General features: G+C 33.8%; 6 protein-coding genes and 1 pseudogene across 11 annotated transcripts; 2 read left to right on the top strand and 5 right to left on the bottom strand.

Annotated features, from left to right (window-relative positions):
* Positions 1 to 1,158: 1,158 nt before the first annotated feature.
* On the bottom strand, positions 1,159 to 3,085 carry LOC144558531 (uncharacterized; annotated as a pseudogene). The gene is made up of 3 exons (XR_013512935.1): positions 2,946 to 3,085; positions 2,398 to 2,782; positions 1,159 to 1,767 (listed from the first exon to the last, which is right to left on the bottom strand). The product of XR_013512935.1 is annotated as an uncharacterized LOC144558531 (transcript).
* A 2,279-nt stretch (positions 3,086 to 5,364) lies between these two features.
* On the top strand, positions 5,365 to 10,187 carry LOC144557777 (putative splicing factor 3A subunit 1). 5 transcript variants are annotated; one of them, XR_013512791.1, is made up of 5 exons: positions 5,365 to 7,499; positions 7,699 to 7,989; positions 9,144 to 9,182; positions 9,310 to 9,368; positions 9,856 to 10,187. XR_013512791.1 is itself a non-coding variant. In XM_078306354.1 (3 exons), exons 1-2 carry the CDS (start codon positions 5,415 to 5,417, stop codon positions 7,966 to 7,968), a joined length of 2,355 nt encoding a protein of 784 aa, XP_078162480.1. In that variant the 5' UTR covers positions 5,365 to 5,414; the 3' UTR covers positions 7,969 to 7,989; positions 9,144 to 9,279. The 5 variants fall into 5 exon arrangements, 2 of the variants coding, with proteins under 2 accessions (XP_078162480.1, XP_078162479.1); XR_013512790.1 differs by having other exon boundaries at positions 5,366 to 7,499; positions 8,916 to 9,182; XR_013512792.1 differs by lacking the exon at positions 9,856 to 10,187 and having other exon boundaries at positions 9,144 to 9,194; positions 9,237 to 9,315.
* Positions 10,188 to 12,174: 1,987 nt separating this feature from the next.
* LOC144558034 (uncharacterized) lies at positions 12,175 to 15,408 on the bottom strand. Its single transcript, XM_078306741.1, has 3 exons — positions 14,985 to 15,408; positions 13,524 to 14,275; positions 12,175 to 12,928 (listed from the first exon to the last, which is right to left on the bottom strand). Exons 1-3 carry the CDS (start codon positions 15,276 to 15,278, stop codon positions 12,451 to 12,453), a joined length of 1,524 nt encoding a protein of 507 aa, XP_078162867.1. The 5' UTR covers positions 15,279 to 15,408; the 3' UTR covers positions 12,175 to 12,450.
* Positions 15,409 to 17,668: 2,260 nt separating this feature from the next.
* On the bottom strand, positions 17,669 to 20,928 carry LOC144558033 (uncharacterized). The gene is made up of 3 exons (XM_078306739.1): positions 20,392 to 20,928; positions 18,805 to 19,556; positions 17,669 to 18,198 (listed from the first exon to the last, which is right to left on the bottom strand). The coding sequence occupies exons 1-3, from the start codon at positions 20,911 to 20,913 to the stop codon at positions 17,715 to 17,717; spliced, it is 1,758 nt and encodes a 585-aa protein (XP_078162865.1). The 5' UTR covers positions 20,914 to 20,928; the 3' UTR covers positions 17,669 to 17,714.
* Positions 20,929 to 25,605: 4,677 nt separating this feature from the next.
* Positions 25,606 to 28,195, bottom strand: LOC144558032 (uncharacterized). The gene is made up of 3 exons (XM_078306738.1): positions 27,761 to 28,195; positions 26,580 to 27,331; positions 25,606 to 26,245 (listed from the first exon to the last, which is right to left on the bottom strand). Exons 1-3 carry the CDS (start codon positions 28,052 to 28,054, stop codon positions 25,765 to 25,767), a joined length of 1,527 nt encoding a protein of 508 aa, XP_078162864.1. The 5' UTR covers positions 28,055 to 28,195; the 3' UTR covers positions 25,606 to 25,764.
* A 7,635-nt stretch (positions 28,196 to 35,830) lies between these two features.
* Positions 35,831 to 37,549, top strand: LOC144558210 (homeobox Hox-B3-like protein). Its single transcript, XM_078306993.1, has 2 exons — positions 35,831 to 36,159; positions 36,667 to 37,549. The coding sequence occupies exons 1-2, from the start codon at positions 35,926 to 35,928 to the stop codon at positions 37,411 to 37,413; spliced, it is 981 nt and encodes a 326-aa protein (XP_078163119.1). The 5' UTR covers positions 35,831 to 35,925; the 3' UTR covers positions 37,414 to 37,549.
* Positions 37,550 to 59,674: 22,125 nt separating this feature from the next.
* On the bottom strand, positions 59,675 to 61,412 carry LOC144558285 (uncharacterized). The gene has a single exon (XM_078307095.1). It carries the CDS (start codon positions 61,162 to 61,164, stop codon positions 59,965 to 59,967), a length of 1,200 nt encoding a protein of 399 aa, XP_078163221.1. The 5' UTR covers positions 61,165 to 61,412; the 3' UTR covers positions 59,675 to 59,964.
* Positions 61,413 to 61,602: the final 190 nt, after the last annotated feature.

Here is a 61,602-nt window from a genome sequence, read left to right as displayed (position 1 = left end):
TGATGAATGTGGTGTAAAAGCTCATGCGCACTTGCAATATGATCAGTAACTAAACGTCCCTTAATAAAAGCTGATTGTGATTCATCAATCAGAGATGGCATAACTTGACCTAATCTATTGGTGAGCAGTTTTGTAATCAATTTAAAAGAGCAACTCCTCGCGCTGCTTAACCTGCTCCTCTTTGTCGTGTGTGCGCACGTGCCTCTCGATCGGCCTTCTTTCTCATCGCTCTCTTTCGTAAGATTCATTCCCCTCTTCTGTCTCATTACATCCTCCATTTCCTCCTCTCACGATATATCGAACGCAAATACCAACTCCATGATACGAATACGACATTAGTCCCCATATATATATATTTTTTAAGAACCAGTTCTTTAATTGACATTCTCAATTTTTGTTTAACCAATGGCTTACATTGCTCTATCAACTTGCAGAAAAAAGGATGGTCCCGAAATACAAATTGTCAATTCTGTACAGAACAAGATGTGAATCATTTATTTCTGATATGTACATTTGATAGACATATATGATTTTAGACGGGGGATTGGCAAAACCACATCATAAAGGAAGTCAATAAGTGATGTAATCCAATTTTCATATAACTTAGATATAAAACAGAGAACTGTTTTTCATATAACTAAGTGCAATTTTGTGGTCAATATGGCAACATACTAATAAAAACAGAATTCCACTAGGAATATGGTTTTACTTATTATTTCAGTGTTGCATTATTGGCTAGGTTATGTGGCAGCAGATGTCAAAGAGGCAGCTGGAGCCTGAATCCCAGAAGACCTGGAAGAAATTTCACTGCAGGTGTTGCAAAACAGTAGGGTGCAACTACAATGCTATAAGCTAACTAGTATTTAACTAGAAGAATGTAAGTGAAATGTTTCATGGTAATGAAATGGGCTTCTAAGATTTTTTTTTTTCCAAAAAAAAAAAAAAACCATTAACTTAAAACAGCTCTGAAATTTCTCAAATAAAAACCAGTTCCCAATTTGCATCCTCAAATAGAAATAATGACGATTGCCGAGTAATTTTAGCTAGGGAGCTTCGTAGCCTTCATTTTTTATTTTAATATTCACAGGATACATTGTCCAGGATTAATGGATCCAGATTTTTGAAAAGGACAACTGCATATAATATAATCCCGTTCTTGCTAAAGATAAGTAAAATATGCAAATAAAAAGAAAAAGGCACTCGTACAAAAAACGAACTGACCTGTTAAGATTGCTAAAAATAATCAAAATGGAAGACGAATCAATAAACTAATGGCGCACTTACATTTACAATTCCTATGAAAGCAACTTTTCTGTGCTAGTATCTCTCTCTCATGTTCCCCCTCATATGCCAAATTCATAATCCTCATTTTGTTCACATCTACCAATTGAATATTTTGAAGTTGAGGACCATTTCGCTCTATATCTGAACTATCCGACTCCTCAATTTCTGCAGCAATTAGAGAATGCATCCGAGCCCGCTCTCTCTCTTGGATAAGTACAGTACAAGAAGGAATATATCAAGCAACAAAGCAGATTTGGAATAGATACGGCACTGTAAAGCGCCTTAGCTAAAGAGGCAGCATTTTCTTGATTTATCGTAGGATCGTCACTCTTATTGTTGTCTCCTATTTTATATCCATATACATGTTCAGCTAAAAGCCCAACAACTGGAGGGGCAAATGAGGCTAGTATAGACTCAAAAGATCTGTCCAGTGCATAGATGCTTGTTCTTTGCTCCTCTGGTACAATCTCAGCAAATATTGGGCTGCATGAAACATTAAGGTCAAATCATTACAGTTATCCTTATTTAAGTGATAATTAAGACCAATTGTGGTAATTTATTTCATTATTGTTAAGTAGCAAGGCTAGGTTGGGATGCCATACTGATACCATCACAACCTCCATCAGATATTGTAAGTATAAATTTAGTAAAGGGATACAACTAAATTAAGGTTTGACAGTTTGAACTTCTTAGATTTACTTCACACCATGATAGGCGTTGCATTTTGCAGTCCGACTTGGTGACTCGTAGTAGTAGCTCTGTCCAAAAAGATTAAGTAGTTTGATATTGGTAGTATTGACTTTCTATCACATTGATTGTCTGACAGTACTAACTTAGTGCCGGATGGTAAGGAGCAAGAAATTAGTTTGTTGGGACACATCAACTTTGGATATACTAATAAGAGGAATTCAGTAGGTACATGAGCAAAAAAACTCGAGGATAAACATAATTTTTTTGCAACCAGGGAAACAAATGAGATCTTTTGTTCAAACTAGATAAAACCAAAACGTTGTCTAGTTCTGCTTGTTAATTTGTTAACATACTAACCTGAGCGTATAATTAGCAAAAATTTAACAAAAAGAAAAATATTCATAACAAATTTAGGTGATGTACTTGTTTGTAGCAGCAGCGTTCCAAGAGATAATCAAGCCCATGACGAATATCGCAAGAGCATGTGAAAACCCAGTTGACGGGTCATCTGATAAAGCCAGTAGCAAAATTGCTGCAAGTGGAATTACTGAACCAGAGCTGAAAATTATCCTTCCTCCATTAGGAAAATGCTGAGAAAGAAAATCTCATCTTACCCCCAAACAGACCCCCAATTGAAGTGGCAACAGAAAAAAGAGTCATGAGGAATCCTGTGTACGCGTGAGAGAATCCAATAAGCGCAAACTACATTGGCACAAAGGAGAAGGAAGCCCACGGGAAAGTACCAGACAAACATTTCTTTCGAGATTTTCTTTTTTTCAAATTTATATCGATGCCCCAAAATATCCATCTCCTCATTGTTTTCAAGAAGGTAATTACCAGACAAACATTTCTTTCGCTCAATTGCAAGTAGTCACAGAAAGCAAAAACAGAGGCATTCAGGTATTTTCCTTGTTTGTACGGACATATGGGTAAACTTACATTCTATTAAGGGTTAACAAGTTTCCAGAAACAAATAAATAGCAACAAAAATTTCTTGCTGGTCAATAATGGCCTCCTCGGCATATTCATCAACAATAACAGATGGGTCCCGCATATGCCTCTCCTTTTTCTCATATACCACTGGATTGGCATTTATTAAACCTACCACCATTTCGTACTACCTGAGAAATGGAAAAGGAAATAAGAAGATTTCAGAAATAATTGCCAAAATCTTATTCAAAGAAATAACGTAAAATATACGCTAGACAAGCTCATAATGCAACTAAGTACAACCCATAATTTTCAATTAAACTACCATTAAAGGAAAATATATAATTGTCAATATCAGTTTATAACCCTAATTCATCTCAATGTTACATCTTTCTTCAATCAGATACTGAACGAATTTTAACTTGCTAAACATTTTCCAATATAAAATGAAGACTAAAAGTTATCAAAATTATATTCTCCACTGAAACCTGCTCTCTTCTGAGGAAAAGGTAACGTTATCTCTTAATTAAAATTCACTGATTGTTGCTGAATGAACCAAACTTCCTCAAGTCCCGTATGAAGAAGGCAGAATTTCATGTATACCCTTCAAAGATATCAAAATTACATATTTCACCCAGCAAAATTCATACTATCGTATTTATCATTCTAATTATAAGAACTCTCATATTTACCCAGCTTAAAATATATCAATATACCTAAAGAAAAGTTAATCGTGTTCAAGATTCTAAAATATAAATGATAATTTTAATAAACAAATTAAGGACAAGTTAACCTATCCAAAATCGCATTGTCTATTGCTTGATCTATGGATTTTTTTTCTCCACCTCTGTGTTGACATTTAAGTAAAAGAAACTACAGAAAAATAAAAGTAAAAGTTGATAACAAAAAGAGAAACCTGATCCAATGTGTTACATCCAGGGAGGAGTTGTCCACATTACATCCAGGAAGGAGCTATTATTTTTTTGTTTAAAAAAAAGTATTTTATATTTCTACTAATTATCAACATTATCTATAGTCTCATAGAGCAATAAGTAACACAAAATTAATTAAGAAATTAGAATATTCATATTAAACCAATACAAAGTTCAAATTGCTATTCATAATATCTTTAATAATATCATAAAGAGTTGGGCTACGGTGAATTGCGAAGTAAAGCGACTATTTTACTTCACACTCATATTTTGCGATTTTAAAGTTCAAAATGTCAATCCGAACCGCTCAACATGATCTCCATATTGAAATGTGTTTGGAGACCAAATTTTACATTTTTTGGAATTTTTTTACTATTTATTAAGCCAATTTGAAAATCGCTGATCCAGCGGTCCAAATTTTTTTACTGTTTATCCGGATTTTCAAATTTTCAAAGTGGCTTAATAAATAGTAAAAAAATTTCAAAAAATGTAAAATTTAGTTTCCAAGCATATTTTAATATAGATTAAACATCTAACGGTTTGGATCGGCTATTTGAACTTCAAAAATGAAGATATTGCGTGAAGTAAAAACGTGTTTTACTTCGCAACTCACCATAGCCTTACTCATATCATAAATTATCTATCATTTTTCATTCAAAATAACCTAAGCATCATGGCATAAACTATATTTTTTCTATTAAAAAAAAACACAAGTATCATGAAATAAACTGTCTATCTTTTTATATTTAAAAGCAAAATCAATCTGGACCTTGAAAAAATTGGTCTTTAAAATTAATTTTCAGTTTGGGCCTTTATATAAAAGTCTATGTAGCATAACGTGTGTTATAACGCTTAGCGTGTAGCGCAGATAGCGTACCGCTATTACTGCTATAGTGGTCGTAGCTAAAATAGCGTATTTTTATCCCATAGCGTAGCGTTTAAGGTCCGAAAATGCTACAACGCCGCTATAGCGCACTATTTAGAATACTGATAAAACTATTCTTCGTATTTTTTTTATATTTTGATTGAAAAAAACTTGTACAAAAAAATGAGTTATGTACAAATAAAAAATATATTAGGTTGCTGAACAAAAAAATTATTTATTTGTAGTACAATTTCAAAAAATATTTTATTTGATAATTTTTTAGATTGCATATTTTGTTAGTTTAAAAAGTTGAGCTATTTTAAAAAGAAAAATGCTGATTTTATAATTGATAGATTATAAGTTTCTTTATGTTTAAATGAAACAAAATTAATTACTTATTTTATTTTTCTTAATTGAAAATAATAAAAACAATAAAAAGTTAGGCTTTATATCTAATAAAATTAATAACTTATAAATGTGAATTACTTCAAGTCAAATTAGATTAATTTAAAAATTAACTTATTTTATTTTAATCTAAATCAATTAAATCACATTTTATAAAATAAGTGAGATCTAAAATTTTTATTTCACTATTTAGTCCACAATTGACCAAAGTGGTTAGATAAAAGACGGACTCTCTATTGGTGTCGTCTTCATTTGGTTTCTCCTCAAAACCCTAAGAACTCATCGCCTCTTTCTTCTATACCATCCGTATGCTGACCCTTACCCTCCCAGCTCCGCTTCCCTCTTCTCCCCCTGATCCTACAAATACAGAAACTTCCCATGACCCGGATTCGTCACCCAAGGCGAAGGAGCAACCGCCGCCTGCTCCAGTCGCCACTCATACCCGCACCATCGGTATAATCCATCCCCCGCCCGATATCAAAGCAATCGTAGAGAAGACAGCCCAGTATGTCGCCAAAAACGGCTCTGATTTTGAGCGCCAGATCTTAGCTAAAAACGCAGGTAACCCCAAGTTCAATTTCCTTATCACATCCGACCCCTATCACGCCTATTACCAGAACCGTGTGTCGGAACACAAAATCCAGCTCGAAAATGTGCCTGCTGCTGGTGGTGGTGGTGCTGCTGCTGCTGCACCTGCACCTACTGACATTGCACCCGCTGATTCTAAAGAAAATGAGGAGTTTCGACCCCCTCCAAAGAAAATCCTTGAGCCACCGCCATCTGAGCTATACACTGTGCGGCTACCAGAGGGAATAACCGGAGAGGAACTGGATGTCATCAAGCTGACGGCTCAGTTTGTTGCAAGGAATGGGAAGAGCTTTATGGAGAAGCTCATAAAACGTGTGGATGTGAGTTCCCCGCAGTTCCACTTCCTACGCCCAACTCACAGCATGTACACCTTCTTCACTTCTCTTGCTGATGCTTATTCAAAGGTTTTAATGCCAGAAAAGGGTCTAACTGATAAGTTGAGAGAGAAAGCTAGTGGCTTGACAGTGGTGCTAGAGAGGTGTTTGCACCGGCTGGAGTGGGAGAAGTCACAAGAGCAAGCAAGGCAACGAGCTGAGGATGAGATCGAACAGGAGAGGATGCAGATGGCCATGATCGATTGGCACGATTTTATTGTAGTAGAAACCATTGAATTTGCTGAGGAAGATGAAGAGTTGCCAATTCCAATGACTTTAGAAGATGTCATAAGGAGAGGCAAATTGTCAGCTTTGGAGGAAGCCGAGTTACCTAATGAGGCTGCTGAACCAGGAAAAGAGATGGAGATGGACATGGATGAAGAAGAGATCCAACTTGTGCAAGAAGGCATGCGTGCAGCTAGATTGGATGACAAAAATGCTGACGGTATTGGAGATGATGGGGTGCCTGAGGTGAAGCCGCCAACTGATGAGCCCATGCGGATAGTTAAGAACTGGAAGCGGCCAGAGAACCGGGTCCCTGCTGAGTGGGACCCGACAAAGTTTGTGGTCTCACCTATTACTGGAGAGCTGATACCAATCAACGAGATGGCAGAGCACATGCGTATTTCTTTAATTGATCCAAAATATAAGGAGCAGAAGGACAGGATGATGGCCAAGATTAAAGAAACAACATATGCTACTGATGATGAGATATCTAGAAATATTGTAGGGCTGGCGAGGACCCGACCTGATATCTTTGGCACAACTGAGGAGGAGGTTTCAAATGCTGTTAAAGCTGAGATTGAGAAGAAGAACGATGAGCAGCCCAAACAAGTTATCTGGGACGGCCATTCTGGTAGTATTGGCCGTACTGCCTCTCAAGCCCTTTCACAGAACATGCAGACAGAGGAGCATACTAATAACACGAGCGGTACTAACCTACCAGGTCCTGCAGCTCCCCCTCCCCGGCCCAATATCCCCACTATTCGCCCATTGCCTCCGCCACCTGGTCTTGCATTGAATATCCCGCGTATCCCAACACCTGGTAGCGGTGCACCTCCTGGGCCCCAACCGATGATGATGCAAACCATGAGGCCACCCATGCCCCTCGGTTCAGGTCAGCCACAACCCATGATGATGATGGGCCGTCCGGGAATGGCCCAAATGGTGCCACCACCACCTGGGTCCCATTATACACCAGTAGCGCCACCACCACGCTCTTTTATGCCCATGGGTATGGGTATGGCTGCACCATCAATGCCTAACATGGCGTCGACTCCAGCACCACCACCACCACTCCCACTCGGGATGCCACCACCACCACCACCAGATGAAGTCCCGCCACCACTGCCTGATGAGCCAGAACCCAAGAGGCAGAAGATTGACGATGTTTCCCTTGTGCCAGAGGATCAGTTCCTTGCTCAACACCCGGTAAAATTAAACAAAAGAGTGTAATTTTAATAAAAATGTCTTTACGCAACCATGCTAAAAAAAGTAAGAAAGGTGAACGATAGTTTCTCTATAATTGTTATATAATACTAGTCATTGGTGAGCTAAAGTTGTGATGTCTTTAACAATTTTCTGTTTTCATTTTTCTAATTTTTATATTTGTAATTGTCCTGGTATGCAGGGACCTGCTAACATCTCAGTCTCTGTTCCTAATTTGGAAGAAGGGAATTTGAAGGGCCAAGTACTGGAGATATCAGTGCAGTCACTCTCTGAGACAATCAGCAGCCTGAAGGAGAAGATTGCCGGAGAAGTCCAGTTGCCGGCAAATAAGCAGAAGATCAATGGGAAGGCTGGTTTCCTCAAAGATAACCACACCCTTGCTTATTACAACATTGCCCCTGGCGAGGCTCTTACTCTGGCACTGAGGGAGCGTGGTGGCAGGAAGAAATGAGCTACTCTATTGTGCCACAAGGTTAATTTCTGTCTCCTGTTTGTGACATATCTCATACTTTTCATGGTAACACAGGGTATTAGTGATAGCATTAAAATGGTTGCTGAACTGGCTTGTACCACCTGACCCACTTGCATTAGTTGGTAGAGAGACTTCACTGAAAACTCAATTCATTAATAAGCACCATATGAATGAAAGAAAACAATGGAGTAAGAAAAGACACTCTAGTAAATATCATCTGTAGCACATAGCAGTATTAGTTTGAGTATGAAAAGCTGACCTGATCTGACCAGTAAAAGTTTCCTAAAATGTACCCATAACAATGACCTTTTTAATTGATATTGTCTTGGATCCAGGTATCTGATCAGACTTTATATGATCTGTAACAGTCCAGTAATGGCAGGACTAGTAAATCTGAGATTGTCATGGTACAGTTGTTGGATTCAAGGTTGTAAATAGCGATTATCGTGTCATCGCTTTTAAGGTCTGAAAAGGCTATTGCAGCTATAGCTAGCTATTTAGAACTCTGATAAAAGGAAAGCAGCTGATAGCATTATAGCTTTTAAGGTCTGAAAAAGCTATAGTGCTGCTATTAGCTATTTAGAACCCTGACTTGGATTTTGATAAAAGGACAAACCACTGAATGATGGCTGTAATGGTGACTATTGGAAGCTGAGTTTCCTTGACACAAGTATTTGATCTGACTAACAAAAATTATCTGTATCGTACCAGTTCATTACGGTGTCAGTTAACGCTCTCTGAAGTTAAAGCCCGTTATACAAATAAAAAACTTAAATATTGCCCTAATTCGCTTAGAGGGACGAAAAACTCCAAACCTAACAAATCTCTGGCCGAAACAATGAAGGTGTTTTCTGCATTCAATGGTTGTCATGACACCAATTTAAATTGCTAATTTACTAATGAGGAATTATGTTCTATTTTCACAGGTCTTGATATCTTTGATCATATCTCATTTTCAATTGCTGATAGTGGAAGCTTTCATACTAGGGAAAATGATGAGAAGTCAATGCCTGCTATAATTTGCTTTACTTCTACATTGCATGGAAATATGAGAATGCTGCTTTTTTGTTGAAAGCAATACAAGTTTACTTAATTGAACTCTATGTGATGCATTGGTCATGTCTCTTATGTTGAGGCTTTTATTTTCTTTGTAGGTTGTACTCTCTAATGAGGACAGTGACAGTAATTTGAAGGTTTGTCAAGTATTGATTTTTGTTACAATATTTGTTTTCCTGCGATGAGACTAACTGGACTAATATGTAAGGATAGAATTGCCATCTTTATTGCTAATGTCTCTTGGTGTTGTTTGATATTGAATAGCTTTAAGTCAGTGCATCATTTAATCGATGAAAAGATCAAAGAGGGGATGAAGAGTACAGGTAATGATCTTCTACAATCACCTCTTTCTTTTCCCCTATTACATGATACTTGTTTATCAGCTTTTCCATTTGTTGGTTTGATTTTAGTACAAGTTCTTGTGATATTTTTCCCTCCTAGTTCAGTTTGATAGTTGAGATATATAGGACTTCAACTTTGAATCCTCATATGGAGAAATATATAGTAGCCATGCAATCAAGCAGCATTGATAACCTTTTTTTTTTAGATTGGCTATACTGTCTATCAAGGTTTTGTGAATTCCCTACCAAAATGTTAACCTATTGAGTAATAATACCAAGGTCCTGACCATGAACTCCGTTAGACTAAATGGGGCACATGTTTACTCTTTTTTCTTTCTGTTTTGTGGCATTCTTTTTGAATGGTAAGGTTTACTCTTCTTTCTTGAAAATCCTTGTTAGACCTTTTTCCTAAGATCTTTTGTTTGCTTGAGAATGATTAAATGACATGTTTGTGTTTTTGATTTAACAGGGGGGTTAAACAGTGGTTGCAAGTGTAACCTGCAAGAATATGTTTGTGTTTTATTGTTTAAAGAAAATCACAACAATGATATAAAAATGAAGACTTGAAGCACTATAAAGGTAATATTGTGTTGCTGATGGTGATGAATAAAGATGCGAGTAAAGCTGTCTCTGTTGGTACTCCAATGCTCCTAAGGTTTTTGTGGCTTAAGAGGTCATTCTAGTAAAACACCAATTGGTCATTCATTTAGTAGTTGAAGATAATTTGATAAAACGATTGCTTTTCCTCCTGATGTAAAACGAATCTACTAGGTGCCATATAAATAAATATTTCTAGTTCTCGAATTGCTTTACGAAATGGAAGTTTTCGGCTTTGACGGTAGCGTCTTCCATAAACACCTAGCATTACCGCCATTGAAGTTTTACGAAATTGCATGCACTTCCAAAGTTAAATATAAGCGAACAAATATAGCGAGTGAACTGTTGTTTTTGTTCTGTCAATGCCAGAAGTCGAAAAAGAAGTTCAATTTGTTTTTCCCTTTTTATCTAATACAAAGGGGAACAGCAACAAGTATTTCACAAGAGTAGACATCATTCCAACATTTTAGTACGGATCTCAAAACTTTTGTTTCGTTAGACCTGTTTGGTTGCACATCCTCTATCCCGTCAGAGAATGTGTGACCAAACAGGCCTTCCAAACAATTATAGAAAAAAAATAATTAAATATGATCAATTACCGTGTGACTGTCCCTCTGATTTGATCATAGCATAACATGTCACGTACATCTCTACTCAACGGAGGCTAATTTTGTGCCTTTTCAGTTGTATATTATTTTTATTTTGCTCCCTAACGACTCAACAACATGACCGGAAAACAATTTTCAGTTCTCGGTTGCTATTTTTTTATTTTTGACTTTACATTTGAGTACAAAGGATTGAGTATGTAATCATTAATAAGACGATTTATTACAATATAAAAAATTTGGGATAAAAAAAATAGAAATCTAGTCCTTCAATTTTCACTTTTAATGTTCATGAAGAATTTTTCATTCGGATTTCAAATTTATAATTTCTCACATAAAGGTGTTGCTCTTTGTCACTAGTTCAAATATTAATTCTTAATTTTATTTGATCTTATCAAACTAAAACTTGTATACCTTCATGACGGCATGTTCAGAATTTTAGTTTTACGTTCCTACAATTGAAATTGTAAATCAATTGTAAAAAATAAAAATCGATATGATACTTTGAGATGAATTAATTAAGAATGCTTGCAAAATTTAGTATTTGTAATTAATCTTCAATTGATATTATGATTTAATAACAACGAAAAAGGTGTTGCATGTAATTCCATGTACCAATTTATACCGGACTTTGTCCAATTCCAATGTACCCAACTTGCATGTAATTCCATGTACCAATTTAATTAAGAATGCTTGCATGTAATGTGTTTAAGCTTGTTAGAAGAATAAAATTGTTTTCTATTTGCTTAAAACCCTAGAGATTTTCATTGCAATTCGAGAAAATAAATCACACTGTGAACAAAATTCTAAAAATATGCTAATCGAAAAAGAAAAATCACCTTTTGTTCAACATATATATGTAGAATGCGCTCAATAGTTTATGATTTTCTCATTTCTACTGCCACAAAATAAATGGGTTGCGGACCAATCATTTTGACTTCACATTATAGCAATAGCACGCCAGACCCAATAACAGCAGTTATTATGGGTGCACCTGATGTCAAAAAACAAAAAAATGCATTACAACTCAGCCGTTACATGATAACTAAACTCCATTATAAGTTCCAGAAACAAATGATCAAACTTGTTCTTCTCAGCCATTTCCAGCAATCATTGGTATTGTACATACCAGTTTGAAAATATAACAGCCATTGTAAGGGTAATATCAGGTAAATAAAAATAAAAACATACATTAACAAGGTTAGAGTGCAGCAAATAAACTCCGGTAAAGAACAGTCCTGTTATGAGAAACCAGCCATTGCAAGGGTAACCAACCACAGTTCTGCAATCTAGTTTTAAATAATGTTTTATATTACCAGTATCTACTGTTTGGCATATACACAGCTGGAGCCTGAATCCCACAAGACCTGGAAGTAATTCCACTGCAGGTGTTGCAAAACAGTAGGGTGCAACTACAATGCTATAAGCTAAATAGTAGTTAACTAGAAGAATGTAAGTGAATGTTTCATGGTAATGAAACGGGCTTCTAACATTTTTTTTAAAAAAAACATTAAATTAAAACAGCTCTGAAATTTCTCAAATAAAACCAGTTCCCAATTTGCGTCCTCATATAGAAATAATGACGATTGCAGAGTAATTTTAGCTAGGGAGATTCGTAGCCTTCATTTTTTATTTTAATATTTATAGGATACATTGTCCAGGATTAATGGATCCAGATTTTTTGGAAAGAAAAGCTAGATATAAATATATAATCCCGTTCTTACTAAAGATAAGTAAAATATGCAAATAAGAAAAAAAAAAAGGCACTCCTACAAAAAACGAACTGACCTGTTAAGATTGCTAAAAATAATCAAAATGGAAGACGAATCAATAAACTAATGGTGCACTTACATTTACAATTCCTATGAAAGCAACTTTTCTGTGCTAGTATCTCTCTCATGTTCCCCCTCATATGCCAAATTCATAATCCTCATTTTGTTCACATCTACCAGTTGAATATTTTGAAGTTGAGGATCATTTCGCTCTATATCTGAACTATCCGACTCTATCTGCTCAATTTCTGCAACAATTAGAGAATGCATCCGAGCCCGCTCTCTATCTCTTGGATAAGTACAGTACAAGAAGGAATATATCGAGCAACAAAGCAGATATGGAATAGATACGGCACTGTAAAGCGCCTTAGCTAAAGAGGCAGCATTTTCTTGATTTATCGTAGGATCGTCACTCTTATTGTTGTCTCCTATTTTATATCCATATACATGTTCAGCTAAAAGCCCAACAACTGGAGGGGCAAATGAGGCTAGTATAGACTCAAAAGATCTGTCCAGTGCATAGATGCTTGTTCTTTGCTCCTCTGGTACAATCTCAGCAAATATTGGGCTGCATGAAACATTAAGGTCAAATCATTACAGTCAAATCATTACAGTTATCATTATTGTTAAGCAGCAAGGCCAGGTTGGGATGCCATACTGATACTATCACAACCTCCATCAGATATTGTAAGTATAAATTTAGTAAAGGGATACAACTAAATTAAGGTTTGACAGTTTGAACTTCTTAGATTTACTTCACACCATGATAGGCGTTGCATTTTGCAGTCCGACTTGGTGACTCGTAGTAGTAGCTCTGTCTGAAAAGATTAAGTAGTTTGATATTGGTAGTATTGACTTTCTATCACATTGATTGTCTGACAGTACTTAGTGCCGGATGGTAAGGAGCAAGAAATTAGTTTGTTGGGACACATCAACTTTGGATATACTAATAGGAGGAATGCAGTAGGTACATGAGCAAAAAAACTCGAGGATAAACATATTTTTTGCAACCAGGGAAACAAATGAGATCTTTTGTTCAAACTAGATAAAACCAAAACGTTGTCTAGTTCTGCTTGTTAAATTGTTAACATACTAACCTGAGCGTATAATTAGCAAAAATTTAACAAAAAGAAAAATATTCATAACAAATTTAGGTGATGTACTTGTTTGTAGCAGCAGCGTTCCAAGAGATAATCAAGCCCATGACGAATATCGCAAGAGCATGTGAAAACCCAGTTGATGGGTCATCTGGTAAAGCCAGTAGCAAAATTGCTGCAAGTGGAATTACTGAACCAGAGCTGATCTGTGCCAAAATTATCCTTCCTCCATTAGGAAAATGCTGAGAAATAAAATCTCCCATCTTACCCCCAAACAGACCCCCAATTGAAGTGGCAACAGAAAAAAGAGTCATCAGGAATCCTGTGTACGCGTGAGAGAATCCAATAAGCTCAAACCACATTGGCACAAAGGAGAAGGAAGCCCACGGGAAAGTACCAGCGACACCCTGTGCGACAATAATTTGAAATGACGGCACTTGCATGACAGATTTAGCCTCTTTTATTAGATCCTTAGCCTCTTCCAATGCCGACCTGTGTATACCTCGCTTGTTAGTCAAGACAGCACCACTTGCAAAATGTGGATCTACAGCAAAGTGCCAAACGAGAAATCCAACTACCATGCTTATAAGTGCAACAAGATGAAAAGCAATCCTCCAGCCAGCTATACCCATTATTGTGGTAGAAGCTAGGTAAATTGAGAAAAACCCTCCAAATATGGAGCCGAAAAATCCAGTGAATTGTAACCAGCCAAATGCCGAACCACGTGTTTTGTCATCAGTGGAATCAGCTACTAGGGATTGGATAGCTGGTATGACCAAAGCTAGCCCAATGCCATTCAGACCTCTTGAGATTGCTACCTGCTTCACCAAGTAATTTACTGAATTAACTATAAAAAAGTAAGGGCTTCATTGAGCTATAAAAACCAGTTTTTGTGAGTATTAATGTATGAGTAAGGCTTGGGTGCTATGGATAGCATAAGGCCATCCGTGCTACGGTCTCAAAAACCTATCATATAAACTTCAAATTTCCAATTTGATTTGATAAAGCAATGAAATCTTTTTTAAAAAATAAAACAATGAAATTCTAACATTCAACAGCAGATAAAATGGATCATTTTTCATTTTTCAATTTAGCTGATCTATTGAAGATTAAAAGATAAAATTCCAAGATCTCTTGGAAACACTAAAATTGGTCAATAACAGATAGACACAATAGGAGACTCGAATAATAAGTCAAAAGAAGAAATTAGACAAAAGTGAATACTCAATTTTTTTTAAGTTTGAATCCGGTCCATTTGTTATACAGTAATACAAATCTTAAAGGGACCTCATGCATTACAAGCTTGACCAGATTAACCCGGATTCTAATCGGATGGTCCGGATTGAAACTCAATCGTGTATTTTTTTTTTTTCTGTATTCAACTCAATGGTATATTACCTCATAGGATCCAGACTTGCACCCAAGACCCAAGTTCCCCACCAAAAGCCCAAAAAAGCGGGAGCAATATTGTTTTCCAATCAAAAACCAAAAACGAAAACTCACAAAAACCTTGTCTAAATTAACCACCTGTAGAAAGGTGCTAGAAATGCCGACAAGGAAGGTAGCAGCAGCCCACAAAAACGCACCAAGAGCGATCACATGGGCCCGGTTGTGCCGGGTAGCCATGTATGCTGCGAGAGGGTAGCACACCGCCTGTACAATTGACCTGAAGAGAGTCAATGACCCGAGACCGCTGGGCGTGGCATGAATCGCAGCACCGACCTCCTTGTACACTGCCGGTAGCAAAGCCTCATCTGCCCTCTCCATGATTGAGGCAAGATTGACTAACACCAGCGTTCTCCTCTCTTCCCATAAGCCCATTTTTGGTCAGATTGAGAGACTGAGAAAGACAGGTTTCTAGATCCAGCAACGCTTCAGCGGGAAAGTATATTTTTGTACAAGGAAGAGCGGTGAGAAAGTGTACTTACAGAAGTTCACTACTAGATATGGAGGGAAGGAGATCTTGTTTGGGTCGAAGTCGAAGAGTCTTGTGCAAAGTAGAGGCATGCCTAAACCAACGTAATCTTTTTTAAATAACATTATTAATTTCTAGGAACGTGATAGCATTTCTTGGAACGTGAATCCAATCCAAATTTTAAAATAACATCATTAATTTCTCAGACTTCGGGTGAATTTCTCAACTAGCAATTTTTTTATTAGAATCACTTTTTAAAAGATCACTAACGCATTTATAACGGACGTTAATTGGCACGTACCAGTGTTATAAAAAATGTCCGTGGATCGATTAATCAGCTGATTATTCTAATCAAATTGTCATAGATTTTTTTGATTAATTAGTTAATTATTATCGATTAATCGCTTAATGGTACTCTATCCGTTCGACGACCACATATCGTTATTTACAGCATTGGCACGTACAAGTTATATACCTATGCATTCAAGTTTTCAGAGGTGTAGCTAAATTTTTTATCAAGAGTAGGTGAATCTTTTTGCTGGTAAAATTAGCAGATTGCAATCTGCCGTGAATTCAATATGTGGACTATCCAGAAATAGACAACAGTATGATTATACATAGACCTATACTCAGTTTTTAAAATCCAAAAGTAAATAGTTGTCTACTCCTACTTCAATGTGGCTCCATCACTACAAGTCTTTATACATAACGTATAAAGTTTTTATACTTAAAATATCAAGTCTTTATAAAAAATGAATATATAAACTATTTATGAAGATTGGACAATTTGTGCTAGTTGAGTTTTAATTTAAATTGTAATCTTCCATAAATGTTATGTATCAAAAGTAGAACTAATTAGTGTAAAACATTAAAACAAATTATTTGACTTTTCACCATGTCCAATCAAAATTCATTGATTTAAATTTATTAATAGTAGTGAGACTATATATCTGATATATCAAGTCTCTATACCTACAATAGCAAGTTTTTTAAAGGTTCAAAGTACAAGTCTTATTCAAAGTGCAAGTACAATATCAAGAATGGGACCGTCCATTGGCCCTACGTCCCCACTTTTTTTTTGTAAACAGAAATTGTATTATTTTGTTTGATTTTTTGTGTCATTTTGTGCTATCTTTCGTAAATCATAAAAAATAATAAAAAAATTCCAAAAATAAATTATATAACCAATTTGCTGAGCTACTTAGATCAAATATTAGAAATGAAAAATTAATTGAAAACTTCAACTCAAGTTTTGAGACTCTTCCTTTAGTTTTTTTGCAATTCTAAATTCTGAAAAACAGCATAGCTATCACTAATGCATGCATATTCTATCAAGTTTTTTGAAAAGTGATCATTTGCTAAAATCAAACACTCAAGCATTTTATGACCATTTGAAGTTTCGTCGTCATTTTTTGCATTCTCAGTGAAGATATTGTCTCTATTATCTTTATCCCTTGTCTTAGTCTCGCCTGTTTACGAGAGATGTCTTAAATAAATACATGTATAACATACAGGTGCTTTAGAAATAAGAGAAATGACTAACAAATTGATCAACATGCATTATAACATAAAGACACATATCGATGACGTGAGAAAATATTATATTTATTTTATCACACATGGATCATACAATAAAACTGTGTATAATTGTTGAAGCATTCATATGCATCCGTCTAAAAAAAATCGAGAAAAGTTTTGAAATATTTGAAAACCGATGGCAATGCCAGTAAAAAATTTTTAGGATATTAATAAAAAAATCAGAATAAACTATATAAAAACAATTTATGTTTAAAAAAAAAGTGAAACTGCAGGTGAATTGGCGGCTCTATTCTTGGGACCGCAGCATGGCGACTCTTAAAAAAAGGGCCGTCCATTGGTTCTACGCCTCCGTTATTTTTCGGATTCAGAGAAAAAAGAATGGTTTTTTGGTTTTTTTTTTAATATGGTAATAATAAAAATTTCAGAACAAATAGTTAGTCCAAAGTCTAAATAATAGTTCATTGGAATAAAAGGTCTTAATGCACAATAAATTAAAACCGCCATGAAATTTCTCAAATAAAAGCCTCTCCAATTTGCGTTTGCGTCCTGAAATAGAAATAACAATGATTCCCGAGTAATTTTAGCTAGGGAGCGGAGCTTCGTAGCCTTTATTTTATTTTTTAAATCTTATCAAGATTTTTGAAAAGGAAAGCTACATATATATATAATTCCCCTCGTGCTAAAGATTAGTAAAATATGCAAAAAAGAAAAGAAAAAAAAAACACTCGTACCATAAACGTGTCAAGATTGCTTAAAATAATCAAAATGGAAGACGAATCAATAAACTAATTGTGCACTTATATTTACAATTTCTGTGAAAGCAACTTTTCTGTGCTAGTATCTCTCTCAGGTTCCTCGTATGCCAAATTCATAACCCTCATTTCGTTGCTATCTACCAATTGAATATTTTGAAGTTGAGGATCATTTCGCTCTACATCTGAACTCGTTGACTCTATCTGCTCCATTTCTGCAGCAATCAGAGAATGCATCCGAGCACGCTCCCTGTCTCTTGGATAAGTACAGTACAAGAAGGAATATATTGAGCAACAAAGAAACATTGGAATAGATATGGCAGTGTAAAGCGCCTTAGCTAAAGAGGCAGCATTTTCTCGATTTATCGTAGGATCGTCACTCTTATCATTGTCTCTTATTTTATATCCATATACATGTTCAGCTAAAAGCCCAACAACTGGAGGGGCAAATGAGGCTAGTATAGACTCAAAAGATCTGTCCAGTGCATAGATGCTTGTTCTTTGCTCCTCTGGTACGATCTCAGCAAATATTGGGCTGCATAAAACATTGAGGTAAAAATCATTACAGTTTTCCTTGTTTAAGTGATAATTAAGACTATTGTGGTAATTTATTTTATTATTGTTATGTAGCAAGGCCAGGTTGGGATGCCATACTGATACCATCACAACCTGCATCAGATACTGCAAGTACAAATTTAGTTGGGGATACAACCAAATTAATGTATGACAGTTTCAACTTCTCAGAGTTTTACTTCACAACATGCTAGGCATTTAATTTTGCAATATGATTTGGTGAGTCAATAATTGTAGCTGTCTGAAAAGATTATGAAGTTTTTTATATTGGTAGTATTGACTTTCTATGGTGTTGATTAGTTTGTTGGTGCCGGATGGTAATGAGCAAAAAATTAGTTTGTTGGATTCATAAACTTTGGATATATTTATAATAAGAATTTGGCAGGTACACAAGGATAAACATATTTATTGCACTCAAGGAAATAAAATGAAATCTTCCTTTCAAACTAGATAAAACCAGAACTTTGTCATGCTCTGCTAAGGTAGCAAGCATAATTCCAATAAAGCATTGTTAAATTGTAAATATACTAACCTGAGGACATAATTAGCAAAAATTTAGTTGACTTACTTGTTTGTAGCAGCGCCATTCCAAGAGATGAGCAAGCCCATGATGAATATCGCAAGAGCATGTGAAAACCCAGTTGATGGGTCATACGGTAAAGCCAGTAGCAAAATTGCTGCAAGTGGAATTGCTGAACCAGAGCTGATCTGTGACAAAATTATCCTTCCTCCATTAGGAAAATGCCGAGCAAGAAAATCTCCCATCTTACCCCCAAACAGACCCCCAATTGAAGTGGCAACAGAAAAAAGTGTCATCAGAAATCCTGTGTACGCGTGCGAGAATCCAATAAGCTCAAACCACATTGGCACAAAGGAGAGAGAAGCCCACGGGAAAGAACCAGTGACACCCTGTGTGATGAGAATTTGAAATGAGGGCACTTGCATGACAGCTTTGGCTTCTTTTATTAGATCCTTAGCCTCTTCCAATGCTGACCGGTGTGTACCTCCCTTGTTGGTCAAGATGGTACCACTTGCAAAATGTGGATCCACCGCAAAGTGCCAAACGAGAAACCCAACTACCATGCTTATAAGTGCAACTAGATGGAAAGCAATTCTCCAGCCAGCTATACCCATTATTGTGGTAGAAGCTAGGTAAATTGAGAAAAATCCTCCGAATATGGAGCCAAAAAATCCAGTGAATTGTAACCAACCAAATGCCGAACCGCGTGTTTCGTCATCAGTGGAATCAGCAACCAAGGATTGGATAGCTGGTATGACTAAGGCTAGCCCGATGCCATTCAGACCTCTTGAAATTGCTACCTGCCATTTAGATTGAACTATAAAAATCCAGTTATAGTAAGTACTATTTACCCATCTTTTAATCAACTATCACCTGCAACTTTCAGGACAATCAAATAAATTACAAAATATAAAAAAGGTTTGCCGTTTTGCAAATGGTGCGTACTGATTTCCTCACTAAAACAGATTTCTCTGTATACATAGTTCCAAATTTTATTTGATAAAACAATATATTTTTTTAATAATTGAAACAATGAAATTTTAACCTTCAACAATAACAAAATTTTATTTGATAAAACACTGTATTTTTTAATAATTGAAACAATGGAGTGTTAACCTTCAACAATACTTGATACTTTTACACAACGGATGTTAAACTAAATAGAATATTTTTCATTTTTAAATTTAGCTGATCTATTGAAGATAAAAATTCCAAGATTTTAAATTAGTCAAATAGTCAATAACAGAGAGACAAAATAGAAGACTTGGAATAATTAGTCAAAAGAAGAATTAGAGAAAATTGAATAGTCAGAGTATTATGTCCCACCCACCCCACCCCTCTTGCAAGATTTTTGAGTGAATTTCCCCAACCAAAAAGCCCCAAAAAGATGAATTCATATCACCTCAGTTAACTCAATTTTGAGTTTAGAACCAGACCGTTCGATCTGTTTTAACACGAATATTAAAGAAACCATGCATTCTTCGTCGTACCTAAATGGTCCGAACTCTGATCGGACGTTCCGGATCTAACTCAAAATTTGAGCTATTTTGGATGACCCCGGACTCAAAAAAGTTACTTTCCAACCAAAAACCAAAAAAAAAAAAAACTCATAAAAACCCTGTCTAAATTAACTACCTGTAGAAAGGTGCTAGAAATGCCGACAAGGAAGGTCGCAGCAGCCCACAAAAACGCACCAAGAGCGATCACATGGGCCCGGTTGTGCCGGGTAGCCATGTAGGCTGCGAGAGGGTAGCACGCCGCCTGTACAATTGATCTGAAAAGAGTCAATGACCCGAGACCGGTTGGCGTGGCATGAATCGCTGCACCGACCTCCTTGTATACTGCCGGAAGCAAAGCCTCATCTGCTCTCTCCATGATTGAGGCAAGATTGACTAACACCAGCGTTCTCCTCTCTTCCCATAAGCCCATTTTTTTGGTCAGATTGAGAGACTGAGAAAGAGAGGTTTCTAGATCCAGCGACGCTTCAGCGGGAAAGTATATTTTTGTACAAGGAAGAGTGGTGAGGAAGTGCCCTTCAAAGTTCACTACTTGACGGAATTTGAGGATCCGTAGCGGGGCTACAGGAGGAGATCTCGACTTGTTTGCGACTGCGAAGTAGAGGGACGCGTAAACCAGCGTAAGTTTCTCAGGTGCCATCAATATGTTTTAATTTGTTGACTAAAAAATTGACGAGGGAATCCAATCAAATTTTGATAATAAAATAATTGCTTCGTGGTGCGTTAGAGCTTTTAACATTCTCGGGACTTTGTTAGTTGGATTGTTGCGAGGTTGTTTTCATAAATTACAAATATCTCTCTCTTTTCTTTTTCTTTTCTTTTTTTGAAAATCTTGGTAGTGACATAAATAAATATCATATCTCAAAGCGACCGTCCACTCAATTAAAATTTGATTTTTGAACAATAATATTTCATTATAATTTGATATGAATTTTAAAGCAGTCTCATAAATTTTTAAATTAGTTCCAAAATTATTCGGATTCGGATTTCAAATTTAAGTTTTACATTAACGTAAATGATACGAATTTATAAATTGTGTGGCCATTCGTTGTAATCTGAATCCACAACCACAATCAATTAGGGTCTGTTCGGCTGACAAATGGGAATGGGCTTGGACACGACAATTGAACTGAAAAACACTGTTTCCGTGAAAAGAAAACAATTCAGTTTTTTCCCACGTGAACAGTGATTCGTCCGAACATGCCCTTAAGATTTGGACTCCTACGAGTTTCAATCAGAAAAAAATAATAATAAGATTTGAACTTTAGTGAGTTCTAACTGTGAATTGTTTAATATAACATTACCGCCACCAAGATTTTTATTAAACCGACTTATTATTTGCCTTATTAAGTATTAACTGATCTGGCCAAGGGCCTAAGATCAACATATTTGTTCATTTTTGCATTACATACTATTAATTTTCTTTTGTCAATGATTAGCTCATTTAGTGCTAACCTAAAGAGCGTTTTTGGAAGAGGAGACTGATTTACTAATTGTGATATAAATTAATTATAAGAGTAAAACTAGGGTGTTCCTAAGTATATCAAGTTCCTTTGTGAACTCGATTCTAAAATCTATCATATTGGTTTCAAACGACGTATTCAAATCATTGAAATCATTCTACTTTACGAGTGATGCATCTACTTATAAAATTTTAAATTTTAAAATTAATTTTATATAGAATCAAGTGATAAAAGAACATACAAAAAATAAATGCACTAAAATTAATTTATAAACCTTCTAATTTTGACCGCTTAACTTTACACTAATTTAATTCGAAAGTTTAAAATTTTTGCATGTAGAATTGTAGATACATCGTACATAAGATAGAAGGATTTCAACAATTTGAATTTATCGTTTGAAGCCAATTCGATAGATTTTAGAGTTGAATTCACAAAAGAACTTATTAGTGAACTTAGAAACAACCTTGTTTTACTCTAATTATAAGTCTTGAACTTTTTTTTACAAGTCAGTAAATTGGTTATCATGCATGGACAAAAACATGGTTCCGTATCCTTTGTAGTACCTACGGTGGAACTCATAATTTTATGGTCCAGATTTATTTTCAACCGAATCAAACTTAATCAGACGAATTACATCAATTAACCTCGCATTGAATGGGAAGCAAAGATGTAACTACGTGTTGTGTTGTGTTGTGTTGTGATCAAATCAGATTTTTATGTGTTGTGATGTGTAATGATTAAGTTAGAATTTTGTATTTTGTACCGTATCTTAATGAAATTGTAATGAACAGTCACAATACATTAATCATGACGTAACCAAGATACTTCGTGACAACACGCACTAGTGGAGAACTTGGAATTAGTGTCGGCTGTTTATGAGTATTAGTATCGGACATTAGGCGACACTAATCGGGCTGATACTAATACTTTGTAAATAGCCGACACTAAAAGTAAGGCATTAGTGTCGGCTATTTATTAAATGGCCGACACTAATACTAACTTTTAGTGTCGGCTATTTATTAAAAAGCCGACACTAATAAGTATTAGTGTCGGCCATTTATTAAAAAGCCGACACTAATAAGTATTAGTGTCGACCATTTAATAAATAGCCGACACTAATGTTTTTTTTTTTAAAAAAAATAAATTTCAAAAATTCACTATAAATCATAGAAAATTCTAAAAATGAAAATTTTTGTTCTGGAATGCTCATATATTTTTGCTGAACTATATATAAAATAAAGATATCAAATAATTCATCATAATTTACAAATAACACTCACTAAATAAAATATCATCCAAATTGCTCATTTATTGTTATCATACAAACCCTAAAACAGAAAATACATAAAAGGCCCTAAATAAAATATTATACAAACCCTAAAACAGGAAATACATAAAAGATACATAAAAGAACCTAAAAACTCTAAAATTATAAAGACTATACCAAAAGTCCATGAAGGAAGACTCGGATCGCGAATCTGAGCCCGCAAAATGCGAAACAAATCATAGATTGGTTTTGCATCCGGTTTTGGGCTGTGGAGTTCCTGTCAAAATTTCAGCCCGATCCGACGGACGGATCAAAAGTTACGCCCCTTTTCGTGAAGCATGCGCAGAAGAAGCAGCTGAGAAGATCAGATCGGAGAGAAGCGTGAAGCGAAGTGAATGTTTAAACCCTAAGCGTGCGTTTGAAAGAGGTGCGCGGGACTTAAAATGAAATTTTGTTAGCTTTAGTGTCGGCTGTTTATAAATAGGCGACACTAATAACTGAGAATTAGTGTCGGCTGTTTATAAAAAGGCGACACTAATACATTAGTGTCGGCTGTTTATAAATAGCCGACACTAATTGTTAAGTATTAGTGTCGGTTGTTTATAAATAGCCGACACTAATACATTAGTGTCGGTTATTTATAAACAACCGACACTAATTCTCAGTTATTAGTGTCGCCTACATCTAAATAGCCGACACTAATATTATTAGTGTTGGTTTTTTGTAAATGACCGATACTAAAGTATTAGTGTCGGTTTTTTAAGGCGACACTAATTGTATGTTCTCCACTAGTGACGTGTTGTATTCAAATAAAACTGATTATGTTTAACTATTTTTATAGTTTAAGTTAGTTTATTAAAAAATCACATTAAATCAAGATTTAACGGTCTTTATCATGTATAACTCATATGACTATATATCGTGTCATGCCGTGTCAATTTTAATGCAGAACGGACGGCTATGACATTGGATCAGATCGAAATCCAATACTCATCGGACCGCTTTTAATTCCGTCCGAAATCGTCCCGATTGAATTTTTGGATGAAAGAGAAGCCGCGCTAACAAGTTAAACATGATCGTGGAATATGGAAACCTTCTACTCTTCTAGAAGTCAGTATACCAATGGCAATGAAAATATCTAAATACCTGGTCAATTCTGCCGATGTAAAATTTGACGAAGTATAAAAAGTCAAAGAAAGACCACCTCATCACGCCATCACATCAGGAAAACTTGACCAGATTCAATTGGCAAACCATAGAAACCCAAAATAATGGAAGTGGTCCTGCAAGTCAAGCAGCTTTACTCATTGTGATCTCATAAGTTCTCTTTATTGCTAAATAAAATGCCAATGGAAAATCTAAAGGTAGCACATAACTTCATTTTCTCAAGTGCCCTCTGTGCAATCCATTAGAAGTGCTTATTTTTCATAAAGGGGTCTTGTAATTCTCATTAAGCGCTATCTTTCTTGCTTAAAAAAATGTCACTGCGAAGTCTTAGATCAGCACACCGCACAAAAGTTTGAGTGAAATTACTACGAACTGAAATCAGTGATCTTGTCCCTTTGACGAGACAGGCACTTACAAGTTACAACTCCTTAACTTTATTATTTAAAACCAATGACATTTTAGGTAGATCAAGATTAATGCCTTAAATTTATTATTTGAAACAAACCCATATTTTTTAAGTTACGCTCAATAACTCCTTGACAATTTCATAGTTCATACTAGGGCTGGCAAAAAAATTCGAGGTTCGTGATTCGATTCGGGTTTGATTCGGGTTTGATTCGAGTTTAATTCGATTCGAAATGGGTTTGAATTGAAACGAACCAAACCAGGTTCGGTTCGGAATTAATTCAAACCAAACTCAAACCTAGTCTGGTTCGATCGAAATAAGTTCGTGATTTTTTTGTGGTTCGAATCTCATAAAATCACCGGCCATCCATTTACCTGATGAAATTAAAATCCAAGATAGAGAGTCATAATTTAACTTAGCGGACACTCCCTCGCTCTTAAATCTCAATAACCTAGTTCTCTCTTCACCTCTTCCTAACTCACTCTCCCTCTAGCTCTAAAATCTAGCCGACACTCTCGGCGACTGGCTGTCTCTCCGGCCTAGATGACTGTCTCTCCTCTCTCTTCGGTCGTCTCTCATAGTTCATACCAGAAAAGCCGTCTCTGATGTATTTTTTCATGAATAATTTTTCAACTTAAAAACACTTATTTCATAGTTCATACCGGTAAAAGGAAGTCATGTGACTTTTGTCCCGCGAGAAAAAATTAATGTACAAACTAGGGCTGCTAAAAAATAATTTAGTTCATGATTCGATTCGGGTTCGATTCGAAAAATGTGTAGTTTGCAATTAATTCGATTCGAAATGGGTTCGGTTCAAAACGAATCAAACCAGGTTCGGTTCGAAATTAATTCAAACCAAACTCAAACCTAAAGTAAGTTCGGTTCGGTTCGGTTCGTTGCCACCCCTAGTTCATACCCATACTAACTTCAACAGTTTTGCATGAAAACATAGGTCAAGTTCTCAATTGCAGGCTTGCAGTCGAATTGCTGAATAAGCATAGATAGTTAATAAAGAACCCCAGGTTGCTAAAAATCATTTACATTCTCATTGTGTAGTGTTACAAAATGGTAAGCTGCAAACCTACAAGTATAGCTGTTTTCCTTTTCATCTACCACTCTCAAACCCAAAAAAAAATCAGAATACAAAAATATTAAACCTACAAAAGAATATATACATACAAATGTAAACTATCTCCGCTTACTTGGTTCGACTTGTGGAGGAACAAAAATCTTTTCATCTTCCCATTCATCAAAAAACTCATCATCTCCATACTCTATATCAATCACACTCCCGTGCTTGCTGTACAAATCCCTCTCCTCTTGACCTGCCAACTCAATATGTTCCAATTCAGATGCAATCACACTATCCATCTTTGCCCTCTCCCGGTCCCTAGGGTATGTTTTGTACAGAAAGGAGTAAATAACACAGCAGAGAACCATCGGGATTGAAATGGCTGTGTACAAAGCTTTTGCCAAGGAGACGGAATTATCTCTATCTGTAATAGTGTTCTCAGTCATCCCATCATTGATCGGCTTGTAGCCATAGATATGCTCAGCGAGATAACCAACAACAGGTGCTGCAAAAGAGGCAAGCACTGACTCAAAGGACCTGTCCAGTGCATAGATGCTGGTTCTTGATTTCTCAGGTACAATCTCAGCAAATATAGGACTACAGTTGAAAAACAAATATATCACATCATCAGTAAATGTAAATTCTGCCTCTCAGCTTGGAGGGTACCAATTTTGGATATTCACAGTCACACCATGCGATTTGGCCAAAATTGCACAAGTTGAAAAACATTCAGTTAGCCCATATTAAAATCAAATTGGTAAAGAAAAAAAATTAAATGAATTAAAGTGTTATTAGGTATCCAGTCATTACATAAGAAAACCCAAGGATGAAGGAAAAAAAAATTCAAGATTCATATGCATGGAAAATGACACAAAATTACTATAAAAAATAGTACTTCCTATTGAAAGGGTATCAGAATGAAAAAACTTACTTGTTAGTTGCTGGTGCATTCCAGGAAATACAAAGGCCCATAATAAGCATGACAAATCCATGGCTAAACCCTGTATTTGAGTCATCTGGCAAAGCCAGCAAGAGCAAAGCCGCAAGAGGAACAGCAGAACCTGAGCTTATTTGTGCCAGAATTATCCTTCCTGAATTCGGGTATTTGATCGAGAGATAATCCCCCATTTTCCCACCCAATAAACTGCCAACTGAGCTTGCAATAGCAAATATAATCATCAGAATTGCAGTCTTCTGGTGAGAAAACCCTGTTAGCTCCAGCCACATAGGGGCAAATGCCAGTGCTGACCAAGGAAACGAGCCAGTGACACCTTGTGCCACAATAATCTGAAATGATGGTATCTTCACTACCGCCTTGGCTTCCAATACCAACTCCTTGATTTCCATCCATGCACTCTTTCGGGAAAGGAGATCAGGTGTAGAACCCTCAATCGTCAAAAAATGTGGGTCTTTAGCAAAGAGACGCACAAGGATCCCGACAAGTACACTTACAATGGCGACAAAATGGAAGGCAATACGCCATCCATCGATCCCCATGAAGGTAGTGGAGGAAAGTAGTAAGGCAAAGAAACCACCAAATAGTGAGCCTAAGTTGCTAGTAAATTGTAACCAACCAAATGCGGTCCCACGGGTGCTGTCATCAGTTGAGTCAGCAACAAGTGATTGGATAGCTGGGGTCACAAGGGCAAGGCCAACACCATTCAGAGCTCTCGCAACAGCTACCTAAGAAAATGATTAGAAACCTATGGTACAGTCTTATAACTGGACAATAAGATATTATGACAACTTTATTTGCATAGCAGGGTGTATTTCTAAAGTATGTATTGACAAGGAAACAAAGAATTCTTTTAGGCAACTAATTTTCAAGTATAGAACAGATGTCTGTCGAACTGATTAACAGTAAATTGTATCACTAGATAAATTAAACTTATGTCTTCTAGAACTAAAATCCTCACCTAAGGCATAAATACTAAACAAACGAATTCCTTTGGAACATAGGTATTGACAATTGCAAGTACAGCCACAACAAAGCTTTTATTTTTTTTCTCGAAATCTTACTGGGGAACAACACAAGATAGTAAACAAAAACCTTTGAAATTCATCCCCACAAATACAGGCTTAAACCTATAAACCAGTTCACAATTATTCTACCTGGCTAAATGTGTCTGACACAGCGACTAAAAAAGTAGCAGCGGCCCAAAGAAAAGCACCAAGAGCTATGACATGAGTCCGATTGTACCTCACAGCCATGTACGCCGCTAAGGGATAGCACGAGGCTTGAACGAAGGATCTGAAGAGGGTCAAGGAGCCCAGCCCGATCGGACTGGTATGTAACGCCGCTCCGACCTCCTTGTACACAGCCGGGAGCAGCGCCTCATCGGCCTTCTCCATGATCGACGCCAGGTTCACCAAGAAAAGCGTTCGCTTCTCTTCCCCCGTCCCCATTGATCCGATCTGTTACAAACGAAACGAAGCTATGATCAAGTAGGTTTTCTTTTTCTCTTTTTTTTTTCCTTTCTTTTGTTTTAGTTTGTTTTGATTATTGTGAGCGGGGAAGGGAAAATAGAAATGAAGAGAGGGAGACATTAAGACGAGTCATGAGTAGAGAAACGAACATTTTTTTTCTCATGATATTTGTTGCTCTCCATTTGTATAGACTGGATCCTCCAATACTTCTAATACTGATAAGAGTGAATCTATGGTACTATGCATATGCAGCATATCACGGGTTGATCCATGATACAGATTAAAATTTCTGTTTTCAAAATTCTAGTGATGGATTCAATATGATCTCCATATAAATATATAGTTGCAGAATATTATTTAGAGTTGTTTTACTATTTTTTAAGATAGATAGAAAATAACTTTTATTTGAAAATTCTGGATCATCTAAAAAAAGTGATTTTCTATCTATTTTAAAAAATATTAAAAAAAGTTAAAAATATAAATTTGATCTGCAAGTACATATTCATATGAAAATTATTTTGAACAATTCGAAACTTCGAATCGACTATTAGAATATTGAAAATGAAAATATTGATATATATTATGGACCAAATCGTGATATGCATAGTACCATAGACTCAATCTACTGATAAACTATTGTATTTTCTTGCTCGACTTTTTCAAAAAAAAAAAAAAAAAGCAGTATATCCTTGTTGATTTTGTAGACAAAAATTAATAATCATCGAATAAAGAGCTACGAAGTTAATTTATGTCTTCAATTATAGTTGCTCGAGTTCCTTTATCTATATATAGTAAATTATTGTTCTCTAGAAGCAAATAGTAAAGTCGCATTATATTGCTGAAACTTTAAATCTGTAGCTTACTAAATAATACTCACGCTTAAATCTAGTATATTCAAGTTTCGCTGCTAATCGGAAGGCCAATTATCTCCATGGTTGGCTAAAACCGGAGAAAATGAAGCGATTCTCCTCACCGAGAAAATTGAGGGTCCGGATCCCCAAAGTAACCCAATCTTTGAGTTTTGAATTGAGACCGTTCGATTCAAATTCGTTGATTGAGATTGCTTCGGGATTCGAATTCACGTGAATATGTGCGCTCCACTTCGGATAGATTATTTCGGATTCGAATCGGACGGTCCCGATTTAAAATCCAAAGATTGGGTTACTCTAATGGATCTGAATTCGAAGATTGATGTAGTTTTAAGCGCGGAAGAATATTCCATGGATAGGCAATTGATCCGAGTTACGCGGTTTCACCTTCAACCGGTTGAATTCGCCCGGTCTTTTATGCTTTCCGAACTAGAGCAACGGTACAATCTACGACAAGAATTCTTGGAAATAAATGTGCTGCGATTCTACAGAATCGCAGGGTCTTCCACATCCATGCTTTTATTTGCTTTGAGATTCGTGCAGAGAAAATAACTGTTATTGAGATTCGTACATTTAAAAAATGAATGATGGGATCTGAAATCGCAGGACTATAAAATTCTTTGGAATCGCAGCAGATTTATTTCCGGAATTATTTGGGGCTACGTTCGGATCCTTAAATAACTCAAAAAAATTAGTTTAGATCTGGACCGTCCGATCAGGATCCGAACCTTTTGAGGTTACGGGGTATCACCGGTTGACACGTGACTGTTAGCGGTCAAAGGTACAACCAATTGAGAAAAAAAATTGGACAAAATTTGTATATGTTGGAATCTGAAAATTCGTTAATTTTGTTTATTTCCTCATTAAATATTATGCTTATATGATATTGATTAAATAATAATAAATTATATTGCATAATATACTTGTAGCTTTTCGTTTTGTATCTAGTTTCTGTGTTTATCAAGTCTCTTTGTTTCATTAATTTTATAGCTTATGGTGTAACAAAAATAATTATGTGTGACTTATTAAATAAAAAAAATGTCGCCATTGTCTGAATATATCTATTATGATTTATGTGTTATCTGATTTATTAAGCTTTGACTACCATACGATAAAAGACCAGTTCATAATTAAATAGATTTGAAAGTTCATGATGCTTTGACATCATAATTTTAATTATATTGTGATTGCACATTTTATAATTAGAGATCTTTTTTTTTTTTTGAAAAATATTGTAGGAGCTACCAGTATAGAGATGTAATTAGATATCTCAATTACGAATCCAACAAATTTTATCATCGATATTATAACCAAAGACACATCAATATATTTTATATGCATAACAAAACTTTCAAGATTAATTTCGAATATATGATGCATTTCATACTAAGAATGTTCAGTGTATAATACAAAAATATATATGTGTGTGTTGGCTGCGCTACTGAATTATTTTTTCAAACACAAAATTAGAGATTGTAGGTTTGAAATTCTAATAAAAAGTTTTTATATATTAAATAGTTGGATGTCTTGATTTTCAATCTTTACTAAATATATATATATATATATATATATATATATATAAAAAATATGAAATACTGACATACATAATATTTTGTTGTATATCATCTCATGAATATCCATATCAAATTATAACCATTTACATCTTAAAATTTTCCAATTTTAAAATTAGAAGCAGCCGCAAAAGAAATTTCATGTGTTCCCTGAATGATTAAAAATATATACGCTGACTACATTTTTTTTCCGAAATTTTTATTAATGCCCAACAATATTATAAAATTACACAATTTACCCACGTTTTCGTGGAATTTCAAAATCTGCCTCTTTCGGTGACTAAATAACCGAACAAAGTCTATTTTTCCAATTATTTAGTCATCGGATTCAGAAAATTAGTCCGATGACTAAATAACCGGAAAGATAGTACGGTTATTTAGTCACCAGAAAGAAGCTTTTTTTTGGATTGAATCCGAAGGCACACAAATGTTATTTTTTTTTAGCTCTAAGATCAATGCAGATCTTAGCCTAAATAACTTGGTGTTTTCCTCCAAACAAAATAAAAGGGCTGGGAGCATGTATATGAGTAAGGCTACGGTGCTATGAGTTGCATAGAGGGCTACAGTGCTACGGCTCAATATTCAAGTTTTTAAAATCCTAACAGTCGATCCAAATCGTTCATCTTGTTCTCCATATTAATATGTGTTTGGAGACCAAATTTTACATTTTTTTTGAAAAATTTTTACTATTTTTTTAGATAGAAAATCACTTGATCTAAAAATTCTGCACTATTCAGATATTTGATTTTCTACCTATCTAAAAAAGTAGTAAAAATTTTTCAAAAAATGTAAAATTTGATCTTCAAACACATTAATATGAAGAACAAAATGAACGATTCGGATCAACCGTTAGAATTTTAAAAACTCAAATATTGAGCCGTAGCACCGTAGCCCTCTATGCAACCCATAGCACCGTAGCCTTACTCCATGTATATAGGCAACAGTAAACAGATAGGACGTCACAATTTTACGATACTTGTACAAAGAGCCAACTTTTATTTTTAGTTTGTTGTGCACATGGAGAAAATAACATAGATCACATCTAACGGTTTTATTTTGACTTTTAAGTTTTAAATTTTGAGTTATTAAAGTTTTTAAAAATAGAAATATGATGGAGACACAAAAAATGAAGGCATTTAAACTCTCCTCTTAAACTAATAACTTTTCTTTGGTAATTTTTTTTCATCTTGTTTAAGTAACAACACTTCTTTGGGTAGTTTTTTTTGTCGTCCGTTACAACAACCCTTGTTTGAATTTTTTTTTTTTTTTTTTTTGGTGTCTCTAAACTAACAAGTCCTCTTTTGGTATTTTTTTTTTGTCGTCTTCTTAATGACGTTTTGTTTTGTTTTTATAATCTTTTTGGACCATAATGTCACAGTCTTGGTCATTTATTTGTCAACGAAACATTTATTATCTAGGGCACTGAAAACTTGAAAAGTGAACATTGCAAAATAATTTCAGAAGTATAACTTCATACGTAGCTACATTTACCGATTTTTTTATATATATCCAAAAAATAAATAAAATTTTAAAAAATAACCAACTAGCTATTGAAATTGCAAAACTACCAAAACCGGTTAACCAGTAACCGGACTCAAATCAAATTTCCAGTTAACCATTTCCCGGACCCGTTGAAATAGTCTGGTTAACCATTAACCGGAAATTTGATTTGAGTCCGGTTATTGGTTAACCGGATTTGTGCATTTTGCTTCTTTTTTTTTGAAAATAGAAATGTTTTTTTGTATTAAAATATTAGAAATGTTGAATATATTTCTTTGAAAATAGATGGAATACAATATAATTTGATTTATTAGAAAGACTGCAACAAATAACCCGGATTAATATTTTTCAGGCCGGATTTTTCGCTGCTGTAAGAAAAATTAATATATTTTTTATGTGCTACTGGAAAAAAATAAAAATGCTTAGATAATGAGTTATTGATCCCGGTTCAAAAGTCACTTCTAGGTAATCCAGAAAATATTGTGATCCATCTATTACATTTAATTAATAAAAAGTTGTATCTATTTTTGAAAAAAATAAAAACTTTAATTTATTTAATGATTGTTTTTCAAAAAGAATTCTCAAAATAGATACAGCTTTTTATTAATTAAATGTACTAGATGGATCACAATATTTTCTGGATTACCTAAAAGTGACTTTTGAACCGAGATCAATAACTCAGAATCTAAGTATTTTTATTTTTTTCCAATAGCACATAAAAAATATATTAATTTTTCTTACAGCCGCGAAAAATCTAGCCTGAAAAATATTGATCCGAGTTATTTGTTGCCGTCTTTCTAATAAATCAAATTATATTGTATTCCATCTATTTTCAAAGAAATATATTCAACATTTCTAATATTTTAATACAAAAAAAACAAAATGCACAAATCCGGTTAACCAATTACCGGACTCAAATCAAATTTCCGGTTAATGGTTAACCGGACTATTTCAACGGGTCCGGGAAATGGTTAACCGGAAATTTGATTTGAGTCCGGTTACTGGTTAACCGGTCTGGGTAGTTTTGCAATTTCAATAGCTAGTTGGTTATTTTTTTAAATTCTATTTATTTTTTGGATATATATAAAAAAAAATCGGTACATTTATTAACCGTTTTATTTATAGTTGGATAACCTTGTCCAACTGAAAAGTAAATTCATAAATTTGTTGACAATTTTTGAAATTTGAATGATTATCCATCATCAATCTATTAATAGTCTACCATTAAAAAGTTTAAACTTAATTTACTGGTTCCAAGTTATAGAGGTTATCTGACCAAATGATGCATTATGCTGAGGTCGTTTATCTAGTCTACATTTTTGAATAGTTGGGATGCTTTTTGATGATGATGAATGTGTAATTATAACTATCATTTTGCTAATGCAAATGGGCATATATGTCTCTTTTAAAAAAAAAAAAAAATTTACTGGTTCCAAATTCGTCTGAAAGATTTTTTGTGGATATTTAAAGTTGAGAGGTTTGATTCCATCTTTATGAAATAAATGATATATCTACAACTTCCTGATTTAAACAATTTTGTTTAATCAAATGGTATATGTTACAATTACGCTTTAATGAATACATTTATAAAAAGTCACTTCTGAATTACATAAAAGTCATATAGTTTGATGTGCCAGCATTGCCAAAAGAAACTCATATCTAAAATTTATTGTTGGTTTTAGGTGAGCTTTTATCTATAACCTAAATTGTCAATTTCATATAAAAGACGTCATATAAAAGTAAATATAAAATATTTTTGTAATAAACTGAAAAATACATTCTTTTTTACCATTACAAATTTAATAATTGACAGGGTTTTTTATTAAAGAGCTTCGGAACACTCAAACATCTTTATAATGCTATTCTGTTTAAATAGTTCATAGTTACATCGATATTTCATACTTGAATTCGAAAGTGTTCGAAAGAAACATATTAGACCTCTCTTTAGTCCGTGGGGAATTTGTATTGTTTGCAGTAATTTAAATTTGAGTTACTGTAGAAAAGAATTTGAACTATTTGATCCGCATTGATATATCGGCACAAATATTAAAATTTTTAAGTTGGACTGAATTAATCTGAATTCTAATTTAACGGTCTGAATTTATCTGAATTAATCGGCACAAATATTTAAACTTTTAATAGACTAACCTTTTAAGTTAGATTGAATTAATCTGAATTCTAATTGAACGGTCTGAATTTCAAATTTAAAATGTGAGAAAATTCGTACTTCATGTGACGTGAACAACAAATTGGCTACCTGCATAAAGTACGACTCATGACCACCAGTTGCTGCACAACAATCGCCACAGAAAAGTCTGGATCATGTTTGCAGCGACAACAAAGGAAAAATAAGTCAATAAGAAATCAATGAACGACACGTTGCAGCTGAGATTTTGCGACCAGATCACCAGAGTCGCCAGACCATAAAACAAGTCCCGGAATACATGGAGAAAAAGTCAAAGTTAGATTCAACAGCATAACATAATAACCATATCTTTTCAAAAAAATTTAAAAAAATAAAAAGTTTTCAAGGCAACATACACACAGACGTAAAAGAAGGTCCAAGTTTAGCTGCGCTTTCTCAAAGGCGAACATACCTGCCCGCCATTTTCGAAGTCTTTATTTAATATATCATGTTATTTATTATCTATTCTAACTCCTACAAAGTATATATATTGTAGAGACGTACCAACCATAGTTACAACTTACAAGATTCGTGAAATAAATCTGAATAATTCGGTTTTTTGATGCTGTCGAACTAAACATCGAATTATTCGGTTGAGCAAATTTTGACCAAATTAAACTCGAATAATTCGCAAATTTTACGAATTTTTCCTAAATTTTACTAATTATTGACGAATTTTTTCCAGATTTTTTTTTGCTCTCTTGTAGAACTGAGATATATGATTATTATAGTTCTGAATCATTTGCGAATTATACTCAAATTATTTCCGAATCACAAATTTTTAACCTCACCGAACTAAACCCGAATAATTCATTTGTTACTATGTTACCAACAACACATCTTTGCTTACAATATGCTGCAAGAGCATATCTCAAACTCTCAGCCAATTATTATTCATTCGCTTTTATTATATTCATGATAAATTGAAAGATCATAATTTAATTTTTTTTTCACTTTTGAAGTCTCAAATATCACCTCAATTAAGGTGTACGGTAAACATGCAATTTTCCTACAGCTTTTAATTTATCTCATAAGTTTATTCTATTCTGCGACAAAAAAAATAATGAAAAAGTATACGAGGCAGAAAATTAGTAAAAAAAATTAAAATAATAAAAAACTAGATTAAATAAAATTGTATCAAATATTAGAATATATATTATATGAAACAAAACTTACCATTAGTTGTTGGTTATAAAATATAAAAAAAAAAATATTAGATGAAACGATACATACTGCTGCCGTTCAATTATAAGTAAGATTTTTTTTAAGTGTTACCGTCCCAATAAGCATGAAACACCTAATAAAAATAGAAGGTTAATTAGCAGGCACTTGAGCCTTTTTATGTACAACCTATAGTTAAAATTTAATTAAACTTTAGAAATGTAACAACTTTTCTTTAATTATTAATTTTTTTTGTCAGTTTACTTTATTATAAATGGGGAAAAAAAAAACTGCACTAAATTTATTGCTCAGGAGATCGCCTAAAACGCATGATCAAATGACAACGATTCTTTAAGATTCATAAGAGAAGCTCCATTTTGTGAAAAAAAAAAAAACATGACGGTACATATGCAAAATTCCATACTTCTAATTCTAAACCATATTAATGTCTTGTGGTAGGCGCGGAGAGCATCCTCATTTCTTTCATATAATTTCACACCTATAAACCCTTTCCCCAATTACATAAGTCCCATACTTGAATTCTCAACTCAACAGGAGAAGGCCATGGAGATTAGTTGTGCAGAGATGGGGGAGGTTCTTCACAGAGGAAGGCTGTATGATAGATACAGTGAGAAGAGAGAAACCAAGCTGAGAGAGGAGTGGTTTCTCCGGATGGAACAGAAGGAAGCAGAGATGCGGGCCCTGTGGGACCGCTTTGATAGAGCAAGAGCCCCAAGCTCTCATCAGGAGATATCGCGGCTTTCGGATGCTCAATCAGATACACATAACAGGCAAAAGGTTGGTTTACATCAATATCTTTTGATTCTTTTCTAATTGTTATCAGGTCATGAGTTGAAACCAAATATTAGCTAGGCAGCATGATAATAGGAGGAGACAAAGAAAAAACAGTCAGATTATTAGTGTTTCTCGTGTTTTATAATTATAACTTCTATTTCCAAGAGTTAAAAGGATAAGCAAATGGCACCGTACCTGATCAACTTGGTACCGATCGATCTCTAGGGAGTCCAGACCTCAAGGCTTACTAGAATTTTTAATCATGTTTGCAAGGTACCAGCTAGTTAATTAAATCACTAGTTAATACTGACTAAAGTACTGTTAGTAACAAAATTATTTACCAGAATTAAATATTAATCAATCACTGAACATCCTGATCCACCATGGATGCTACCAGTATACATGCACCAGTAGAAATTGGGGATGGACCATCTGATACATGCTTTTGGACTGAGGTATAGGTAGAGAACCTTAATTTTTGCTAAAATTGAATTTTATCTCTGTAACTAGATGACAAAATCAATTCAAGGCGAGAAAAAGAACAAAACCGCTGCTCTGAGAAACAGTAGCATGAAGAAAAGTACTTTGGATGTCACTACTTTCTCTATGCCTCTTACAACAAAGGAAAATAGAGCACCAACCTCGAATGATCGCCTTAACTTATCAAGCTCTACGTCTTCTACAAGGAGCTTATCTCGAAGCAGAACCATTACCGGAGAAGAAAAGAAAAGCAAGCCAGTACAGTCGCATCACCGGCGAAACACCCTAGCGGGTCCCGCTGAGTTTAAGGGCTTAGAATTGGACAAGAATTCTTATCCCGATAGTTCTAACCTGAGAAAGAACCACATTTCAAAGTCATTTCTCAAGAAAGGAAGTGGCATCGGACCCGGTTCTGGTGCAGCTATAGCAAAGCAGAGAAACAGCATAGATAGTGAACAAAGGGATACAGACTACAGCTTTGTAAGCGGTAACTCGAGCTCAAGCCAGGAATCACTGAATGAATTCTTGGTACCTAGTGGTACTTCTTTGACTTCTAGTGGATCAGAGTCGGCCGATCACTGTTCGAGTAAGGAGGACAGAGAGGCCATTGATGTCGTTAGAGAAAGAAAGAAATGGGGTGTACCAGAAAAACCCCTGGTGTTCTCTGGTGAGTCACAGAAGGATGGCACAAGAGGTTTAAAGAAATTGTTTTTGAATATTGTAGGGAAGACAAAAATTAGAGAGAGCTCTGTGCATGCCTCAAGTGCTGTTAAATAAAAAAATAAACAGAATCCGAGCCAAGTTCATCTTCTCTATATTTTTTAAGGTAAATGCGATCCCAAGTAGAGTCTTGAAATCCAACCGTTGTTTCAATTCATGTCATGGTTTTATTATTAGGTCCTCAATTTTATGTGGTTTGTAGAGGATTTATGTTGCCGCTGTTGTACATGTTGAGAAAAATGAAATGTAGACTGTTAGTGGATCAAATTGTTTTGACCTCTTAGAAATGCTATTCATGATTAAAAAAAAAAAATTGTTTTCCCTTTTCAAATTATCCTCGTACCTTCCTCAAAAAAAAAAAAAAAAAAACTCCTCTAAGAATCTTAAGAAACTAGGATTTGGTTAATTATCAACAATCAGTCACTCTTTTGTAGGCCCAATTCAACCCAACTTTCGGCCCATTATTGGACTGCTCATGCCCTCAGGTCTGTAATTAATAATTATGTATGCGGCTTTAATTCCATAAGCAAACCATCACAGCTGTTGACCTGAAAATGAAACAGAGATTTGAGTTAAGGTGTGTTCTAACCTTCTTTTCTTGGGAGTTAGGCTGCAGATTTAGATTATTATTGTTATCATTAAACGTTTCTATATGCAGATAATAGAGAAAATTACTAAGGAGGTATCCTTTGACAGTTAATTATGTTTATAATTTTGATATCATAAATATTAATTTCAAATTTTAAATCTAATATTATAGACATAATCGATATTGTGTATATACCTATAAAAAAATAATGAGATCTGTTGCTTAATTAATAAAAAAAATCATTTTAATTGAGTTTTGCTCAAATATGTCTTGTCTTACCTGTACATTTCTTTATTTAATTCATAAATACAAATTTTCTTTAATAATACATCTGCATGTATTATACCGTTTATACACTATATATTCACTAGCCGTATTTATCTAAAAAATCACATCTTTAAACATTATATACCTCCGGTTTATACACCATTAGTGGCCTTTCTTCCAAAAGGATCCTGTCAATCAACTGGTCATCAAAACTTGCTCAAGTTAATTTATTCATGTCAATTCCAGATTCCATGTCCCCATCCATTTTATCAAGATCCTCTTCAACAATTAGAGAGTCGTTACCTTGCAAAATAAATCTGGCAAACCATCTAGATTACAGTGCTCTGTCTGACTGCCCACGGGCCTTCCCCTCAAAAAAAAAAAAAAAAAAAAAAATGCTGTCTGACTCTCATAAGAGCACACAAAAGAGGAAAGAGGAGGTTCAAACCCAAAATCAAAAAGAATATTTCTGACCCTCAAAGGCCTATTAATAGCAGGCCCAGCCTGAAACCCATATATTTTTCCATCGTCCCTGGCAAATAAGAGAGATTCATGTCAAAGGCGCTTGTCTAAGGCCCGTAAGGACGTTACAATAACGGGTCCAACTTTTCTGTTACTGCCTTTCACATTGGAAATTGGATTAAATTTACCAAAAAAGAAACAATAGAAATTGGATTGATTGAAGCCTTGAAGGTGCTGCACCGCCCTACGGGACTTTTATGATCTAAGCGCATTTGACCCGCCGTCGCTGTCATGGACCACGTAAGCGGGAGCGATTTATTGTGGTTTCCAATCCTATGGTCTCCTTTTGGTATTTTGCTTGATATCCTGACAGTGGGGCCCACTCGTTCTTTTAAGTTTTAACATACAATTCCATTTTCTTAATAAAGAAAAGTAAAACATTTTGAGGAAAGATTGTGTTAGTGACAACTGACAAGCCGTACTTGAATGCATGTTTACATGCACATGCACAACATATTTGAATATGTTTGTGATCAGTTAAATTAATATTGTCCTCGAACAATTTGTGACATATTGCTTGTTTAGTAAACTAATTATAATTTAATATTCTATTTTACAAGTCAAACTGTGCTCAAATTATTCCTTACATCAAAATAGTCGATTTAAGCCATTCAATGTGCTTAAGATATGAAAAATTAGTAGCAGTAATTTTTTTTTTTAAATTCAGTAGTTTTTTTTTAGGATTTTAAAAGGGTGGATCTAAAATAATAAGAAAATTAAATTGTTTAGATATGAAATAGGGTCCTATTAAAAATCTAAAATACACAGTTAATAATTACAACAATAGTAGAATTGAATAACCTACAAGATTTTGATATTTACAACAAATTAATTAACTTGGATGGATCTATTGAAATTGATCGTGCATAATTTGAATCATTTATATATTTAGCAGAAATATGAATATTTGTACAAAAGCTTATCTCTATCGACTATTTTTTATAAGTTTCTAGGAACATAGGCACAGACTTTTTTCAATAGAAATATAAATTATGAGTTATTAAAAACCATAATTATTATTTAAAATTTTTTTATGTGCGATGGTCATCAATAAAAGACAGTGTTTTAAAATGCAGTTGTGTTCATGCATGCGAAAGGAGTGGCATATCGCACATGCGGCATGCGGTCACATATGCATATTTGTATGCAGTTTTACTATGTTTTGTTAAATAAATATGGTTAAAATAAAACTAATTTATATCTAAAGACTTGTTTAGTCTAGTAGTTTGTGCTCTTTACTATATTATAAAGGTTATAGATTCTAATCTCCTCCATCGCAAAATAATTTTTAGATTTTTTTCAAGTCCGCATGAACCATATATGTGCCCGTATATTCAAAACCGTATGAACTTTACTGCATGAGATTATGTATGCAGAAAACTATTGCACAAGCATATGCGGCTGCATTTTAGAACACTATAAAAAGAACACTCTTTTATGAATACAAGACTCAAATTTTGAATTCCTCTTCAAATTTGCTTAAAATAAATTAAACTTATATTAAACTATAATATAATAATACACAAAACAAATAGCATAATATTGATAAAATACCAAAAAATAGTAGCAACTCAATTGCAATACGAGGAGGTCATTAAAAATAAAAAACCATGGAGACCGAGTCCGACACAGCAGATCACGCCATCATCCCATAATAAATTCAACAAATACACGTGCAACTTTCGGCCGTAATTCTCGCCGTTACCCAGTGGACCCCACAGTGGAACCTGACAGGATTGACTGACTGGTCCATCGGACTGTTACTAGGCCCCACCTTTGCTTTCTCTTTTGCTTGAGCTTGCACGCCAGCCTTATGCTCTGCTGACGTTACTGGATAAGATTAGCCCAGCCCAACCAAGCCTTAAATTCCATTTAAAAACCGAAAGCTTTTGGAACATGTACCCGTACAATGAGTTCCGATTTTCTCAAGTAATCCAAAATTTCGAGTTTCAATTCGAAACATAATCTGCTGTGGCACGAATATTAAAGTGATCTGTAAATTATTAAAATGGATCTGAATTGATCTGGATTCTGATCAGACCATCTAGACTGAAACTTAAAATTTGAGTTATTTTAGGAGAATCGGGATCCAGTGCAATCACAGTTGAACTGCGGCCTGCGGCCTACCTGATGGATGGAACGATTATGCATCAGAACCATTTAAACATAGATAAAAAAATTTCACAAAAAAACAAATCAATGGTTGCAACTTGCAAAGATGTTGGGAATAAGCAAATCTTACATTAAAAAACATGTCCCAAAAGAACAAACAATAGTACTGACAAGCTTGTCATAAATAGAAGCAAATAGAGAGTCACAGATGCATTAATATTTGCAGAGGTTAAATTTATGGTATGATGGGTAAGTTTATATATCGCTAAATTTAATGTCATTTTACAACAACGGAGAATTTATGAAGTATGATATTTTGAAAATTTAATGTTTGGTTGTTTGGTTGTTTGGTTGTTTGTTTGTTTGTTCGGTCTATTAACTCATTCAACTGTTACAACATCAACATACATAAGAGGTCCTTCCTGGCCCACCCTAATGCCTACTGAGATCTGGCCTGGGATACTAATGCTATTCATGCTTAGTTTGCAGACAAAATACATGTCATATTGCGATTTAATGCATTTAGCTGTGGACCAACAAAAAAACATATGTATAGAGAAGATGAGCTATGTTGGATTTACATTTCCACTCTTCCCAAGCATTAGCAGCAATAGCTCTGATTATTAGCACTAGGAATTGGGGATAAGACGTTTCTGTTTGAACATTTTCTATTATTGACCCTTGGTTTGCTAGTGCCTATTAATGGGTCTGCAAACAAATCAAATTGAATCGAACTTACTTTAGTTTGAGTTTGAATAAGATTCGAATCGAACTAATTTGATTTGTTTCAGAACGAATTAATTTCGAATTGAATTAATTACAAACTACAAATTTTTTTTAATCGAAGTCAATCGAATTACTAACTACAAAAAATTTTGGCAGCCCTAGTTATACAGGTAGCTTATGCATTAGTTTTCTTCTCGTGGAACAAAATTCACACGGTTTTCTTTTACCTTTCACGAATTCGCACTGATGGATTATGGACTAACTTAAGAATCCCTTACCTTTTACGCTGCTGGATTGATTAAAATCACGACATAGACCTAGTCAAATGAAACTTATTTCATTGTTAATATGTTACGTTGTTGAAACATTTTCCTATTATAAGTTACTATTATATTAACAATTTTGAGTTTTGATATAAGTTTGGTTTCTGTATTATTAAAGATTGATTGTTGAAACCATTAGTTGCATTATTTGAGATTCGAACATAAATAGTTTGCGAATCAATTTCAAACGAATTATACCTCATTTGAGTTTGATTTGCATAAGATTCGAACCAAACTGGTTGATTTGTTTTAAAACGAACTAATTTCGAATCGAATTAATTGCTAACTCTTTCGAATCAAACTCAAATCGAATTACGAACTACAAATTTTTTATGCAGCCTTAAATGGGGTGCCTACGGGATATATATATATATATATATGTATATATATAAAATACAGTATTCCCAAAAAAAAAGTCCTATGCATTGCTTGGATATCACCTTAACTACTGTGTCAATGATACCTTTTAGTTGTTTATCCTACACATACCGTATTTGATAAGGCTTTCCCAGATAAATATGGGTAATGTTTTATTTTTATTAGCTTATTGGGTATGGATATAGATGATTTTTTTTTTCATTAGCTAAACGGAAAAGGGCAAAGGTAAAGACTACTTTGTACCCGTCACCTTACAGGGTAATTATATAAAATAAAATTATAAGATAATGCTTGAGTTATAATCATTGTGGTAAAAAAAATTGTGTGATAATTTCATATGATAATGTTGACAATAATTAGTGATGTACCTGTTATTTAGTGTATGTTTTACGTTATAAGAAAAATATAAACAATTTAGTTTTGTTTGCATTTTTTGTTACTTAGTAAAATAATTGAATTTGTCTGAAGATATATTAGTGTTTTTAAATTCTCTTGCTTTATTACAAAAACAATTTAGTTGAAATTTATTGCACAATTATTTTTTTATTAATAGTAATGTGATTTATGTAAAATGAATGAGTTTTGATATTATATTTGTAAAGTATAATAAATTTAATTATTATAATAGTATTATTCATTTTTCATCCGTTACTCGATAATTTTAACATGTAAGAATAAGATATATGTTGGTAAGATTAATATTTAATGGGTGATAATAAATATGAGTAAAGTCAATTATTAGTAAGTATGAATATGAAAATACTTTCAATTTAACATTAATCTCAAACTTTGTAACAGAAACCCTAATTAAATAATTATATAATATGTTGATCTTTAATAATTCATGGTCAAATATATTACATGATATTAAATGAGTTCATATGAAGGAGAGGTCAATAATTAGATGTAACCGAGGTGACATTTTATATAGAGTCTCTGACAACATAGCCTCTCGAAGACTCGAACGACATGGTTAGTGCGATTTGACCATCTGGCTGTTAACTTTGGAGAAGGCACACGATCTAATTTCAACAGATGAGAAATAAACATGTAAAAGCGTGGCCTTTTGCATAGACAAGATAAGACTACCATTGCTCGATCGGGCCTGAGAATTGGTGAAGTGGCGTGTGGGCTTATATGGTAGATAGATTAGCAGATGGGCCCTCCATCTCTGCCATATTCCCATAATCGTTGCAATATGGTAACATGGTATTGGTGGGGAACGGAATCATTAATGAATCAGAGAGGTGGGATTCTGTGGCACTCAGCATGAGCCTAGAAAGACAGGGAATATGACGAGTTCAGATCAGTGAAGTAAACCAAATTTTGGATTTGAAATCAGGACCGTCTGATTTGAATCCGGATAATTTATCTAAAATGGAGTGCACATATTCCGAGAGATAAATTCAAATCGTGAACCAATCTCGAGCGACGAATTTGAATCGGACGGTCCAATCCAAAACCCAAAGATTGGATTACTTTAGGGGATCCAGACCCAAACATGACTATATGAGTCTACATATAAAATATTAAATTTTGTTAGATCCTTTGTTAAAAAAAAAATCAACTACTAGTGTATTACTTCCACAGTTCCACTTCTTTTAAAAATAATACTACTAATAATAATTATAATGTATGCAAATATGCAATCATTGATTGGGAATTGCATTGATTTCATTACCTAAGTTTACAATAACAGTGTCCAGCTGCATTTCTTGTCTTGGCTGAAGAAGCCTAGATACCTTTCAGGCGGCGTATATATACATCAGATGTAGAAATGTTTGAAAATAATCAGAAAACGAACAGTTAGGTCAGGCGCCACTTTTATCCGGTGCCAACTGCCAAGTAAATCGACGCTTTTTTGTTCAGTCAGTAGTTCAAGTCACATACTATTTTCATTTTCAAATGAAAAGAATTAATATACGTATCTGCGCCGATCTTTTACGAGAGAAGATGTGCGCCACACACAGGACGGAGATGCAACTATTAGCTGCACACTTAATTTTTCTAAACTCTTCCATCGAATGAACTGAGTAATTTGGCCAGTTGAGTGCGTCGGTGTTCTAGGTGGTACACAGCTATTAGCTGTGTCTTGATAAAATCTAAAATTTTCCAAATCCATATTAATTCTGTTTATTAGAAAAAAACGGTAAAAAAAAAAAATCGGCCTATCTGCATCAAGCAATTAGCACATCTAATATTTAAAGGGCTGGACCACCTCACCTTCTACCCCCTGACCGCAGAATTTTTTTCCTTGTTTTTCTATTTTTCATTTTTTCTTTTATTTTTTTTGCACGATAGAGTCATGGAGAGAAATGGATGCAAGAAATTTTAGTTGAAATGGAGAGAGACAAAGAGTCCAAGTCCCTGTCCCTGGATTGGTAGGCAGCTTAATAACAACTGATAGGAGGAGATGTTTAGTCAAATGGAAATTGGTATATTAACACGAGATGGAATATAAAGGAAAGGTCACATGGGCTGTTTCATTTTGACCCGGCGCACCATCAAACAATTGTACCACAAATCAACTTTGAAAAATATATCTCATCCGTACCATGAATAATAATAATATTGGAGACAATTGGTTGCAATAAAATTATATACTACGAGATCGATGGTGATGTTAGCTCTTTATTGGTTAGGCCACCAAATTATTTTGCAAACCAATGACCTTGGTGTTTTCTTTCTTGTATCGTCTATCGGTATTTCTTTTCTTTTTTTCTTTTTTGCCCACACTTTTGCTAGTTAAAATTCCTCTAACGAAAGAGCTACTTTGGGCTGTTGGGCCCCAGCCCACAAGAGAAACAACTATTCTTGAATTTGACAGGTTCTATTGAAAAGTTCAAATGTTGTTTGGGAATCAAAGAATATATTCTTATGGGAGTATAACTAGGGTGTTCTCAAGTTCACTAAAGAGTTTGGTGAACTCAAGTTTAAAATCTATTAAATCAGCTTTAAATGATGAATCTGAACTGTTGAAATCCGTCTACCTTACGAATGATGTGTATACATGTGAAGATTTTAAATATTCGACTTAATTTAGTATAAAGTCAAGCTGTCAAAAAACATTCAAAAAATCAATGCATTAAAATTAATTTATTAACCTTCTAATTTTGACCGATTGATTTTATACTAAATGAATTCTAATGTTTAAAATGTTTAAAATTTTCACATGTAGACGCATCACTCGTAAAGTATATGAGTTTCAACGGTTCAAATTCGTCATTTGAAACCGATTTAACAAGTTTTAGACTTGAGTTCACTAAAAGGAACACCCTAGTTCTATTCTTCTTATGGTCCATAATGTCAGTGGATTAAATTAAATTAAAAATAAACAACAGAACTACCGACCGAATATGAGGGAAAGTTAGATTAAATTAAAATTCAGAATGAACGGTTTAAAACTTTAAATACTATGAACGGTGTACCTGGGGAATTAAGTGAAGTCCATTTTCAAACCGTCTCCAACCCAAATTATTTAAATTCCATTTGCAAAATTGACGTCCAATTTCAAACCGTCCGTATCCAATCCAAAATATTTAAATTCCATTTGAAGAAGTAAGCATATAAGAGAATTAACTTTTTGTCCGGTGGCAAAAGACACCGTCATTTTTATTAATATCCTAAAAAAAAAAAATTAATGAAAATATCTTCGATTTTTTTTAAAATTACCCCAACCTCCCTCATGTAGAAGCGGTCCACTCTTTTTTTTTTTAGATCTTAATATTTTCATTTAAATAATTTTGTGGAGTTTTAGTTTTCATGTTTATGGTGTATGTCAAAAAATAAGATATTTGATATATTTATGATGTCGTAACTCTTTATAACTTTGACTTGATTTGTCAGTTTGATATCACAAGTCTAAAGATAACACTAGTTAAGCCCTTGGCCTTGATTTATTTATTGTGTATATTTAATAAAATAAATTATTAAGAATTAAAGTCAAGTCCTTAATTAGAGTTATCTTTAGACTTGTGATATCAAACTGACAAATCAAGTCAAAGTTATAAAGAGTTACGACATCATAAATATATCAAATGTCTTATTTTTTGACATACACCATAAACATGAAAACTAAAACTCCACAAAATTATTTAAATGAAAATATTAAGATTTCTAAAAAAAAAAAAAAAAGGACCGCGCCCCTATAGGGGGCGGTCAGGTCTTCAGAGTGGACCGCCCTTACAGGGAGCAATTGGGGCAATTTTTTTTTTTTTTTTAAATTGAGGGTATTTTCATTATTTTTTTTTTAGGGTATTAATAAAAATGATGGCAAAAGACAATGTTTTTAGAGTGGAAAGTTATGAGTTTGAAATTTGGATGACAAAAATTATTACAATGGGTATGAATTTGGAAAGGAAAGACTTCCATCTTATTTAGAAGAGAAAAAAAAAGAGTAAGCATGTACGGTTTTTTTTAAAAAGAAAAATGTTTGTTAACGAAAATGTTTTTAAAAAAAAAAAGGAAAGATCTTTGATTTTTAATACCTGGCAAAAAGCCATTAATTTAATTTTGACCATGCATCTTTGATCTTTCACAAGGGGTATAGGTTATTTTCATCACTCGAATAGACATGATTTTAAAGTTTATTTTTTTCCCTATGTCATTACATTAGAGAGCAAATGACAAATTACGTTACAATCTAGAATAGTAATGGAAGATAAATTTGTGGTTTCAGTTCTTACAGACATGACCGTCCCAAACAAAATTCCATAAATTTACCAAACTTAAATATTGTCAAAGAAAATTTGTACAGTTACATTTTTCATTATGTTTAAGATTCTGTAGACAGTGACATACATGAATTTTCAAGATTAGACATCTTGACCTTTTGTTAGTTTCTAATAGTTATTAATTAATGGGGGAAAGGTTTCATGTTTACTGGGCCGGAACTATGAAATTTAGATTGAGTGGCTGAAACAAAAAATGTATAATTTGCGGGGGGGGGGGGGGGGGGGGGGGGGGGTAGTCGTCGAAAGACGAAAGAACAACCTAGGATTTGAATTTGGGGAGTGCCAATTGGTATGCATCTGTAAAAAATCATATGAAAATGTGCACTTAGACTATATATATAAGCAACATCCTGATTTTATGGGGGGTGCCTGCCTCTCACCCCCTTGGTTCCGCAGTTCCGCCCCTCACAATGTGGTCACTTAAACTTAAATTCAAGTCTTCATAATCACAAATTAAAATTTAACCCAATAAGTACAAAAACAAATTTATCATTTTAGAAAAGACGGCTCAACTGTATCAAAACTAAAATGAAAATTAATTAAATTTAAAGAGTGAGTCTATGGTACTATGCATATCACGAGTTGTTACTGTGCTACGGCTCTATATTCGAGTTTTCAAATTCTAACGGTCGATCCGAACCGTTCATCTTGTTCTCCATATTAATATGTGTTTGGAGACCAAATTTTACATTTTTTGAGAAAATTTTACTATTTTTTTAGATATTTAGAAAATCACTTGATCTGAAAATTCTGGACCATCCAAAAACAGTGATTTTCAATAAATATAAAAAAATAGTAAACAAATTCCAAAAAATGTAAAATTTGGTCTCCAAACACATATTAATATGGAGAACAAGATGAACGGTTCGGATCGACCATTAGGATTTGTAAACTCGAACATAGAGCCGTAACACAGTAACAAATCATAATATGCATAGTACCATAGACTCACTCAAATTTAAATATAAGTAATAAAAAAGTGTAAAATTATAGAAGTGGCTAAGCACCTCCTGTCTTAACTGTAATCTATGAACTGCTGGTCATCAAGTGAAATTCAATTATCCAACATGGTTTACCATACTTGGCTTTTTAAATGCAAGGTTTAATTCTGACGACGGAGCCACGTGAGTTCACTTAGTGTAGTCTTACCGAAATTGCATCTTGATATCTTTATTAATCTTCCAATTTTTAATATACAATATCTAAATGTGGAGAAAAGTATGGAATGCTCAATTGACAACTTTAATTAACAAAATAAATGTCATTAAATGAGATAAGATCATAATTATAAATAGCTAGCTATAATTGCACAATAACTTTTTCAGATCATAAAAACAACTAATGTTATCAATCGCTTTTGTTTTATAAAGTTCTAAATAACTGACTATATCTTTTTTGGACTTCAAAAACGATGACGCGATAATAACTATTTAGAATCTTGAATGAAATCCATTGCTAATATTTTTGTTGTTTGCTTATTTATTATTAGAAGATCACAATTAGAATAAACACCTAAATATTATATTATAAACAATTAAAGAGTTTTATTACAAACATCTGATTCTGAAAGTATATTAGACTTATATTGTCAGGTTGGATCTTTCAGCTCAAACTTCTTGCTTGAGTTAGAATTTATTCATAACACTACACCGAATATAACTACCTAAAAAGAATTATACAGCAGCAACCTATAGAATAAAATTCGACATCATAAATAAAATTTTATACGGCTAGTCTGGATTTTTGGATTAAAACGTGTTACATGTATCTGGACACCAAAAGCACTTTTCATATACGCATTTTTGTTTGATTTTTTTCTTATCAAATATTAGTTAGATCTCAAACTAACTATAAATAGTATAACATATTTACTTTTGATGACGATTATTTCACCTCATTAATTAATTTGACAAGTTACATCAACCGTCATCGTTTAGTTCTTCTACCCACCAACCGATTCCACCGCAGAGATCTAAGCTGAGACTCCAGCAAGAATCAAATTATAAATATCATTAAAAATAATGCAGTAGTTACGAGCTTTTAATGGATATTAAAAATTCAACATGGCTATCAATGAAGCACTTTATTTTCGTTTCATGTCATAAAGTAGCAAAACGAGCATCGAAATGTTTAAAAGAAATTAAAGTAGAAAAATGTTGAGGATTTTTCAATTGGAACCAAAATCATGAGTATTTAATTTTTCTATAAAAATATTATATTTATCTGATAAGTCTTTCGGTACCACCAACTATTTGGGAACCCATTTTTACAGAGTTAGATTATGTGCGTACAGAGTTTAAATTTTTTACGGACCAAAATATCCCTATAACGAAGGCAGAGATTGAGCTGGGCAGGGAAAACAGGGCAGGGATTGAACTGAACAGGGATCTTTTGGTCCATCAAAAATTTAAACACTGTCGCATCAAAATTTACTCTGTACAAATGGGTTCCCAACTATTTGGACCAAATTTCTAAAAAATTAAACAGGCAAACGTACATAAATCATTAAATAACTATGTACTATACAATGCTGAAGTGTGCATTTCAAGATGATGCAAACAGTAAGTATAAAATTTTAATTTTTTTAGTATGCATTACGAACAATCAAGTTTGTATTTTAGAATGGTTCAAACAGTGATTATGAAGTAAAGTGTGTATTATGCCATAGACACATTTTGGACTTTATTTACGAGCCTTTGAAGATTAACACTATTATTGATTGTTATAAAAGGCATTTTGATTTCGTACAAATGTGTGACAATTGTACCTTCATTATTTCGTAGTAAAATACACAAGCATACATTAAAAAAATTGAGTTTATATTAAATGGGATGTGATAACTGCTTCTCAAACTAAATCTTCAGTAAAATCTCCCAACTAGCGATTTTTTACCGCAACCATCTTTTAAAAAGTCGCTAATGCATTTACAACCGGTATTAGTTGACACGTGCAAGTCTTTATACATAATGTATCAAGACTTTATATTTAATATACCAAGTCTTTATAAATACTTGACATATTAACACTTTATGAAGACTAAACAGCTGACACTAGTTGTACTTTAATTTGAATTAAAATAGTCCATGAATGATCTATAATTCTATATCAAAAGGAGAACACGGGTGTAAAATATTAAAAAATAATTGATTTTAAACTTTTATCAATAGCAGTAAAACTTTGTAACGAGCATATCAAATCTTTATACCTAATATATCATGTATTTATACATAATATAACAAGTTTTTAAAAGATTTAAAGAGCAGTTTTTATACGTGACATATGAAATCTTTATATCTAACATATGAAGTCTTTAATTAGCATATCAATTATTATACACAACATATTAAGAAGAAATAAAAAAATTTAAAAAATATATAAAAAAGATATTTTATTATGGATCTTATTTGAGAGACAAAATTCAGTACAAAACATTTGTAGTTTTAATTTGTAAGATTTCTCGTATATTGTTGAAAAAATAAATGATATTTAACGGAATAAAAAAGAACAGTGGATGATGAAAGAAAGAAAAGAACCTTTTTTTTACCTAAGGCGGATCGAGGAATTGAGATCCGGGACAAAACATTTCTCCTATTAAATAATATTTTAATTGTGTAACTAAAAATGTATGCCAAAAAAAAAAAAAATTGTACAGATTGAGTGAGGTAATGAAATAGTCATCAACTCATCATGCTCATTTTTTTTTTTTTTGTATGTAGCTCCAAAATTTCATATCCTTTGTTTGCTTCATCAAATGGCATTAAATTAAGTTCTCATTGGGTTACCCAATCATAATTAAAAATGAATTACAGAAGCTTCCAGTATCTAACAGTAAGAAATCAACCCAGAAACTCAGAAAGACAAATAGAGCTAACCCTAAGGCCTAGTTCTGCAGTAAAATGAAAGTTATTGTTTGTGTGAAAAAAAATTCATTCGGACTGATTTTTTTTTTTAACGTTAACATTAAAAATCAGTTCAAAAATTTTTAATTTCTATTTTTATTTATATTCTTTATTGGACTGCCGAAGAGGACCTCACCTCCGAGATTAAATTAAATGCAAGACAATAACACAAAATATTGTCTATAATAGGAGATTATTCTATTACAACAATAAAATATTACATGTTTGACCAGTCAACATAAATTTTAATTCAGGTCAACAACATCACTGTTGGTCATAGCCACACATCAAGGGTACGAATCTTCTCACAAGACCTGCACCAGTGCACCTCAGTCTGAATAACATCATAGCTGACGCACACAACTTTTCAAGAATCTACAAAACTTATCCAGTATTAATATTTAATTTTATTATGTCTCCATTGTGGTGCGAATAACTTGTGAAATAAAATACGCAAAATTTTATGAGCCAACTTTTAAACTCAAAATTATTTTAGTGCTAATAATTGAAGTTTTCAAGTTACTAAGACTACTATATATTTTTCTTATTATTTTTTTAATTTACTAAACTATGTTTTGGTACGATTGATTTTTTTTTATTAGCTTTTAGCCTATCAGGCAAAACAAATTAGCATTATAATTTTAGTTACATTATTTAGGAATTAAATCTCGTTTGCTTTTTAGCCTATCCGGAGAAAACAATAAAACTAAAGTAAAGATTAAAGTGCCATTGTACACAAACTACCATAGAAGTGAAGGCATAGTTATGGGTGTTCCGTGTTCATCGGTTCGGCTCAGAACTAAAATCAAATATAAAACTTTTAAATGTATTTTGTTTTAAAAAATACAGCTTAACTGACTGAAATAAACCTATCAAACAAATTAAAACCAATCTTAATAAACAAAACTAAATTTCAGTTTGTTCGGTAATATTAAATAGTTTTCGTTAATTTTCTAAATTTTTTGTACAGGTTCAAAATAACTATTTATTTCAGTACACCTAGATGAATTAGGATTTAGTGTTTTGCATACTCAGGGAGAAAAAAAAATATTCATAACTAAATTTTACGAGCTCAAAAGAAGTACTTCTCTTTTGAATGGTTTCGGTCTAACTGATTTTAAAAAATTTCAAACCGAATAAAATTAAAAAATTTAACTGGTTTTAAAAAATAAACCGAACTAATTCATTTAATCAGAAAAACCAAACCGTTTAATCAGAACTATTTTAGTTTGATTTAAAATCAATTAAACCGGATCCGATAAACATCCCTAGGCATAGTACCAGAAGAATTCTTGTATTATGCCATAAAAATTCAGACCTGGTCTGAATGATCATCTTTTTTTTTTCTTCTAAAAAATAGAAAATTCTATATTGGAGGTCACCATCTAATTCTAAACAAATGAAACAACAGGTGATCCTGTCAGGTCTTGCGGAGTGATAATTAAGTTAGACGTATGTTTCTCAACTTGATAAGATACTTTTAGGTTAAAATAATATTTTTTTTAGTGTATCTGTCACAGTCGCAGATAGAAATGGTGAAACCGAGTAACGGACACATGGGATATAATATAGTATAGCTAGCATTATTAGCTATTAAGACCGTCAGATTCATATTTAACCATCTTGTTCAATTAAAAAAAGCAAGTATACCTTTTACGCGTTGTCTAATTTCTTCTTTTTGGTTCGTAGCATGTAATTTTTAGAAATGCAGAGTATAATTTAGTGGTATTGATTAAAAGCCCAGTCATTCATCCATTATTAATTATTTGCTTGACAAGTTGAAATATAATTGTGCTCCCAAATACCTTCTAGAAACAACTATTATTCAATGCAGTTTATGAAACCATGGAAGATGAAAGGAAAAAAACAGAACAGCATACGTTATAACTTACACGTGCCATAGGCCCTCAGGATCCATACACACAAGCGTACAACGCGTGTGAAATAGCACTGTTACACCCCAAAATTTTCAAAAATACCCGAAATTATTACGGAGAATTTTAATATATTTGTTTAATAATTTTTAAAAATAGAAAGAACAACTAAAATATGTTAGAAAGAACATAAAACAAAATAGATATAATATTTTATAATTAAGATGTACTAGACGGACTCCGAAATATTTTTCAGGCAGGAATTTTTCGAGCTATAAAAAATTTAACTACTTGGTGTGTTACTGATAAAAAATAAAAATGTTTTGTATCTGAATTATTGATTATAGTTCAAAAGTCACTTGTACTAAATAAAAAAATTATCATGATTCTTCTAGGGCATTCAAATTCTAAGGTACTCTTATCTATTTTGAAAAAAAAATGTTATCATGAAATGTCAAATTAATCTTTTTTTAAAATAGATGGAATATCTTAGAATTTGAGTATACTAGAAGTATCACGATAATTTATTTATTTACCTAGAAGTGACTTTTAAACTGGGATCAATAATTCATTTTTAAAGCATTTTAATTTTTTCAGTAGCACACCAAAAAATAGTTTAAATATTTTTAAAATTTAAATATTCACAAAAAATATTGTACAAAATTTCAAACCTACGCCATTTCACAAGGAAAATATTATTGTAACTACTAGAACAAAAATGATTTTCAAAATAATGATAGTTACAAAAATAATGAAAGTTACAAAAATAATGAAAAATCCTCAAAAATATTATTGAGTTTAAATATTTTTACAGCCGGGAAAATCCTGCCGGAAATCCATCTAATGCATCTCAATTATCAGATGTTTTATTTATTTTGTTTGATGTTCTTTTTAAAATATTCAAATTATTAGTTGTTCTTTCTATTTTTGAAAATGATTAAACAAATATATTAAAATTCACCGTAATAAGCAAAAGTTTTTTTTTTTTATGGGGCCACAACGATAAATGGCAGCTCCATTCTCTGGTGAATATGGAATTTTTTTTGCAAGGGTATATTTAAAAATTTTGGCTTTTACACTGGTCCACGGATAATTTTTGAAATGTTTGAAAATATGTATAATCTTCATTTTTTAAATAAATGTTTGTAGATAGTTATTCAATTATTTTTCAAAAATATAGGCGATAATAATTTTTTAAAATTTAAATATTCACAAAAAAAAAATTGTTCAAAATTTCAAACCTACGGCATTTCACATGGAAAATATTATTGTAACTACTAGAACAAAAAATGATTTTCAAAATAATAATAGTTGCAAAAAATAATGAAAAATCCTCAAAATTATTATTGAGTTTGCCACATATATCAAATAAAAAAGTGATATTTTATCTTCTTTTCTCCCCCACTTTTTCGTTTCTACCTGTACATGGGAATTGAGGATAGTCCAGTTCAAAATAGTACTAGAAAAATATGTTATCAAAGCGATTTGATGTTTAAAAGATAATAAATATAAAAAACAGGTAGATAAGGTCCGGAAACGAAAAAAGACAAGTGAAGAGACAAACCCGTCAATAGCTTGCTTTTTGGCCGGGTTCAATTCATCATTTCCAGGGGTGTCAATGGTACTGTTTATCCGATCGGTATTGTATTCGAAAATACATATAAGAATAAGATTTTGTGTCAATATCGATTCATATCGTATTTGAAAACAATTAAAATAAAGTTGAAATATTATAATTTTTTATACATGCATAAATAAAATTATGTAGATCACATCTAACAGTTTTATTTTGACGTTTATGATTTAAATTTTGAGTTATTAACGCTTTTAAAAATAGAGGTATGATGGAGACACAAAAAATGAAGACATTTGAATCCTCCTCGATATATACTTGGATGAAGATAATACATGATACGGTAACATTTTGTATTCTATTAAATTTTCATAATACGAATTAGTTGTTTTTATTATTTTTTTCTTGTTTTAAAAAATATTTTATCGTAAGCACAAATCGAAATGTCAATTACACCTTTTTATCTATCTACCTGACCTCGTAATGTATTCAAAAAGGCAGGTAAGAGTAAAGATTTTTTTTTTCAGTGTCACAGCATATACAGGTATGAAAATACCTCCACCTGATTCGTATCGTACCCATTGACACCCCTAATCATTGTAACAGTTCAAATTATAAAAAGCGTTAATAACTCAAAATTTTAAGTTTAATTTTTGTAATAGTTCAAACTATAAAAGCACAAATCTCAAAGAAACTCATTTCCAATTAATACTTTATCGTACATTACAGACAAACTCTGAATTAAATATGGCATTATTTTGAGATAAATTAGAAACTTCAGTTATCACCTCAGAGAATATGTACTCTCACTGACACCTGAGAATTAACTTTTCCTGCACACAAGAAATTCATTCAATTATTCATTCAATTTCTTTTAAATTAAAATCATATACATTTATAATGGAACCTGGCTAAGCCCGAATTTCATGTATAACCTTCAAAAATCTCAATTACGTATTACAGCCTCTAATATTAATTATATGAGTAGAACTAGTGTTTTTAAGTTCACCGAGCTTCCTGGTGAACTCAAGTCTAAAACCCATAGAATCGTTTTCAAATGAGGAATCCGAACCATTGAATCCCGCCTACCTTACGAGTGATGTGTCTACGTGTGAAAATTTTAAACATTCAAATTAATTCAGTATAAAGTCAAGTGGTCAAAATTAGAAGGTTAATAAATTAATTTTAATGCATTCATTTTTTGAACCTTTTTTTACCACTTGTTTCTATGCAAAATTAATTTCAAAATTAAAATTTTTTACACATAGACACATCACTCATAAGATAAGCAGGTTTCAACGGTTCAGATTCGCCGTTTGAAGCCGATTCGATGGGTTTTAGACTTGAGTTCACCAAGAAACTTGTTGAACTTAAGAACACCCTAGTTATACTCTAATAATATTAGAAATATTATATTTACCCTTCTAAGTTTCAATAACTCACAAATTTATTCAACTTATTACATATCCAATTAGAACTCATTTTAAATTGATAAAGTTCTCATTTTACAATTTATTAAAAAATAAAAATATATAATCAATGTATGAAAAATATTTAGTTCTACATATAATTGCTCGATTTCTGAGGACAAATGGTTTATCCTCTACTTATGACGCATATAGCCTAACATTTAGGCTATGTGTGTCACATGTTAGAAAATAAACATTTTGCTCTAACAATTGACCAATTAGAAAACTAAATATTTATACTAAACATGCTAAATATTTTATATTTTTAATAAAGGATAAAATGTTTATTCCTATCAATTTATAATTAGTTATAATATAAAAAACAATAAACTGAGTAAATTTGCGAGTTCATATAATTAAGAAGGGTAAATGTGATATTATGAATTTTAGTAGAAAAATTACGTAATTCTAAATTTTTTAAAGGATATACATAAAATTTCCCCTTTAAACAAAGTATATCTGAAATGATGCCTTTGAAATCATGCATTTAAATATCAGACAAAGTTTTACACTTTTACCTTCTTCAAAACAGGTAAGACATTATTGCCATCTTTTTGTATATTAGATCTTGGCGTTGGCGTACCTGAAATTTTGTTTTGCGAAGCCGCCTAAAGGCACTTTTATTTTTATACGGTTCATGGCACGACCAATTGTCAACAGTCTTGCGAAATTAAAAAAAAAAAATGTTTACCGAAACTTTTTTAATCAAAATTTAATTCAATTTTTTTTTTTTGGATACAGTACAACGAATTCAAATTATAAGTGGGTGCGAAATTGAAGACAGTGTATCCAGATGGAATTTCCTTACACCCGCCACCGCCACCGAAAGAAAAAGAAAGGAAAATATAAGCCCGTGATGCTGATAGCGTGCCTAGAACCAAATACAGGACTATTCCTAGTTTAAAATTTTTGTTTTTCCTCTTATCTGGACCCATAACAACCTAGATTTTTTGTTTTTAGGAGAATAACAACCTAGATTTGAGATTACAAATTCAACCTGTGTTCCCGTGTCTGTACACACAACTGACACCTACGATTTACGAACTAACCTCTTGGTTCATTTTTTCATTTTGATAATTCAAATTTCCACCTAATATTTTCTAAATTTTATAGATTGCATTTCATCAAAAAAATACAGATTGCAAATATTGTACTTCCTATTATTCAAAATTTATCTTAATAATTTTAGAAAAATAGTTTACGTTTGGCTAAGGCGCTATGGGTCCAATCCAAAACAAATATATCAGATTGAGTTCAAACGACAAATCAAATCCGTTAAACTGATATACTTTATCAATATATTGTTAGTGGTGCAAGCCATCTGACCTTTTAAAAAACTGATATACTTCGTCATTCATGCATTTACATGTAAAATTTATAAGTTTTTGAGTTAATTTAGTATAAAGTGAAGCGGTCCAAAAATAATGAAAAGTAAATGTATTAAAATTAACTTAAATTCATTATTTTTTGACCACTTCACTGTATGCTAAATAAATAAAAAATATAAATTTTACATGTAAATACATGAATGACAAAATAAATCTGTTTGAGTCAATTTGATAGATTTTCGAGACAATTACACGGTGCATCTTATGCTATCCATAACATTTTTGCCAAACTCAATTAGGTTTTATTTAACCTATATTTGAAAATTAATATATTTGTCTGAAAAATGTACAGAACTCAATCCAAGTTACACCAGCAGATACATCCATCCATTTTGTCTGCCATCTCGCACTATGTTTCTTTTTCTCTTTATAGAAGCAAACTTGTATAAGTTTGCCTTTCTCTTCCACATTCCTTCCAAAATTCCCAATTCCCAACTGAGTATTTGTCTTACTATGTTCTTTCTTTCTCGCTTTAAGAAAATACTTGCCTTGATACGCTATCCAAAGGATTTTACTGTTAGCATAAGAATATATGCTCCTTTTTCTAAAGAGGGCAGTGGTGCAAGAGTGCCAGGCTTTTGGATCCCTCAAAAGCTTTGCGTCTTTTGTGTTTGCTGCGAAATTATAGGTCAATTGTGCAAAGTTTACTTTTCTTTGAGGAAAATTTTGCAAAGCTTTCTCTTAGAAGGAAATATATTGGAAAGGAAGGATCCTTTGTGTACTATATATGTTACTTGCTGTGGGGTAGCGGGTAACTGGGATGTGCAGTTGTGCACCACGCATGCAACTTTTGCTTTTGTTTCCTTTCCGGAATTAGCAACACCGAACGCTATTGTAGCATATACAACAGAGAATCTCTATATGACAATCTTTCTGTTCAAACTTCAAAACACGGCGTTCTCCTTCTCCACTACAATTTTATATCACTAGGATTGCTTTCTTAAGAATCTACTTCAAAGATTGCATTCCCTTTGGTAATGTGATAAAAATCTCTGGGAGCATAATAGCATATACAATAGCCTTGTAAACCAAACAACAGGAATCAACATGGAGCTTATTAATTTAGTTCGTTAGGTCTAAATAGAAAAATGACTCATTAGTCGAGCGTTCCTGTCAATGTGTAAAACTCAAATCAACCAAGCTACGTGCCACCTTGGAAATACGCTGAAATTGAAAAACGAGGCAGGAGATATGGTGATGTTTAATAAAGCGCTGAGGGAGGTACAATATATTATATTTTATATCAAATGTAACATCTGTGATTGCATTAGTTTGATTTTAGTCGCGAGAAGGATGTACGGAAAAGAAGTAAACAAACAAATAGCAGTAGCTACTCCAATCAAACCACCCAAGGGGCTAAAAGAGACCTCTCATCTCATATCTCATCACATGTTTCTGAGCGGGATGGGGTTCTGCCATCATTGCAAAAGAACAGATTATTCTCTGCCATGGATAATCATGATTCCAATTTCTCAATGCTCACATGTCACACCCCCCACACACACTCACACACCACACACAAAAACACACACACTGCTCGAAAAAACCTTACACCTAATCATCCACACCTTTTGTAATACCAATCAATTTCATTTGAAAAGAGCATATTATTATAGCCAAAACTCATTTCCCCAGAAGCCATTGTGAATCATCTCAAAGAATCATTCTAAAAAGTAGAGCACATCATTAGACACCTTGGTTTTCTTTGAATTAGTTTTTCACATGATAAAATAGACAAGGCAATATTAAAAATTAGAAATGACAAAGAAAATATTATGGAAGCAAAAGTGGCAAAGCATAAACATTAGTTTGAACTTCAAAACTAAAAAAGGCATGAGAATTGTAGGACAAATAATATAAAGTATTTGAGAGGGGTATACATTGGGACACACATGTAACATACCAAACCACACGTATTTATTTAATGAAAGAAGATATCAACATGTCGATCGCATTTATGCTAATTTAATGGTGTGAAAAGTTCGATATCTTGTTTTCAAGAGAGATACATACATGGTTGGTGTTCTGGTTTGTTTATTGGTCAAAGTGTACTCTCTCGGGATAGTTCCATGTGGAGCAGTTCGCTACCCTAAACAAGACAACATATATATATTTTTTCTATTCTTTCATCCATTCTTTCAGTTTATATTTCATGGGTTTTTGGATTTTGATCTCTTAACTACAGATATTTGTTTTCATATTGAGGCTAAATACGTCTCTAACTTATTTTTAAAGAAATTTGGCGGCTAAGGATTCCTGAAATCTCGCCACCAATCACTCCTACCCCATGAGAAAACAAGTGGTGCAATTAATACCATCGGAATGGTACACACGGATAATACAAACATATAAGCATGGAATTGCACCTCTTTCTCTCTCTACATGGAGCCAGCTCCTATCTAAGGTCAAATGACATGGCACTTAATGGAGACAAGCACACGAGGGATAGGAACAAAAGAAGCATGTCATCATCGCAGAGCCATATTAATTGCGGAAAAGGATAAAGAAGAAGAATTGAAGTTTGTAATATGTAATGTACACCAAAAATTAAAAGCGTAAATAAAAAGAAACAAAAAGGAAAAAAAAAATTGAGAAGGTGTAAGTATACTATCTCAACTACTAGTCTTCATGAGCATAGCCTCTTGCTCTCAGCAAACATAAAGCAAAGGCTAGCATCGATTTAAATTCAGATTTTTGCGACATCCTAACCTGTGACTAATTAACAATAAATCTAAATTCGATTCTTTTGTTGCTACTAACGATCAGAAGAAGAAGAACAAAGCCATGAATCCACCATACCTTCGCCTCGTGTAGCCGCAACTGCTGTATCTTGTTCCCTGGATACATTAACAAATTCCGACGAGCCAGCAGTAGTCGAGTAGTTCAATTTGCAGTTAGTTGACACTCTCTGTTGTTGTGTAGAAGTAGCATACTCCGCACTGTCAACTGGATTCAGCTGGATTGGCTCTTGCATGTTTGATCTGGGTCCTGACCCGGACCCGGACCCAGACCCTGACCCAGTACCGAGCCAACCGCCATGGTGCAATTTTTCAGATCCAAGCAGACCATGTCCAATCGTCGACCCGGTGTACTCATTTGACATACCCATGGATGGAGCAGCTCTCGAGCTGAAGTTAAGCATACTCCTTGGGTCATACTTGGGTTGGAGCTGAGATTGAAGAAGAGACTGAAAGGTCATGAGGGAATTTGGCATGTTAAGAAACGTCTGTGCATGTGCTTGATCGTTAGTTTGTAGTGCACCAAGACTTGTACCACCTGTCATGCCACTTGTCACCGGTATTGAACTCGTCCCAGCAATGGTGGTTTCGATGGAAGGCGAAGAACCTGAAATGATACCGGTGTTGAGCTTCTGTGCAAAGGGTCTGAGGAGGTAAGGCGGCAGTGATGAGGAAGGAGATGCCGAGGAGAAGAGATGGTGATCAAAACGGGTTGACCGAGTCAGAGGCGATGGTGCAAAGGGAGGCGAGGGTATGCCGGTGAACTCTTGCACCATGGCACGGAAATTGGACGTGTCCGTCGTCAGCACAGTAGTCGGTGCACGACGTGAGGCCCGTGTTCGCTTCCTGGAACCTCGTGGTGTAGCTGTAGGGGTGTTTGCTGTTGTGGCAGCCACAGCAGATGAAGAAGAGGGGGAGGGAGTGGTGTTAGTGTGTACTTGAGTGGTGTTGAGTGAGAACGAGGAGGAAGGAGGAGGAATGAAGGAACGAGAATTTGTCACTGCCGCAGCGGCGGCGGCGGCAGTTGTGGTCGCTGGATCATAGGGGAGAAGATGATGAGAGGTGAAATCAGGGAGCGAGTAAAACGAGGCAGCGGGGCCACCACCGGTGTTTGACTGGAAGAAAGAGAGGAGAGGGTCACCACTGCCAGGCCGGGAGTCGAACTCCTCATCCCCGCCGCTCGACGACTGGATGCTGCCGCTGTTTGCTGAATCCATGCGGAGAGAGGATTATCAGCTGATCATTCCAGTAGGTCAAAATTCAAAAATGTTAAAGCTTTTCAAACTGTTAATTAAAGGTGGAGTGGATCTGTAATAAGATCAGGTAAGGAAAAGAAAGAGGGGGGTAAGGAGAGAGAAAGCGAAAGGGGAAAGAGAAGGGAAGGTACTCAAAATGGAGGCTGGGGGTATAAAAGAGAGAGAAGGCTGAGAGAGAGAGGGGGGCGGCTTCTGCTCACGTTTCCACTAAGGTAAAAAAGATCCGCCAGAGATTGCAAAAGATGGTGGGGCCCGCGAGGTCGAAACCGGGTGTAGCCGGTCAATGGGAAAAGTTAGGAGGTTGAGAGCTTTGTAGGGTTGTGCTTTGTTATGTACGTGTGAATGAGGTCTAGGAGCTGAGGTTAATTTTTAGAGAAAGCAAAGCAATGAGACAAGTGA

The sequence above is a fragment of the Carex rostrata genome, chromosome 8 (genome assembly GCF_964058835.1).
Source record: "Carex rostrata chromosome 8, lpCarRost1.2, whole genome shotgun sequence".
Classification (NCBI taxonomy): Eukaryota; Viridiplantae; Streptophyta; class Magnoliopsida; order Poales; family Cyperaceae; genus Carex; species Carex rostrata.
This window is presented reverse-complemented; position numbering and strand designations above follow the sequence as displayed.

Excerpts from the sequence above, each read along its gene's own strand:
- LOC144558032 (XM_078306738.1), bottom strand. The coding sequence starts at position 28,054 with ATGGGGACGGGGGAAGAGAAGCGAACGCTTTTCTTGGTGAACCTGGCG. Across the intron at positions 27,332-27,760 it reads TGTCAGACACATTTAGCCAG|GTAGCTGTTGCGAGAGCTCT; the intron begins GTAGAATAATTG and ends TCATTTTCTTAG. Across the intron at positions 26,246-26,579 it reads AATGCACCAGCAACTAACAA|TCCTATATTTGCTGAGATTG; the intron begins GTAAGTTTTTTC and ends TTTCAACTGTAG.
- LOC144558033 (XM_078306739.1), bottom strand. The coding sequence starts at position 20,913 with ATGGCACCTGAGAAACTTACGCTGGTTTACGCGTCCCTCTACTTCGCA. Across the intron at positions 19,557-20,391 it reads TTTCTAGCACCTTTCTACAG|GTAGCAATTTCAAGAGGTCT; the intron begins GTAGTTAATTTA and ends TCTAAATGGCAG. Across the intron at positions 18,199-18,804 it reads AATGGCGCTGCTACAAACAA|CCCAATATTTGCTGAGATCG; the intron begins GTAAGTCAACTA and ends TGTTTTATGCAG.
- LOC144558034 (XM_078306741.1), bottom strand. The coding sequence starts at position 15,278 with ATGGGCTTATGGGAAGAGAGGAGAACGCTGGTGTTAGTCAATCTTGCC. Across the intron at positions 14,276-14,984 it reads TTTCTAGCACCTTTCTACAG|GTAGCAATCTCAAGAGGTCT; the intron begins GTGGTTAATTTA and ends TTGGTGAAGCAG. Across the intron at positions 12,929-13,523 it reads AACGCTGCTGCTACAAACAA|CCCAATATTTGCTGAGATTG; the intron begins GTACATCACCTA and ends TGTTTCATGCAG.
- LOC144558210 (XM_078306993.1), top strand. The coding sequence starts at position 35,926 with ATGGAGATTAGTTGTGCAGAGATGGGGGAGGTTCTTCACAGAGGAAGG. Across the intron at positions 36,160-36,666 it reads ATACACATAACAGGCAAAAG|ATGACAAAATCAATTCAAGG; the intron begins GTTGGTTTACAT and ends CTCTGTAACTAG.
- LOC144558285 (XM_078307095.1), bottom strand. The coding sequence starts at position 61,164 with ATGGATTCAGCAAACAGCGGCAGCATCCAGTCGTCGAGCGGCGGGGAT.
- LOC144557777 (XM_078306354.1), top strand. The coding sequence starts at position 5,415 with ATGCTGACCCTTACCCTCCCAGCTCCGCTTCCCTCTTCTCCCCCTGAT. Across the intron at positions 7,500-7,698 it reads AGTTCCTTGCTCAACACCCG|GGACCTGCTAACATCTCAGT; the intron begins GTAAAATTAAAC and ends CCTGGTATGCAG.